Here is a 70,365-nt window from a genome sequence, read left to right on the forward strand (position 1 = left end):
TTCTCGACACCATAACTCTATCAAACCACAAGGACGAAAATGACCATTAAATCAAAATAAAAAAAAGAAAAAGACAAAAATACCCTTAAACTAACGGCATGATGCTGTTAGACGGCTGAGACGTAAGTGGCTAATATTTAATGCAATGGAAACTAAATTAACAAACTTTCAAACTTTAGACTAAAGTGACTAAAGTAGCAAAACAAATGGACGAAAATGGTGATTAACTCGTTATAATAACTTCCATGGTTTCAACACTATTATTATTATTATTATTATTATTATCAATCATCGGAGTTTACCAATAAAACCTCTTTTTTATCTTTCCGTTGAAGTGTTGACTGCTCTTCGTTCTTTCTTGTTTACAATTACAACTGTCTGTCTGCAAATAAAGAAAGAGAATGGGATGGTTTCCATGTTCTGGAACACCAAATAAGAAGAAGAAGAAGAAGCGTAAGAATAATAATAATAATCAACAACACGATCCGATTAAACCATCTTCAGGTCTTTCTTTCTCTCTATTTCCAGATTCCTATTTCCCTATAATAATATTAATAATAATCATAACCTAAAACCTCCATATAATAAATATCATTATCTGATTCTATCATTTTGTTTAATTTAAATCCATAAATAATAATTCTCTTATTATTATTATTATTATTATTATTATTATTGTCGATGTTGTTCATTTTGCTCTATTTGAATCTATTTGTCTGATTAGGGTTTCTGTAACTGTTTAAATCAAATACTATTTGCCTGGTTTAGATGTATGAATTGATTAGCTATTGGTGGTGTTGATGTTTCGTCTGTTTTTGACCTAAATCAAATCATATCAAATCTGCACCTACTTTCTTTTTAAACAAGCCAAACGTCAGCTCAGGCTCGACGGTGCAGTGCACGATTAATACATAGAAGTACAAAGAGGTAAAACTTAAAAATACACAAGGCTCGAAAAAGCCAAACTTTTTATCGATATGAGTTCGAGGAACTCGCAAACAACTCTGCTTGTTAAGGCTCGACAAGCCTAAACGTGCTTCCCATACAAGGCTCGAGCTTGGGCTCAATAACTAAACAAGCTTTTGATAGAAACCGGAAATCTAAATTACTGAAACTAACATAACTAGCCAAATTCGAGATGGCAATTCTCCAAATACAAGGTTAAGAAACCCTAATTTTATAATAATAACATCGACGCCATGAATAGACAACAAGCGATCTACTAATACTACTTCTAATGACGGTTATTCGCTTAACTTCCCACTACATATTCTTCTACTAATTCTCATTAATAGTTGGGTACGTATCAGCTTTGTTTGAGGCTCGGGCTAGGCTCGAGCTTTCTATTGATCCAAGCTCAAGTAGCTCACGAGCAGATCGGCTCGTTTGCACCCCTAGGTTCAACTGTTACACTAAATATTATAGGTTTCGATGACATATCATGGTCATCTTCTTAAGCTAGATACCCTAGACTTCCTTTAAATGCCTTGATAAGTTATTATTTGCATTATTTCAAGTTGAGAGTTTTGTGTTTTTTGTTGCTTGTGTTTTAGAGAGCATTAGGTCAAATCCATTGTTCAAACCAAAGGAAGCGATCAAAGATGGTGGATCGGATCATCTTGCTGCACAAACGTTCACATTTCGTGAATTAGCAGCTGCAACCAAGAATTTCAGAGGTGATTGTCTTCTTGGAGAAGGTGGTTTTGGTAGAGTTTATAAAGGGCGACTTGAAAGTTCAAATCAGGTTAGTTCAGTTTCAAAAACTTATGTTTGCAGATACATGAAATTTATTTAAATAATTGGTCATTGGTGTAGATTGTAGCAATCAAGCAACTGGATCGAAACGGGCTACAAGGAAACCGTGAGTTCCTAGTGGAAGTGTTGATGTTGGGTTTACTTCATCACCCGAATCTTGTGAACTTGATTGGTTATTGTGCTGATGGAGATCAACGATTACTGGTTTACGAATACATGCCTTTAGGATCACTAGATGACCATCTTCATGGTAATAATGACATTATCTGCAAAAGAAAATGTTTATATATATAATTACTAACTTGTATAAACAGTAAAGCTAAATTTTTTTAATGTTTCAATTTCATCGCTTATACTAAAAATAATGTACATCTTTAACCAGTTTAATTTTATTATTCTCTAATAACTTGCGTTCGCTAACATTAAAAAAAAAACTAAATTTGCTCGTGTTTAGTTTTTCTCTTTCTCAACATTATGGTATGATTTTATTGTAAACAAAGTTGTATTCAAAGTAAAGTGTTTTTTGTATTGGAAACTATACCGAGTACCGGTACCATACTGGCACTGTAACGAACCGAAATGGACATCGATCTGCAACTACACCGACATCAACCAAACAACATCGGTGCCTGTATTCATTTTTATGGTTTGGTTTCTGATTTTGATGATATTACGCTTATCACTGAATTTTATTTTTCTCTAATAGCTTGCATTCTTATATATTTTCAAAAATCTAAGTACAGCGGTTATGTTTAATCTTTTAAGTTTACTGAAAACGGAGTTTTATTCAAAATGAAGTACTTTTTTCCGAACTGATACTTGGTAAACAACATTTATGTTCTGATATATATTTTATGTCTTGCAGACCCATCACCTGGTAAACAACGACTCACTTGGAACACCCGAATGAAAATTGCTGCTGGAGCTGCTAAAGGGCTCGAGTATCTGCACGATAAAGCGAGTCCACCAGTCATTTATCGCGACTTAAAATGCTCAAACATATTACTTGGTGAATCATACCACCCAAAACTATCTGATTTCGGGTTGGCTAAACTGGGGCCCGTTGGGGATAATACACACGTTTCTACACGTGTCATGGGTACTTATGGTTATTGTGCTCCCGAGTATGCGATGACAGGACAGTTGACTTTAAAGTCAGATGTTTATAGTTTTGGTGTTGTGCTTTTGGAGATTATTACAGGCAGGAAAGCCATTGATAACTCTAAAACTGGAGTGGAGCAGAATTTGGTTGCATGGGTAAGTGATTTTGACTACATTGTTAACCATAAAATATGGTTGTTCGTAACGCTCGTGGCTCGCTTGAAAAAATCTCATTTGCAGATGAACCGAGCCAAGCCAAGACAACTTGGTTTATACACGAGCCGAGCCTGAACCCGTTGGCTCTGCTGATGACTTGCTTGTTAACCGTTTTGTTGGCTCGCTCATTTGGCTCGCTGAAATTAAACCCCAAGTTTTAATATATAACTTTTGCATTATGTGTATGTCAACAAGCTGTGTGTGTCAGAAAAATGTATCTAGAATTGTTTTTTTTTTGCCTTTTCTACATTAATGTGTAAAAAAATAAGAAAAGTACAAAAATAATTACTTTAAATAAAATTACGTCTTGATGAGCCACGGGCTAGCTTGAGCTTTTTATGAGCCAAGCTCGAGTTCGACTTTTCAGTTAGTTAAGATAAAGCCAAGCTGAGAGCCCTAGCCCAACCTGGCTCGGCTCTACTTGTCTTGTTTACAACCCTACTGTAACAACACGGAATTTTATTATGGTTTTACAATGTATTATTAGGCGAGACCGTTGTTTAAAGACAGAAGGAAGTTTAGTCAGATAGCGGATCCGTTGCTGCAAGGTCAGTATCCAGCCCGGGGTTTGTACCAGGCTCTTGCGGTTGCAGCCATGTGTGTCCAGGAACAACCGAACATGCGTCCAGTTATAGCCGATGTGGTTACGGCTTTGAGCTACCTTGCTTCACAGAAATATGACCCTGAAACTCAACCGAATCAAAACTCTCAGTGGTCACCTTCTACACCTCCTAGATCAAAACGAGACAGTGACAAGAAACAGAATGGCGGAAGTGGGAGTGGGAGTGGCAGTGGATCGGAGAAAAATCTAACCAAAAGATTTTTCTGAAATTCATTGGCAATGCCGTCTTTTGGTCTTTTATCTCTCTGAAGTATGAACTATACTGAGGTATGTGGTATGTCTTAAAAGGGGATTTACATTTCTTTAATATTTTCTAAGTTAATAAAATATATAGTTACATTTTTCAGCGTTTAGGTATGTACCAATTTGCAGTCTGTGTGTTCTTAAGCGAAGTCAACTACCAAAAAAAACATCATTTCTTTGAAAAGTTGTTACACATTAGTACATTACTTCCTTTCTAGGAACCGGTGTTAAAAATTCTATTAATCTTTTACAAAATGATTATATTGCGTTTACACACAAAGGACAAAATGTTAGAAATATGTAATTTTCATAACGGGTTACTTTTCTATTTCTTTCAGCGCCAGTTAGTGGAAAGGATTGTGAAAATTGCGTGCTCTGTCCTTTAGGTGTAAGGGTAAAACAGTCATTTTGTCAAAAATTAACAAAGTTTTTTAACACCAGTTACTGGAAAGGATGTAATATGTTACAACTTTTCAAATATAGGATGTTTATTTATTGATTTGTTACTAACTTAGTTGAAGGACATAACTAAGCAGCTGGTATATACCTAAAGGACGAAAGGTGTAATATCCGCTTGTACAAGTGGAGGTGGCAAAACCGATTGCATTTGAGACATAACTTATACTTGCTGTTTACTTGAAAACAGGTTTCTGGTAGAGTAGGTACGAGTTTGGAAAAACTAGTCAGATCGCGGTCGAACGAGTTGGTGTTTATTTTTGGTGGTGGTCGGTGATGGGGTTTAGTATGCGGTTTTGGTTGATAATGTGTAGATGTACTTGTGTATGTGTTTGTATGTTGTTAACCTGTTCATGTAGTATTTATTAATGTTATAGAAAGGCTTTTGGGGAATATATATGATACCCCCTATAAAGTATCATCTTTTTACTTAGATTGTTGTCCAACTTTATGGTGTACAGATCATATACTATATATGTAACAGAACATATGTTTTACTTTTGTTTTGAGAAAGCTTTGTAGTTTGTACAACTGGACACGGTGCACCGACAGGATGTCATGATACCATGGACCATCTAGGCTACAAAAAAGTGTAGATTAGATGACATCACCATTCTCTGCGTGGCCAAATAATAAAAAACGCAACCTTGGTGAAGGATGTCTATGGTGTTTTTTACTTTTTTCAATTTTGAGGTTTTAAGATATTTTGTTTATAGTATTTCCAAGTTTTTACTATTCATCCAAATAATATTTTTGTTTTAACTTTTTAAACAAATAAGTGACTAATTATTTTTAGAGGTGAATGAATTAGAGTATTTGATTTCGGGTTAGAATGGTTATTATGTTATCACAGTTCATAAACTTGAGATAAAATTGAGAGCCTGATCGAATTAACACCCCCATCTCCTCGTTTAACTCAAACCGGGTATTCTCAGGAACCGGAATCGAACCGGGTATGGTCAACAAAAGTCAAAACCGGACCCGGGTAGGAACTGGTTCCGGGTATAATTAGGTATCTGATCGGCTCCATCAGGTTTTTTTTCGGGTTTCGGGTAGGATAGGGTCGGGTATTGGCGGAACCGGTTCCTCCGAGTCGGTTCCAGGTTCAGTTCTCGGGGGAAAACCAAAGCATGGTTTGTACCCGCGAGTAGGGTATGGTCGGTTCCGAAACCGGTTCTTTTGTCCAAATTTCGACAGTAATCAATCAAAAGAAAGAGATAATAGTGGTCTCGAGAGCAAGAGAAGCTGAGAGGTGGTTGGATGATGATAACATGTAGCGATTAGTGTCAATGTCAAGTTATATTGATTGCAGAGCAATGAGCTGTGATTTGAGTTAGTGGATGTGTCCACTGGGGTTGTTCATGAGCCGAGCCGAGCCGAACCGAGCAAAGGCTCGCTTGTTGTTTGACTCGTTTACAACCGAACCAAACGACTACAATTTGAACCGAGTGAAAACCGAAACGAGTCAAAATCGAATCGAGCGATTTTCGAGCATTAATTATTTAACTTTTTGGCACTCTAAAAATTTCAATAACAAACAAGTTTGAAAGCTGTAAATAATATATTTTGTAAACAAATAGTAATCTTTAGACAAACGTGTAATAGATTGTAGATTTTTAGGACACAAAAGTTTAAATTGAGATATAATGAACATGTAAACAAACTTATAGTATTGTTAGGCCATGAATTTTATACTGAGGATCCTTTATCCTTAACTGTCTTATGGATAGTTTATCCTTGAAATATGTGTCAGGATATAAAGGATCGACGATCCTCGGTATTACTTGTTTACTAATGATTGCGTTTAGTATGGTGATGTGTTGGACAGGTGTGACAACTTTAAGACGTACTTGCATCAATTATCCTCACAGAGCATTCTCTAGCTGGAGCATGGATCCAAGATCCTACTTCAATGTAGCTGTTAATGGACGAACTCATGTGAAGATGAACGTGCAAATATCAACAACGGCTATAAGACTCGTTCTCCCGCTTATCTCACTACTGGACGGCTATTGGCACGTGGTTAAAGGTCGTGGAGCGGCTAGTGGAAGACTTCCGGATAGTTAGGGAATATTGTTAGTAATATTTTCTTATTTATTTGAGCTATGATCGAGTAGAAAAACACATGTATTAGCACACACACTAGAGCAGAAACAAGCATTCTCTCTATTCACTAGCTTATTTTGTAATCTCGATCATTGGCTCCACTACGTTTGTAACACCCTTTTTGTCTAATATAAACGACGGTGATAGTTTTCACCGTCCGGGGGTTTTTTGTGCCGGAGATCACGATTATCATATACTCATCGACCAAAGGTTACCTTGTTGATCCTTGACCGAAATGATTCGACCAACGATTACTTAGTTAATCATTGATTGAAGAGATTCGACCAAAGATTACCTTGATAAGTTTTGACCGAAGTAAGACTATCTTGGTTAGGGGATTTTTCCCTCGTGATCAAACCTTTGTGTTCACCAATATTACGATTACGCACTTCTCATTATCAAGTTAGCACCTTATCTCACTTAACATATTTGGATACTTGATCCTTAACAGATTTTTGTCCAAAACAATTTGGCGTCCACCGTGGGGCGATTGGTGCTATAATCCATATTATTCCTATCATTCTCAACTTTTTCATACCCATATCACTATCAATGGCCTCTCAATCAACCTCTGCTTCATCAACCATGCCGGCTACGGTTCCTCTCTCATTAAGAACTTTGTCACCGATGCCTCCGCCAATTACGGGAACGCAACGGCCTGTTGCTGCTGGGAGCAAGACACAACTACCAGTCTTCCAGAGCTCAAAAACCGTTGTTGCTGCCCCGGTGGTTAATATAACAGTGATGTTTCATCTATGTTTTCGCAGGTTAAAGCATACATGGAGCAGCAGAACAAGACCAACCAGAGGATCCTTCGTGAGATAGAAGATCTCAAGAAGAACAAGAGGTTAGCATAGGATCTCACCCCCCTTATGCCAAGGATGCTGGATTTCACCAGTCCAGAATCCGTGGCTCAGTTCTCACAAGGATCATCTATCCTTCAATAGGGGTCCATGGGTCAACAGGCTCAAGGATCCTCGCTATTTCAGCAAGGATCATCTATCCTTCAGCAGAGGTCCACGGGTCAACAGGCTCAAGGATTCTCGTTAGATCCGCCAAGGTCGACTAATCTCCAATAAGGATCTATGGCTCTTCAGAATCAAGGATCCTCATATTATCCACAAGGATCAGCCATTCTTCTGCATGGATCCTATGGTACCCAACCTCAAGGATCATTCATCCCAAATTAAGGATCCTTCTTTTCGAATCAAGGATCCTCAGGCGTCCAACATCAACGATCCTCCTATGTCCATGAAGGAGACATAATCCCCATGCAGACTATAGCCTCCGGAGGACCAACTCTCATTGCATACTCCTCTTATCCCATCTACTCATCCGAGATGCCAACCTTCACTCAGCAAAGAGGTAACTTGTACGATCCTTTATCCTTAGATGCTAACCGTGGTTCTATGCGGGATGCAGGTATCAACCAAGCTATGGCCAAGGAGTTGCAGAAGCTCAAGGATATGATATCCAGTGTTCCCGGGGTCATAAGACCAATTCCGGAAATACCTGAGGGAAGCCAGAGTATCCAGATTCGCCCCGCCTATTTGTGATGCTGAAATCCCGAAGCGGTTCCAAACTCCTAATATGAAGACTTATGACGGGACCACTGATCCTGAAGAACATGTAGCACGGTATAGGGAAAGGATGGAGATCAATCCTATTCCGGAGAGACTCAAAGAAGCTTGCCTATGCAAGGGCTTTGGATCCACACTAACGGGAGCCGCTCTAAAATGGCTGCTAAGTCTTCCTCCTTTTTCAATTACTTCTTTCTCTCACTTAGTTAACTTATTTAACACTCAATTTTCCTGTAGTCGGAAATTTGAGAGGTTAACCAGTGATTTATATCGTGTTGTCCAATCTAGTGATGAATCCCTTAGGGATTTCGTCACCAGATTCGGCAAGGAAGCTCTAGAAATCCCAAATCTTGACATAACTACTGCTGTTGAAGCATTCAAGATGGGAATTCAGAAGAGCTCCCCCTTTTATGATGATTTAGTGATGACTCCATGCAGGTGATTAGACGAAGTCAGAAACAGGGCATTAAGATACATCCGGTTGGAAGAAGACAAAAGGATCCAGGATTGTCTTGGGGGACAAGAAAAACAAGAAACCCCCGAGAAGAATAAAGGATCCTGGAACAGAAATAACAATTCGAAGCCGTATGCCAAGTTCAACAATCAGAATGTACGGGCAGTTGAAGAGGGAGATGACGATGAAGACTATCATTGCATCTCCGATTATTGTTTCTCTGTGGACACTCATGGCTTGATCCGTGCCATGAAGGATTTTGGAGAAAAAGCGAGGTGGCCACGAAAGAATGAAAAGGTTGTCGGTTTCAAGGACAAATCTAAGTGGTGCGCCTTCCACGAAGACTTTGGCCATGCGACAGACGAGTGCATCGGCTTAAGGAAGGTAATTGGTTACCTCCTGAGCAAGGGCCACTTTAAAGAACTCTTGGGGAGGAAGAAATCCAAGATCCAGGATCCTGAAGACCTTCCACAAAAAGCAACACCACCACCACCAGATGCTTATGTGATCAACTTTGTCTCTAGAGACTACGAATTATTTCAAGATTCTTGTGCCATAAGAGAAGATCCCGTAGTAGAATTAGAACTGGACGACGAGAGAAGACCGCTCATCCCCACTACTCGAATGACTGATCAGAGAATCTTTTTCAATTCAAGGATCCATGATCCTCATCAGGACAAGCTGGATATGAAGACGATCAATTTCATCTCCGGAGGTTCTGACATATGTGGAACTTCTTTCTCTGCAGCAAAAAAACTCGCTAAAGAGATAAAGATGGATATCGGAGATCGACCAATAGTGTCAACTGTTTGTGCATAGAAATTTGACACTGTGGATATGTTATCCTGGCATATGTCTGGATCAGTTATCCTTAGCATGTATCAGGATTAAGGATCCTCAGTACTTATTACTAATTAATGGTTGTTCTCATATGTAGTCTAATATTTAGCAGGTATAACGGTTAGAAGACTCAGTCTATCCACTAACTTGCAGTCAAGAAGATATTGATGTGTCTGGATCAATTATCCTTTTGAAGAGTTCCAGAGCTATGTCAGGATCATGGATCCTCGGTATTTGTGCTATTAACGGTTATTTCTTATATGAAGACTGATATTTATCAAGTGTAACGGCTCCAAGACCTGGTCTCCCCCCTATTTCGCAACCTGAATGATGGAGCACGTGGTCAAAGTGGCAGTTACGATAATATTCAAGATGAGGTGGATTTTTAGGGATTATTAGTTAATAGTCTTTATTATTCATAACTCCATTGAGTTATTGCCTTTTATGTATAAATATAGGTATGATCAGCTAGGAAAAAACACCCAACACAACAGCAACACACACACACACATAGCTTTCGTTGTAACACTGATCATATTCTCCAAACCTTGTATCCTTATTTTTTATATTAATAAAGTGGTGATAGACGATTTGTCATCACCCGAGGTTTTTGTGACGGCGATCCGACAAAGATCAAGGGCTTTTCCTCGTAACAAATCGTTGTGTTCATCTCAATTTCGTTCATACATTCGTTGTTATTATAATAGCACTATACCTCACATTTACGGATTTGGATACATTATCATTGAGTGATTTTTGTCCAAAACATCAACCACCTTAACAACAGACAAGAGGATCTTCTTCGATGAGGAAGACAAAATGAACATTCAGGATCCTCATCACGACGGTTTGATTATTACTTTATTTATCTCTAACCATTATGTACGCAGGATCCTAGTAGACGGTGGCAGCTCAGTCAACATTATCCAACATGATGTCCTAAAGAAGATGAATATCCCGGATTCAGAAATCGTTCCTAGAACATCGGTGCTGGTCGGTTTCAGTTGTGAAACCAAGAAAACATTGGGGGACATCAACCTCCCAATTTATATCGAAGGGTTAAATTCATATAAAAAGTTTTGTGTTATAAATAACCTTTCATGTTGCAATGTTATTTTAGGTAGGCCTTGGCTCCATGGAATGAAGGCTGTAGCTTCAACTTATCACCAATACATCAAGCTACCTACTCCTTGGGGAGTTGTAAAGATAGTGGGTGACCAAGCGGAGGTTAGGAACTATTATTCATCGTCAATGAAGCCAACAAACAAGCAAACTATAGCATAGCAACTACAGCAACATCCTAAGGACGTGCTGGAAGCTTGGGAGAAAGACCATAAAGAAGTATCATTGGACCCCGATGATCCAGAAGTTAAGGTGTTCCTAGGATCCAGTATCCCCAGTAAAATCGAGGAGGATATAATATCCTTCTTAGGACAAAGAAGATCTACTTTTTCCTTCAAGCACTCGGACATGACAGGTATTTCAAAAGAGGTAATCACTCATAAACTCGGCCTTGATTTATCTGTTAAACCCGTCCATCAGAAGCGAAGGAAATTCGCTCCTGAGAGGAACAAGATCATACAAGAAGAAGTTGAAAAACTTCTTAAGGCCGGTATGATCAGAGAGGTTCAATATCCTCGATGGCTAGCTAATGTGGTCGTTTTTTCAAAAAAGAATGGAAAGTGGAGGGTGTGTGTCGATTTTACCGATTTAAACAAGGCATGCCCCAAGGATCCTTTCCCATTGCCACATATAGATTCCATGGTGGATGCAACGGCAGGACATGAAATGCTTACTTTCATGGATGCTTCCTCTGGATTTCAACAAATTCAGATGGAACCATCTGATCAGGAAGATACTGCATTCATGACTCCTACCGGCATATATTGTTATACTGCTATGCCGTTTGGACTAAGAAATGCAGGGGCAACATACCAAAGATTAGTCAACATGATGTTCAAGGATCAGTTGGGTAAGACTATGGAGGTCTACATAGATGATATGGTGGTAAAATCAAAGAAAGCTGAGGATCACCTTAGAGACCTCGAGGAAGCATTCAATATCATTGAATAATATAACATGAAACTGAATCCGTCAAAATGCCACTTTGGTGTTAAGGCTGGAAAGTTTCTGGGATATATGGTGACTAAAAGAGGAATTGAAGCAAGCCCTGAACAGATTGAAGTCATCATCAACCCTAAGTCACCTGCAAACGTCAAGGACGTCCAAAAACTAACGGAAAGAATAGCTGCTCTCAACCGATTCATCTCAAGATCCTCCGAGAAATGCAAAGACTTCTACGATATTCTTAGAAAGAATAAGAAGTTTGAATGAACAGAAAAGCATGAGGCTGCGCTCAAGTCGTTGAAGGATTACTTATCCTCAACACCATCCTTAATGAAGCTTGTGGACGGAGAATCCTTGTATTTATACCTTGCAGTTTCAAGTAATGCAGTAAGTGCTGTTCTCGTCAAGGATCATGAAGGTGAACAACACCCCGTATATTATGTAAGTAAGAGTCTGTTAGATGCAGAAGCCAAATACTCTCATCTTGAAAAATTAATTCTTGCTTTAATTATGGCTTTACTAAATTGAGACACAATTTTGAAATTCATCCTATTATTTTGAGAACTAATTATCCTGTGAAGAATGTTCTTAGAATGGCCAAATGGGCAGTGAAGTTAAGTGCATATGATATCCAGTTGAGCCGAGAACAGCAATCAAGTCTCAAGCACTGGTGGACTTTGTGGCTGATTTCACTAGTGATCTACAAAAAGAAGCTAACTTGGAGGTCCAACAACTGGAAAAGATCAAGGATCCTTGGATCCTCTTCACAGATGGAGCATCCAACGTAAGAGGAACGGGATTGAGCATACTACTGAAATCGCCACAGGGGGACATAATACCCTAGTCCATTGCATGTGCATTCCAAGCTACCAACAATGAAGCAGAATACGAAGCACTCATAGCAGGTTTACTTTTAGCCAAAAGTATGAGGATCAGGTATATTCAAGTTTATATGGATTCTTTACTCATTACTAACCACTTTAACGGTTCTTATACCGTAAAAGGTGAAAATATGATCAAATATTTAGAAATTGTGAAGGAATTAGCAAAATCCTTCGAAGTGTTTAGTATAGTACAGGTACCAAGAGAGGAAAATGTTAGGCAGGCGCCTTAGCAAATTTAGCCTCATTCCTAAAAATACCACAAAATACGAAGATCCCAATTATTCAGATACTCTCGTCAGCAATAGGAAAGCAAGAAGTTGGGGAAATAACAAGTGATAAGCAGATTGTACTTTGGGATCCATTATCCTCGGACAATCAAGGATCCTGGATCCTCCCGATCAAAAAGTACATTCAGACTGGAGAGATCCCAGCCACGGAGAATCCAAAATCCTTCAGACTCAAGGTATCACAATATATTTTATTATATGATATGCTATACAGAAAATCTCTTGCAGGTCCATACTTGAGGTGTATCGAGGATCCTGAAATCCAGGAAGTGCTTAAAGACTTTCACGAAGGATATTGCGGCAACCACACATGTGGAAGAGCATTATTTTCCAGGATACTCAGAACTGGGTACTTCTGGCCAACAATGAAGAAGGATGCAGTGCAATATTCAAGAAAATGTGATGCTTGTCAAAGACACGCGAACATCCTTCATCAGCCAACGGAGCCTCTATATCCTATATCCTCCTCATGGTCTTTCATGAAATGGGGTATGGATATTGAAGGCAAGCTACCAAAAGCACCAGGTGGAAAGGTCTTTATGCTTGCTTTGACTGACTACTTCTCCAAATGGATTGAGGCAGAAGCATTCGTACAAGTCCGAGAAAGGGAAGTGATATCTTTTATTAAACGAAATATTATAACTAGATTTGGTGTTCCTGCCGAAATTGTTTGTGACAATGGCTCCCAATTTATTGGGAGTAGAACTACTAACTTTTGTGACAGCTGGGGCATCAAAATGATTACTTCCACTCTGGTTCATCCTCAAGCCAATGGCCAAGCAGAGTCTAGCAACAAGATCATCATCAACAATCTAAAGAAGAAGCTAGGATCCAAGAAGGGAAAATGGGCTGAAGAACTTCCTTATGTTCTTTGGGCTGACAGGACTACGCCTAAAAATGCAACAGGTCAAACACCCTTCTCATTGGTGTTTGGATCAGAAGCTGTGATCCCTACAGAAATGGTGGTTCCTACGGCAAGAACGAGCATCCGTGATCCTGAAACCAATAAAGAAGTCCTTCTTGAAGATTTGGATACTATAGAAGAACTCAGAGACCTAGCCAAGATCAGGATGGCAGCATATCAACAAAGGGTAGCTGGGGCATACAACAAAAATATCATAATCAGGAGATTTCAAGAAGGAGATCTAGTATTAAGAAAAGCCTTCCAAAACACAACAAATCCGGCTGATGGGAAGCTAGCGCCCAAATGGGAAGGACCTTATCATTTGCTCACAATGGAAGGCAACAGGTTACCAAGAGCATGGAATGCCATCCACCTCAAGAAATATTTTTTCTGATCAGGATCCACTATCCTGAGAGGATATTTTATCCTAAAAAGGATCTAGGATCCTTAAATCGGTAACATCTTTCTGAATCAATTATTCTTTTTGAATTATTACTGTTAATTTAAGGATAATATATGCTTAACACTTTATTTTTTCCAAGTATTGAATAACCATGCAGGATTATAATGATTCATTTGATGTTCAAGAGGTTGGCCACCTCTCCTTTGCATTTGAGGTATTATCTTATTTCCCTTGGCCTAGCCCACGTTTGGATATGACCCCCGATGGTCATATCCCCTACGGTTGAAAGGTTTTCACCTTTCTCACGATCGCCAGTTGCGCACGCTATCTGATGTATAGTCTGGGGCAGCGGGACCAGCACACTTTTAGTGGCTGACAATTTCGTTGTTTCCGGCTATATGGAGGATCCTACGATTTATGGTAGACGTACCATACCACCGGTTTATAACATTTTCACGTTATCTCACGTTTGGGCTAAATCCCGGTTTGGGCGAGTCCCCAGTTAACATCCCCAGTTTGGGCTTGTCCCCAGGATAATGGGTTTGATCCTAGTTAACATTATGAATTATATGCAACAGATTGACTAAGTTTTTGTGAAGATAAAAAATCTAAGGATCCCGGATCCTAAAGCTATTCCTTCGAAAACAAATGAGATTTCAACACTTCTGGTAACTTAGATCTATCTTGACCTTCTGGTATGATCTCTGCTAATTAACTTATCTATAATATTTTTTGCAATAATTTTGGATCTATCAGTTCAAAAGGATTATTCCTTTAAAATTATTTTAATACTAAAAATTTTGCCTATCTCAAGGAAACTTTATCCAACAATTTACCCTCTGAGGAAATTCTATTGTATAAATTTTATCAACTTTTAAAGATGTCTTATCCTAATATTTGTTATTTAAGGATATTATTTCCTAATATTTTTTCCTTAAGGATATTCTATCCTAAACGATTTTCATAAGGGTTTTTTTATCCTAACAATCTTTTGCTTAAAATTATTTGTCAAAGTCTCAACAATGTTAAGATTATATCTAACAAAATTTTTGAAAATAAATAACAAGTAAAAAGTCAAAAGATTTATATATTAATAAGCCGCAAGGACTTATCCAAAATTCTTAACCCGGACTTCACCATGCAAAAGATGGACTATCCATCTGGGTTAAGTAAGCGTTACTAACAGTTTATAAGTGCAGGAAATTTAAAAACAGGGGCAACAAAGGCTTCATCCTCACAAACAGAGGATCCCTCCACCTTTGTCACCCCCGCAGATTGTCTTAAGGATCATGGATCCTTTATCCTAGTTACTACTGTTTATTACAGACCATAGAAATTGTTCAGAAAAACATCAACACAAAATAAAAAAGTGGGCTCGGGCCTTGTCTTTGATATCCTTCATCGCCCACTTAAGCTGCATCCTCAACCGCAACATCACCTTCTCCCTTGCCAGCTTCAACTGCCTCCTTAACGCCACTGGTCCCATCCTCGGTGTTCTCAACCATTTCCTAATCATCCTCACCACCAAGGTCGTCAAAAGCAGCCTTCCATTTCTCCACATCCCAGGCCGACTTGTCAAAAGCAGGATCACCGACCTCCGTCGCCATCTTGATCCGCGCCTGGAATATTGACCTAGCAGCCCACACCTTGGCTTCATCAGTTGCCTACTCTACTGCGTCTTGACATTGGGCTTTGGCTAAGGATAGCTGAGCCTCCAACTGTTTCTTTTCTTTGGAGAGCTGGATCATAGCCTTGTCCTTAGCAACCATAGCTTTCCTTAACCCAGACATTTTCTCGCTCATCTGATGGATAATTTTTTCATAATGGTCCCTCATAGCGGTCACAACCTATCAATAAATCTCATATCAGGGTTGGAACAATATTGGATCCTAAAATGCGAAATGACAGGATACAATATACTTACAGAGCAGACGATGTCACAATGGGTCTCAGGATCAGAGGATCTTTTCCTCTTGGAAGCTGCGGACTTGGCCCTGGTCGTGGCAGTCTTGGGTTCGGAGCTAGTGCCAGCCTTTGAAGCCTCCTTCTTGACAGCAGGAGAAGTGACCATACAGTCGATGTCATCTAGGGAGAACTTGAGAGCGGACTTTCCTGATTTTTTAGTGCCTATAGAAGAAAAGTTGACAGATAAGTACTCTATTTTATTTTATTTACTTTAAAATTATTAACTTACTTGACATGCTTGAACTTGAGGGGATATCACAAAAACCTTCAACAAATCGAGCTTGAAAGGTCCTAACTTCGGTATCCAGCTCTAGGAACCGTTTTGCTTTCTCTTCTGTTCCAGGTAATTTGCTCAATGAAGCGAAGTTCTCAACTGCAGACAACAAAAAAGAATAAGGATTAAAATTGAGAATAAAGGATCCTGCTATTCCTTAAGGATCCAGGATCCTACCCTTCGTGACCCACATTGAAGGAAGATCAATTCCCCCTGGTATTGAGTCGCGTTTTACGAAGAAGAACTGATTCCTCCACACGGAATCGTTTAGCGTGGCTTTTGAGATCGAATGAGGCTGTCGGGGCTTGGATTTGAAGATAAAACGAGCAGGACCGTGGGTAGTGAGGGTATATAAATATGATAACTCGGGAAGGCCAAAATCGATTTTTTCCTCTTCAATGATTCTCTCGATGGTGATAAGAACCCTCCAAATCATCGGCATAGCTTGTATGTAAGAGATGCTGGTAGAATCGAAAAAACTTTGGGTAAAAAACGGAAAAGGATACTTGTAGCCGATAAGAAAGGGAGTCGCCGGAAAACACGCCCAGACCTTGGAATACACGTCGCAACGAACACTGGATTCATAAATGCGGAATAGGGTTTTTGGGGGAAATAACGGGCGGAACTCGTCAATCTCACGATCTTTCAGTTTACAAATCTCAGAAGATGGGTTGGCTATGAGGCATTGGGGTTCCATTTCCAACAACTCGCGGTCATCGGAAGTTTGTTCGGAAGGGTTAGAAGCAACCAGAGAAGAAGAAGAGGAAGCAACAGACATGTTGGATAGGTGTGACAACTTTAAGACGTACTTGCATCAATTATCCTCACAGAGCATTCTCTAGCTGGAGCATGGATCCAAGATCCTACTTCAATGTAGCTGTTAATGGACGAACTCATGTGAAGATGAACGTGCAAATATCAACAACGGCTATAAGACTCGTTCTCCCGCTTATCTCGCTACTGGACGGCTATTGACACGTGGTCAAAGGTCGTGGAGCGGCTAGTGGAAGACTTCCGGATAGTTAGGGAATATTGTTAGTAATATTTTCTTATTTATTTGAGCTATGATCGAGTAGAAAAACACATGTATTAGCACACACACTAGAGCAGAAACAAGCATTCTCTCTATTCACTAGCTTATTTTGTAATCTCGATCATTGGCTCCACTATGTTTGTAACACCCTTTTTGTCTAATATAAACGACGGTGATAGTTTTCACCGTCCGGGGGTTTTTTGTGCCGGAGATCACGATAATCATATACTCATCGACCAAAGGTTACCTTGTTGATCCTTGACCGAAAAGATTCGACCAACGATTACTTAGTTAATCATTGATTGAAGAGATTCGACCAAAGATTACATTGATAAGTTTTGACCGAAGTAAGACTATCTTGGTTAAGGGATTTTTCCCTCGTGATCAAACCTTTGTGTTCACCAATATTACGATTACCCACCTGTCATTATCAAGTTAGCACCTTACCTCACTTAACAGATTTGGATACTTGATCCTTAGCAGATTTTTGTCCAAATCAAGTATTTTGAAACCTTGAATCGATATAATGAACTATAAAATTAAAGGGTTTAAAAAATTGTATTCAAGCCGAACCGATTGAGCAGATTGACTCGTTTACAATCAATCAAAAAATGAGCGAGCCTTTTTCGAGTGAGCGGCAAACGTTTAGGACACCATAGTGTCAATGGCGAAGGTAGCTTAGGGCCCGGGGCGGCCCCTCCCCCCGTTTTTTTACATAGTAGTGTAAAATTACTCGTTTTCGTCAGAAATTATTTATACGTAGTGTAAAATTTAGTCGTTTGCGGCTGAAAAATTGAATCCGGCCTCCTTTTGTGAAATTATGTATACATTTTGATGCTTCGCCATTGAATAGTGTACAAAGTTAAAAACACTAAAAATCAAGTATTAGAAAAATGCAAATTTCACCCATAGGTTTTCAAATGTTTAATTATTGCCCCCAAGGTTCGTATACACTAACTAATTAACGCCTGATCAGAGGTTAGTTAGGGCACGTATCTCAAACCCTCATCATTCAACTCAATCAATGGCGGCATCAAACACAACGACGGCGAACACTGGCGACCATCCTGAGAAGCCACTAGACAACACAGTTCCCGCCACAACAGTAACCGAGAATGCTAAAGATACGGTGACCGTCACGGCGGATAATAATAATAATAATAAAAACAACGGAGAAGGAGAAGGTGAGTCGGTTACCGATACTCAGAAGAAGGTTCGCCGAGCCGAGCGGTTCGGTTTGCCGGTTCAGTTTTCCGAACAAGAGAAACGCAATTCACGCGCCGAGAGGTAGTTAATTATTGATTGTATAATAATAATGTGTGAAGCTTGCTAGGGTTTCAGCTTCTGTATATGTTGATATCATTTTATGATTAAGTTGTCATTGTTTTAATTTGTGTCAGTTTAAAAGGATTAGGGTTAAGGGTTTAAGTTTGAATATTACCTGATTATCTAAGCAGTTAATGCGGAAAAATATCGGATATCGTTCGAGGACCGATATTTGAGATATCGGTAATTTTAATATCATGGAGAATTTATATATATAACAAATTATCCTTTTGCAACTTGCAAAACACTATCAAATGTAGCAAGTAGGAACTGATTAAGACTCAATACACTAACATTAAACACTAAAAGTTGAAAATTAAGATTTAAAACACTTATATCGGAATATCGGTGAAATATCGGTCAATATTGCCGATATTATCGGTACCGATATTTCACATGAGGACCGGTAACCGAGATACCACCGAGATTGACTGCATAGCTGATTATATAGTTTATTTAATGTTAGTGGATACTGATTGTGCTATTGCTGCTGAGAGTATTGGTATATGTTTTGCTTTGTAGCATATTATATGTAGATTTGTTTAATGTTTTTTTGATCGTAGTATAGTTTATTACTAGTTTGGGGGTTAACGATGGGTTCTCTGGGTGTTGAATTGTTTAAATTGATTGTCTAACTTTGTCTTCTCACTGGCTCACAGCAGATCATTTGATAAACCAAACCGTTATATGGTATATTGACGTATTGTGGTTTATATTAAGAGTAATTAGTTTGGCTAACTGGATCTACCTTTTAGAATTGATTAGAAACTCGTTGTTTATTGTGATCCTTGTCATTTCAAGGACTCCAATTCATTACCTTGAGGCGCGGATACATTTCTATACTTATGCGTCGTTGAATAGATCGGTCGTATGTAGTTGATCATCAGGTTGTTACTCTTGTGATCTTTATCTTTTAGAAGGGACCGAATACTTGAAATTTTATTATTTTGAAGATCATATAGCACGGGTTATTGACTTGTTCTTAATAATTTGCTTTAAACAATGATTGGTTTTTTGACTTATGAGTATAAACACTTTTTCTCTATGACTACTCAAAATAAAACACATGCGGTTTATTTGGATGAGTGTATAATCTGATTATGTTGTATCATAATCCATTTGTTTGATCTGTAATTTAGCCGCATTTATAAACTCTTTCATGGTTGCACCATATTTGCATTATAGGTTTGGTACAGCATCTGGGTCACAAGGGTCGGATGCCACAAAGAAAGCTGAGGAGCTAAAACGAAAGGCTAGAGCAGAGAGGTTATTATTAACTTCATGCTTTGAAACCATTCTGTATATTAATTTTATAACTTATATTTACCACTGTTTCGTTTGTTAACTGATGAATACATTGCTCTGGTACTCAGATTTGGTATCACAAAATCAACACCTAGTGAAGAAGAAGAGAAAAAGAAGGCTAGACTTTCTAGATTTGGATCATCTTCCAGTTCTGATCCTATAGAAGAAGAGAAAAAGAAAGCAAGAGCACTTAGGTAATTAGTTCATCAACAAAATCAATTTCTATTTATGTTTAAGTCTTAAAACAGTAATCTGAAGTATTATTCATTTATCCTACAGATTTTCAGCAACATCCGTAACTGGAAATGGAAAAATTGAACCGGTATGTCTTTTTAAACATGTGAATTTGTAAAAATATATATGTGCTTTTTCATCAGTTGGTCTTTTTATCCTTTTTAACAGAAGGCAGCCATTGCTGGCAAGGCGGGGGGAGAGGCTTGAGGCCTGTACTGTCTTTTTTCAGTAAGACCCGTGTTTGACTTTTTTCCTTTGGTCATAGTCTTGAGTACTGATTTCACATTTGACGGCTGACACGTGTGTTTGTTGATTTTGCAGATATGGTGCTTCCTCATGTATTAGGTGTAGTGAGAATCGGTAAAGCTAGCATGCCAGACATAATTAATAGCAATATCCCAGTGTCTTCTAAACGAAAACAAACTAAAAATGATATAAAGAGTAGTTATCAGAGAATATGAAACCTCATTATCGAGCCTAGCATCATCGTGTCTATGATTTTTGGTGAATCCAGGTATTTTGAGTCATCGTTTTGCTATTAAATGTTTTGATACATGTTCATATAATGCATGTTGCATATCTGGGCTGCATTTCATGCACCAAGAATCATGGTCAGATGATGTTAGATTAAAGTCAAATCAGTTTACTATCTCTCTGGTTAGAACTTGAATGCTTGATTATAATGGTAGAATGCAACGGGTTGGTTATTTGATTGAGACACTGGGGAGGTGATTGCCGTTAATTTTGTCGGGCTGCTAGTTCTATTTGATTTGTAGGTAGGTGTTTAGTATGAACTGTAGCAAACGAGGAAGGACCACAATGTTAAATAACAATCTTGGTTATGTTTATGTGTACTCTATTGTTTTGATCTCTTTTTTGCTGTACAATAATAATCTCTTGATGCTAGTGCATGTATAAGTTTTCTTCAACTAAGCGTACTATTAGCATGTTTGTGTTCTGATTAAACGGTTTTTAGGTCAAACTAATGGTGATGGTTGTGTTTGTAAACACAATCAAAGTGTCAACAAACCAGTCTTTTAGTTAATTAAAAGATTTTTATTGTTAACAGCAATACATTGATACAAACACTGGATCTAGCAAGAGGCTAATCTCAGCCCACCCGGTAACACTTTAAAGTTACATTAATCCAGTCACGATAGTGATGTTCCATAAATAACATTAACCAAAGAAGTAGGTTTAGCGTGAGGAAAAAAGAAGTTTAATGTTTAATCATATTTTTATCTTCATTTTCACGTCTACATCTGACCACTTAAACGGCCTGGCAGTCTTGTTTGGAAAAATTACGGCTGGTTTATAAAACAAATAATAAAGGACTTTTATGTTTTTTATCAGTAACTTTCATCACCCTGACCATTGTGGTCACGTCATTCGTGAACACTGGCATGTTCTTATTGTAAGAGCATGATGAGCATCAATGATGATGAAAGTTAGTGTTTTCACTTTTGATATTCGAGAGTTGTGGTCACTCTCTTAATAAGTCAATGGAAGGACGAACATAGTAACCTATATTAGTAAGCGAGGCAGAGTAACCCGTTCATTAACTAAAAGGCGCAACGGATAACTTGTGAGACCCCGTGACAAGAAGCTTAATAAACAGTAACACTACTTCATAAGATATCTTTTGGTAATAGTTAAATGTGAATTTGATTTATTGCATGAGACAATATATTAAAACAAACAATAAATATGAAACTTCAAATAGTTAATAGTTGTCACAAAATGGATGTGGAGGCTTATTCAACAAACTGCGACAGCACACGTGGCATCTGGAGAACCAACCAGGTGTTGGTGTACAACTAGATAGTAGTTATTTGTCAACTCATGCATCCCTTGTGTTACATTTAATTTAACCACTCCACGACATAAATGTCTAATAAATTCATTCTCATTATCAATGTACATTCGCGACTTCCAACATGTTATAAACACAATTTATGATCACTTATTTTAGATATTACATATGAATGAATATATTTATGTGTTAGTGATTTTAGCTAAAGTGAGTAAGGTGAGATACATAAAGACGTAAATTAAAAAAAAAAAATTGGAATCAAGTTCCACGTATGTCTGACAAAAAAAGAGGGTTTAAGGTTGGGCTATGAGGTTTTCTCACCTATGATGTGTTTCCTTCCGAGGGTGATCTTCGTACTCGGGTAACGAAGATGAGCGAGTGAGTCAGCAGCCCGTTAGTGATCCAATTAGCCGTTAAAAAAATAATATATTTATTACGTATTGTATTCAAAAGACATTATTGTAAGGTGTTTCCTCTCCACATAAAGGTGAAGTGTTTAAATTTAATAAGATGCATCTATGTGTGGTTAATGAAAGTAGATAAAGAGATTATTGGTTTGAGTCTCGCTTGAGGCAATATATCGTGCGCGAGCCAGAGGGTTTTGCTTCGGTAGGTCTTTTAGATTACATAGACAAGAGTCCAAGACTATGCATATGATTTTATTTAGAGTATCAAAAAAATAAGAGTCTTGGTCATGCATACTTATCACCTATAATTACTTAATATCTAACATGAGATACTATCAAGTCTAGCTTGAGGAATGTTTGATTCCATATGTCTTCTCAAATGCATTGAAGTTTGAAGGCTTTCTCTAGCATGCCTTAAAGCATCAAGTACATCTTTCGCATTTCCACTTGAAATTATTGACACATCTTTTTCATCTTCTTTTACCATAGAATGATCAGCCACAACTAATGCCATAGAGTTGTCAAATATGTCTTCATGATGATCTTCATCATTCCTTGGTGTCTTAATAGTCACATTATTCTCAACCAAAACCAATGCCACTGAGTTATCAACATTATGGTATGTGTCTTGATTGTGTTCCTCATTATCACATTTGTTCTTTATAGTATAGTAGTTTGACCTAGTCAACAAAATAGTAAAAATGAGTAAGAGAAAAAAATAATGTTTTTTACTATTTAAATATGATAATCCAACTGACATTTAAAATGTCCATTGTGATTTTTTATTAGATAAATAATAGACTTGTTATTTCGTTTCCGTGTATTGAAAATTAAGTAGTTTATATATTTCTTAAGAATTTGTGGGTGATAAAAATGACACATAAAGCATAACGAAGTTAATTTATTGGAAATTTTAGAAATGTTTGAAAAAAAATAATTGAAACTCAAATAATAATAATAATAATAATGATAATAATAATAATAATAACAAATATCCAAAAATGATTATTTCAATTCAAACATCCTCTAATTTTACTTCTAAATCTACATTAATATATACGTTATAAAATTCAACCACTTAACATGATAAACTCCTTGGTACCACCATGCCATAATTCCTTTGGTACAACAAAAATATTTAAACATGAATTTTAATTTTATAATATGAAATCAGCATATGATATATGATGTATTAAATAATAAATGAAAAGGTAAATGACGTGATTAAAAGTTAAGTTGATTATTTTAGTGTCAAGTAAGAAGTATTAAAATGATTATTATTAATTATTGCATAGAATCCAAAATAATTTAACACTCATGTTAACACAACATCTAAATCAAAATGTTCATAAATCAAATTCCAAATTCAAGAAACATACCCATTATCATCTTCAGCTCCATCCTTTTGACTCACATTCTCACTATAAGTCTCACAAATAACCTCATCTAAAGACTCCAAATTATCTTCACGTGAAGGGCAATTATGTCTTTTACTATCCGTGTCCGTGACACATTTTGAGATGTTACTGAGTTGGGTCTTCTGCAATTCCATCTGATGTTGAGATTTAGAAGATGAAACTGATGAAATCTCGCTTCTTTCGGAACATTCATCCGCGGAAACATATAATATGTTCAAAGAATCAAGCTTTTTCATCAAGAACTTCAATCGTTTTTCAGCTTTGTTTCTTGATTTTATCTCTAGTTTTAACCGCTTCTCGAGCTCACTCACCTAAAATTTTCAAGATTCATAAAACCCGAATCAAGATCAAACAATGTCTCTTAAATTCAAAACTCAAAACTGCATGTCAGTACCTTGCTAACTAATAAGATCAGATAAAAATAAATAAATAAAATAATGAAGTAGTAAGCATCTGATTCCATACATAGTAACTTTTAACACTGACAGAGTGACAGTCTTAGAAGGTTAGCACCTCGGATATACAGGAAATCAGGTGCTTACCACTGCACCATGGTTTACAGTTTTGGTATCAAAATATAATAAAAAACAAAACCTTTTTGCTAATTTGTTCAGATTCTTGATTAGCAGCTTTGGAAGCTGCTCTTTCAGCAAGTAATCTGCCTCTTAAACACTCTATAGTTCTTAAACCTTCATCTTCTTCTTCAAATTTTTTGTCACTGAAAAAGAAAAAAACACATATCAGATTTTGGTCATTAGAGAGATTATTAATGTGAAAAAGATTGTGACCCACCTCCATTTTTCTTGGAAAGAATCATCAGCCACCATTGTTTCTTGCTTATTGTTTTTCACCTTTTCTTGGATTCTTGAGAGCTTAAATCAATGCAGAAGTTGCAATTTTTTTTTTTATAAATAAATACATATTTTATTGAGATTTTTTTGACAAGTAAAGAGATGCCAAAAGAGGGGTTTATAATTTTATTACAGAGACAAGATAAAAGGGGTCGGTTTGTTATTGTCTGTGATGTTTGGCTCATCTTTTAACTGTATATATGTTCATTGATGTTTGCTTTTATTGCACCACTCTATACTTGTTTCACCGTTATTAGACCGTATGTAGTCGAGGCGGTATGAGGCGTTTTTAAGCCCAATCCCCCCCCCCCCCCCGCCGGCGCATTTTGGGTTAATATTTAATATTTTTGGTGTAACGTTATGTAGGAAACGCTAGGCTGACTCGAATTTTGAGGATTTTGTGAGAGAAAGTTGTTTTGGGTGCATTTTCCCCCTACACCCACTTTATGCAAAATGCCCAAAAGCTGACTAGGCGTCACATGACGCAAAATGCTCGGATGTGCCTAGTTTTGACTACGATTATGTTTGTGGCCAGCCAACGGCTGGCGCCACGAGTCAGGTGGCTGGCGCACACCAGATTACCCTCGCTTCACCACTCGCTGTGAGCGGGCGCTGCGACTCTAGGCGAGCATGCTGGGCTGTTTGGTTCATTCAGATCAGAATGAGTCAGATCTGAATAAGCCTCTGTCCCATTCAACAACAACAATAAGTCTGAATGATTCATACCTAATTTTAACCATACAGATGGTTTTCTGTTTGGAACCAAACAGTCTGAATTCTAAATGAATAAGATGTTTACATCTGAATGGTTCCATTCAGATGCAAACAAACAACACATTGGGTTAAAGGAGAAAAAACGAATGGGTTGGTTTGTGAATGGATGAATTCATCGGTGCGAACCACAAATATGGGTGAATTCAACGGTGGCACGACCGACAAGGGTTGAAAGGTTGGGTCTAGCCAGTGCCTCGTAACACAATTTGACAGGATGAATCTTGGTCGTTGAATCCACCACAACACATAGTCTAATAATTATTATTTTCAAGGAGAAAAACTATGAGAACTCGACTATGAAATTTATTGCATAGTAATACTTATTAAAATTAATTAAGGTAAAATGGATGGATCGAGCAAGTTGGATGCCAGGTTATATTTGAACTTAGATTAAAACTGTTTGATTTAACAAAGTATCATTTTAGTTCAGTGGGGTTTATACAAACTTAGTTTGGATTAAAATGAGTCATCTTAGAAGGGAAAAAAATGCAAAATAGATTCACTTGTTATATTTACTTTTATGACAGCTAGTAGCGACCGTGGAGACCCTACCGGAGGAGGCAACAAGACAACATAAATAGTGGTGACGGTAGCCATTAGAAAAGGCTAGCAAGGGTATTTTGTGTGACCACCGACAAGTTTTAATTTGTTTAATTTAAATTTAGTTAAATTAATTCATTGTATATTAAGAGTACTCTCATAAAAAAAAGTTAATATTTATTTTATCCAAATTAACCATGGATGGGTCATAATGGCTAAACGTGATTAAAATTATTATAACCTGAAAATTTTTATTAGAACATCCTGGATTATTTGTAAAAGCTTATGTAATATGTATTGAGTAAAATACAACATCAAATTGAAAAAGAAAAGTTTTTTCCCACCCTTAAAAGTACCAAACTTCACAAATATCCAACTTTTCGAAAAAGACAGGATGAATTATAAATAGGCTTCTTTTGTTTATTGGTAATTTGGCATGTTTTTATTATCAGAAAATATATGTGTGAATAAAAGTAACATGCCTGCTATTTCTAGTTCATACAATTTCATATTAAAGGGATTAAAAGGTAATTTTACATTTTTACCACCTACTTATTTAAAAAAAAAAAACCATATGGCCTACAGTCCTACACATCCATGAAGACATACCATGCCATCTTCTTTACGTTGGTCTATTCCAATTTCTTTATGAAGGCTTGCAGCCCATGCTACTTGAAAAGTGCTCATAATTATAATTAAGTATCATATCATAGAATGTTGTAAATCATAGTTACATTGTATAAAGTATCTTATACGCTATATAAAGTTTAATAATCATGAATACTTACATGCACGTTTATTTTGGAATTAATATTATGTTAAGAACCGCACAAGTACTTGCGAACAATGGTTCAAACTAGAAAGAAGTTTATTTATCTTCTTTTTTGATTTTTTTAGAAAAGTATAGAAGTTTACAAATATTCAAATACGTGCATAATAGATAATACAAAGTTTAAACATACGATGGTCCCAAGAAATTTATGTTTTTATCTTGTTTACCTACACATATTTTGTTCGTTTTCAAAATATTTGATAGAAAAATTAACCTGCATTTATGTTAAAGACCATCGTTGTTACGTACTATGTGTACTTTCCCTTAAGAGACTAAAATCAAAGCTTAAAGATACCATAATAACAATCTATGTAATGCTTCCTGGGTTTATGTTATAAAAGAAGCATTGACAATAACATATAAAAGCAGAATACGTTTTTATTGCAAGTAACCTACCATTTGCGAAAACAAAAGAATCTATATGAAGGTTTGTTTTAAGGTATATTGGTTTTTACAAATCTCAATTATCATCGTTTGGTCGCTGTCGTACCTACCTAATGAATTGGCTGCTGATGGTTTCATCTTTTAACGTATTTGTTCCCAACAGTCCGTGACTAACATAATTCTAACGCCGTTACTTGCAGATTGCCGGAAAAACACTTTTGACCGAAAAAGTAACAGTTTTTGCCGGAAAACTTAACATTTTCGTCACAAACATTGTTGTAACCTTGGATCAGACCTTCAGGGACATTTTCCTAGTAAAAGCCCTAATTATTGAGGTCACCGGAACCCAAAACCATTGCCTGATATATTTGGTTTTCAATACTGATATATTTGGTTTTCGATAACGGTACCTAGAGGTGTTAATCGGGTCAAACCGATCGGGTTTCGGGTTAGTCAGGTTTTTCTTTAAAAAAATCTAACCTGCAACCCGTCCGTATTAAGGTTTGGGTTAGTCGGGTTTTGGGTTAGTTGGGTCAGGTTAGTCTGATTAATTGGGTTAACCATGCTACTCTACATTTTTAAGTTAGATTTTTGTGTTTGTAACTTGTGAGTTGCAGTATTTTTCATTTCGCTCAATTTTCAATTTTTGCCACAAGTAAATATCTTATAATTACAAATAGGCATGTAAAAGAACTGAACGGGCATGAACAATGGCGTGTCCGTGTTTGTTCATTTAACTTTAAATGAATACGTACACTTAATCGAACAAATATTTGTGTTCATGTTCGTTCGTTTAAAAATGAATATGTTCGTATTCGTTTATCGTCCACTTATTTAAATTCTAGACGAAAAGTTAACGAACATAATTGATCAAAGATAAAGGAACATATATATGTATAAAAATAAACTAACATAAATGAACACACTCTTATATGAACACAAACAAACAAATATAAAATATATTAAAGTGATATAATTCCAAAATATAAATAATATTTAATAATTTATATTAATATGTAAATAAACATGAATGAACATAACTAAAGCTAAATGAACGATCATAAACAAGCGTTCACGAACATATATGGACTCTTAATCGTATTCGAACTTATCTATCACCACTAATCAGGTTGTTTGGGTTAACCAAAAACCCAACTTTTGTTCAAAAATAAACCCGAATAACCAGATGAATACTTTTGCTTAGTAACCGAATAAAAAAGTAACCAAATAAATAATAACACAAAAATAGACAAGACGTACAGCAAAGAGAGCAGAAGGTACCACTAGTCATTGCACGAGTCCAACTACTACCCTCACATCCCCTTTTGATTAATTCATTCAATTAATTCATTCACCAGGAGCCACCGTTACCTGCGACGGCGATCACCGCAGATCCACCGATGGCTTCACGCATGTCCAGAGAAAGATTCAGAAAGGCTCTATTGCCTCCTGGACCCGAGGTTATTATTATTATTATTGTTTGCTTGCTGTTAGGTTTAATTCATCCTTACGTTTATGTTAAATCAATCTCAATAATAATAATAATAATATTGTATCTATCGAGGCGTGAATTGAATTGAAATAGAATTTAGGGATATTTGGTTAATTGGTGCAGAATATTGAGAAGCTAAAGAAGATGATTACAGAAGAAGGTAATTACTATGGGGCCCAACAGATGTACAAAACCACTAGTTCAAGGTACACTCATTATTATTATTATTATTATTATTTTTAGTCACAGAATATTCTCTTGCAGTGTTGTTACAGGTTTTACTCTAATTGGAATTAACTTTTTCACCAATGTCAATATCATGTTTTGCTTCTTTGAGTTTATTTCGTCTTCGGTATTGGAAGTTGGAACCTCGCTGGTTCTAAGCACCTTTGCATTGGCGGCTGATTGATTGTTAGCTCGACTTCACGGCTGTAAACGAGCCAAGCCGAGCTGTTTTGACTTACGAGAGTTTGTGCCATCCTCGTGTGTTGTTTTTTAAAGATCTGACTCGGCTCGTTTGTTAATTAATTAATTAATTAATTTATATACGTTTTTAATTATTTTTATATAATTTGAGAAAATCCTTAAACGAGCCTAAGCTCGGTTGTGCAGTGTAAAATTAATATATAGAAGTCGAAAAGAGGTAAAACTTAAAAATACACGATGATTGTTAACGAGCTTCCCATCAAGGCTTGAGAACTAAATGAGCTTTATTTGAGGCCCGGGATAGGCTCGAACTCAAAAAAGCTAGGCCCTTTTCAGCTTTTTATCGATCCGAGCTTGAGTAGCTCGTGGGCGGCTAGGCTCGTTTGAACCCCTGGTTTGACTCTAACCTTGCAAATACGAATTGATTGTCATTTGGTCATTTCTCTCGATCGCTGGTTCACAAAATTCGCACAAATACACATACTCCGTTCTTGTCAGATTGAGTTTTATTCGATTGGAAAATATTGGAGAACCACCGAATTATTTCGATTTGAAAGTGTTTCGCAACTCAATGTCCAAGTGTTACATTCTACAAATCCCCTATATGTTCTTTGAAAGTTTGAATTATAGGGGAGGCAGAAAAATGAGAAAAATTGGGGATTAATTATATAAATTTGTTAAAGTTTTGTTGGAAAATTAATTCACTGTTTCAAGAAATAATATTGCAGTGTTGGTATTTAGAAATTAGACAAGTATAAACTTTTGCATTGTTAAATTAACTTATATAATGGTTTCTTTTGCATTTTAGATATGCTACGGTTGGAAGATTTTCCGAAGCTTTAGATCTTCTTCAATCAGGTGCTTGCCTGCAATTAGAGCATGATCAGGTGAGCTTAGAAACCAACTAAGATTATATATATAAATAATCTGTTATATTAAATTAGCTTTCTAGTTTTACTGATACCAAATCATATATGGTGGATGCAAAAAACTTGCAGGTAACTTGTGGTGGTGAGCTTGCCTTGTTGTTTGTGGAGACGCTAGTCAAAGCTAAAGTTGACTTTGATGATGACTATCTTGGTTAGTTATTTATCCTCATGTAGATGCTTCAACTTCTTGTTAATTTTCATAAATGCATATATACACTAGTTTATACTTTGTAGTAGCTTTTCATACACATTTTGAAGTGACTAAGTGTATGCAATTTCAGATCGTATAAGAAAGATCTACAAAAAGTTTCCTCGGATTCCGGTTCCTCAAAATCTTGACTTGACTGATGATGAGGCAATCGGTCAATTATCTGAAATTTTTGGAGCTGCAAAAATGCGTGTCGAGAGCTGCTCAGCGTTTTTGAAAGCTGCTATTAAGTGGGTGCTTCTGTTTTCTTTGTTCCTTTTTTTAAACTTGTACGAAGATGTTTTTACCGGTTTAAAGAGGCTATATTAAAATCTGAACATCTGATTGTTTTCTTGTGTTCCTAGGTGGTCGGCAGAATCTGGTCCTCGTAAGATTGGATCTCCCGAACTACATGATATGCTGGCTGAATACATATACTCTGAATCACCAGAGCCTGTACGTCTTCATTTTGTTTTTGGTGTTAATATTTTGATTTTTGTCTATAATATCCTGAAAGCTAAATGTTTTCATCAAATACTTATCATACTATTTGATTTGCAGGACATGACTAGAGTCTGTTACCATTTTGCAAGGGGTAGAAATCCAAATCGGTTCGCTTCAACCCTTGTTAATTTAATGGGAAAGGTAAGTTTTTTCTTTACCTTTTTTTTATTTTCATTTTCAGCTATTCTTGTATACATATGAATTATTATTTTATGCTGGATGTGCAGTGTTATCCAGGTGAAGATGACTTGGCGATTGCACGAGGTGTTTTGATGTAAGTAATATTGAAAACTATATAAGAATTAAGAAATGTTTACATTTTTTGAGGGAAGTTTACGTTTTTATGGTTCAAGGTTTTGTTTTGTCAAATGGGTTATTATCAGTCTTTTATTAGGCCGGTAAATGAACCGAACATTCAGTGAACTGTTCAACGGAAACTTCTTTTATACTTTTTTTATATAATAAATGAACTGCATGAACATTTTTTTGTTTCATTTAGTTAAACGAACGGACACGAGCACATATATGCTCGTTAAATTCCTTTATGTTCGTTTATCTTTTTTTTTTAAGTACATTCTTTTATAATATTTAGGCCCATTACTAGTTAGTTTAGTTTAATGAAATTAAAATATCACCTCTTACAATTTAGTCTAGTTTTATTAAGTTTTTAGGCGTAAAATATCGATATTCACATTTACTTTTATCTGGAATTCACTCAGTTATGTATTTATGTTCGTAATCTATATTCAACTATATTCGTTTGTTAAGCGTTCATTTATACATCAACAAACAAACATAAACACACTTATTTGTTAACGAACAAACACAAACGAAAAAATCCCATTTGTGTAATTCTTTAATTGTTGTGTTCGATCATTTGTTTGGTGAAAGTTAAACAAACGTACACGAACATGCCCTGTTCGTGTTCGTTCAGTTCGTTTACCAGCCTAGTTTTTATTATTTTTGAATCTTGTCTTGTGTAGGTATCTTTCACTTGGCAACTTAAGAGACGCTAACAATATTATGGATGAGATAGAGAAACTTGCTCGGGTCAAAGAGCTTGACTTTCCTGATTCAGAATTGATGCGGTTTATCAACTATCTTTTGCAAACGTTAGTTCTATGTAACATTTTCTTGACATTGTTGAAACAAACAAACAAATAAACAAGCATTTGACCAAGTTGTCATCACAGGTTAATGAGAGACGCATTGCCATTATTCAACATGTTGAGACAAAAGTTCAGCTCGAGTATAGAACGAGATCCTATGTTCAACGAGGTATGTAATAAATATCTCTTGAGAGTTTGTTTAGTAGTGGGACGCACTTTGATGTTTTAAGCGGGACCCGTTAAATGAAATGTTATTATTATTTGGTGCAGTTGTTAGAAGACATTGGGGAAAAGTTTTATGGCGTACGCCGTAAGAATCCGTTGCAAGGGATGTTTGGAGAATTGTTTAAGGTAACTGTAGATTCTTTTTAACCTTTATAGGACTTAGGTTTGACCCGTTTATAGGTAAACATGCCAGTTTGGCTGTTGATTTTTTTGTGATATTTCAGATTCAAACTAATATTTTCGGTTTGCAGATGTGAGTTGAAGTGAAGAGTTTCAGTTTTATATAGGAAAGTCATAAGCTTTCACTGAATGTTGGATTCTCGGCTAATTATCCAATCTACTTGTTTGACATTGTAATGAGTTGCAAATGTTTACATAATTCTTTTATTTTGTGACTAAACATTTTGTTGTAAGAGTATGTAATTTAGAGAATAAACAGAATCATGAGTTTATTTTTTGTTTTGTCTTGTCTGTACTTTATATCTCTTAAAGCCTTTCCCCCCTTCATTTGCATAAGTTTTATTATACGTACGCATGTTGATATTATAACCGAAAGATACGCTTAGTACATAGCCAGACTTAACGTATTTATTTGGAGAGAAAAAGAACAAAACTGCACATCACGTGTGGGGCATGTTGATGGGTTTAACGACCAGACTTAACGCGGTTAATGAATTCGGGTTTAATTGCAAATGAAATGAAACCACAAAGACGAAAATCGCAAATTTGAAACTATTAAACTACAACCGCATATTTGAACAAACCACAAAGACGAAAACCACAGTTTATAGGTTTGAGTTGATGCTATGATTTGATAAGCCAATAATACATTACGTTGTGTCTTAACTTATTAAGGGCGGGGTGCCCTTCTAAGGTACCCAACAAGTCAACAACTCTATCAATCATGCATTGCTCTCTTTTTTTACTTCAACACCCTATAGTCTCATATATAGTGACGTTATTACTTTCAAATACCATAAATTAATTCTTTTATCTTGCTTTGATAAAATATAAATAAATAATACGACACAATAAGCTTTCATTAAAAATAAAAAGTTACATAATACAAATTAAAAACAAAAAATACAAAAGCATGAATAAAAATAGATACATAGATATAAAATTAAACTACTTCTAGTCTGAGTCGAGACATAACAAATTGTCTGGTGAATGAATAAATATCCCTCATCAATCTTGTTTGTGTGCGTAGAAGATGAAAACTTCATCAAACTTTTGTCGGCAAATTATAACGCACGAGGGTTACTCGCTAAGCCTACCCGGATAGAAGACGACGGGTCCCTGCTCGATAAAGCAAACCCGAAAGGGGTTGCCAAAGGCGCACTTACCCCCTTATTGGTAAATGGTGTTTGACAATCACAAAAATTCCTTTTAATTTAGCTTTTTGAAAGAGTTTCTAAAAGCCTCAAATTCAGACTTTTCAAAATGACTTTTTGAAAAAGCCAATAAGGTAATAAGCAATTTTCATATTCCAAACATGCTCTTAGAACATTTCAGTATTTCACCCAACTTTATATTCGGTACACGATTCAACGGGGGAGACATTTGCTTTGGGTGTAGGCGTGTATGTTTAGAGTTTTCTATCAACTTTTTTTAACATAACCGAACATATTTCTAAGCAAAATCGTTTTTATACACCACTGATGTTAAAAGCCAAACAGAAGAACTCAGTTTAAAAGACTAGTCTGATAGGTGAGGGAACTCATTTGGCTTATAAACCCCACATCAGTTGCCCATACAACCGATGTGGGACAAGTCTCATACCTTGCAATGGTTTCAGTCCGTAACAATTAGTCTTACATTTTATTTAATTTTTATATTTTAATAGTTCTTATCGTGTCAAACAGCTTAGAGACGACACTCTTAACACATGTATCTAACATGAATACGACTTATTTAGTTACTTTAACACAATTTTAAGTTTCAAGTACCAATAAGAAGAAAAAATGAAGATTAACCTACTAATTTCAGTTATATAAAAAAAAATAAAAAAACCACCCGGTATACTTCTTTGATAAACACTTTTAATTACCTTATAAACAAGCGTCCAATTAACAGTCCTAAATTTAATTAATTTTGTTTAACATGTAATAAAATTAATTAATATAACTAACAAAAAAGAAAAATAAATATAAATTACTCTTTCAGTTTCAGAGAACGAAGCCCTTGTCCTGACTACTCGACGGGACAATCCACCGACTTCGATTCTCCGGCGAAGGTATATTTCTCCGGCTCCGATCGCTAATTTATCATCTAATTAATTTCGCTTTCAATATTCTGTAAATTGATGTTACAATATTACTGACCGACTGACTGTAAATAGTTATGTTAAAAACCTAATTTTGAATCATGTAACCTAATACTTTATATATCCCAATTGATGATTCCAACTTACTCTATTTCTAACACCTGCTGTAAACCACCCGAGACCAGGCTCGAGCTCGGTTCGTTTTCTAAAGCTCCAGATCAGCTCATGAGTTGTTTTTTTCAAGCTCGAGCTCGGCTCGTTTAATGTTTATTAGTTAATTAATATATGTTTTTAGCTATTTGTATACTTTGAGAAAAAAAACGCTCGTGTAGGCTCGTTAAGGCTCGACAAGCCTAAACGAGCTTTGCTGTGCGGTCTGAAATTAATACATAGAAGTCCAAAAGACTCTGTTAAGGCTCGACAAGTCTAAGCGAGCTTCCCATACAAGGCTCGAGCTCAAAAGCGCTCTTCTCAGTTTGAGCTTTATATCGATCCGATCTGGAGTAGCTTGTGAGTGGCTCGGCTCGTTTGCACACCTTACGATGAAGTTCAATTCTTATGTCTATTTTTGTCCTAATTTATCATTATATAATCAATTGATTACTTTTGTTATTTGCTACTGAAGTTTTAGTAATTTTTTAGTTTCCAATAGTTAAATCCCTAATGTTTATTATATATTTTATGTTCTTATAATCTTTAGGAACCTATCCTTACAATATGAATCACAATCAGCAATCAAATGAAGTTAGGCATGACGATGAAAGCGCACTCTCGGATTTTCTCGCTTCGTTAACTGACTACACGCCAACTGTAAGATTTAGTTAACTTTTTTACTTGCGGTCGATTTTAACTAGGGGTGGCAATCTTGACCCATGGGTTGAATGGGTTGTATCAAAATGTATAATATGGGTCAGGATGGGTCAAACTAAAAAAAGAAAAAAGAAAATGATTGAAACGGGTCAAAACGGGTTGACATTTCTCGGGTTTTTTTTTTTTTTTATGGAACGAGAAAAACGGGAAAAACTTTTTGGTATTTTTACTTTTTACGTTTTTGATTTATATATCGAGTTATAATTTTTTAATTATTTTTTTTGAATTTTTGGTGAGGGGTTTTGAAATGGGTCAAAATGGGTTGAGATTTCAAAACCCATTTCAAAACCCCTCACCAAAAAATTCAAAAAAAATAATTAAAAAATTATAACTCGATATATAAATCAAAAACGTAAAAAGTAAAAATACCAAAAATTTTTTCCCGTTTTTCTCGTTCCATTAAAAAAAAAAAAAAACCCGAGAAATGTCAACCCGTTTTGACCCGTTTCAATCATTTTCCTTTTTTAGTTTGACCCATATTATACATTTTGATACAACCCATTCAACCCATGGGTCAAGATTGCCACCCCTAATTTTAACCATTTACTTGCATGTATTTAGTTAACTTTTTTGTTCAATGTTTTCATACAGATTCCCGATGAACTGGTGGAACATTACTTAGCTAAGAGTGGTTTTCAATGCCCCGATGTTCGTTTGTAAGTTATTGGTCTCTTCTGTATCACGTGTTTCTTGAATCTTAGGTTTTCGCATAGTTTGTGTATGCATATTTTATACATATATATGTGCATGCATGACAACATAAATGCTGTTTTTTTGTCTTTCAGAACTAGGCTAGTAGCAGTTGCAGCTCAGAAGTTTGTTTCAGACATTGCGATCGATGCTCTTCAGTAAGTTTTGTAATTTGTCAAATGTTAATAACACAAATATTGTATTAGAATGAAAATTTAGTTTTGATACGTTTGGTTGGTTTGAATGTTGTCATAGGCACTGCAAAGCTAGACAGGCGGCTGTAGTGAGGGACAAAAAGGACAAACAACAAAGGGTACTCGATAATAAACATTTGTGAAGTTTTCTTTTTGTTTTTTTTATATTATTGAACTTTTTGGTTTAACAGGATAAACGTCTAATCATGAACATGGAGGACCTCTCCAAGGCTCTTCAAGAGGTAATCATAACTATCATCTAAATTTGAACATAATATCATTAGTAACATAAGTTGAATATGATATTACTAACACGAATATGATGATGGTTGTTATTTGCAGTACGGTGTAAACGTTAAGCACCAGGAGTATTTTGCTGATAACCCTTCAGCTGGACTAGAATCTACTTCGAGAGATGAATAAGGGTGGTTAAGTATGCTTTCTAAGTTTTGCTGTTGTGCTTTATGCATTTTTAGACCATGTGCAAATGCTGTAAGATTAAATGTTACAAACCGAACTATTAATACGCATTTAGGTCGAAATTTGGTGTTTTCATGTCTATGTTTGAAGTCTCGGTTTTACTTTGCGAGTTCATACATTTCATTTTTTATTCTTGGGTTACAAATTACAACCATAAATGATAATTGAAATGGATCATTACACCGTAACTGTTTAATGATCGTAAACCAAGTTAACTTATGCAAATGATTACTAGTCTTTCCACATATACTCTCTGGGAACAAGGTAAAGTGGTAATTTCTTCCGCGCAACCAGAGAGCCTTCCTCTTGCATGTTCAAATCATGATTCTTCACTCCTGCAGGAACTTCCCAATCAAACCAGTAAACAAGGTTTGCTATCGTGTACTCCATAGTCGTTAAAACCGTGTTCATTGCCGGGCAGGATCTTCGCCCCCCTCCAAAAGGAACCATCTCGTATTTACCGCCTCCATATTCTACATCAAGGCAATCTCTCCGGATAAAACTCCAACACATTCTCCCCCCATGTTTCTGGATCTCTTCCTATCGCCCACCCGTTAATTAAAACAGTCGTCCGAGGAAAAACATCATAACCACCAATTTGACAGTAGCTTAAACTTTCATGTGGGAGTAATAATGGGGCCGGTGGATGCAATCTTAGTGTCTCTTTCACCACCATTTTCAAGTATGGCATTTTGGTGATGTCTAGTTTGTGTTCTTTGCTTATTCTTCCGCTACAATTTCGGATTTCAGTTTGCAACTTTTGCATCACTCTAGCATTTCTAACGATCTCGGACATTGCCCAAACCATCGTCACAACTGTTGTATCAATTCCTCCTGTTAATACGTTCTAAAAATACATTGATATTAGTTACATAACCTTTGCATATTTCTTTGTTTAAAGGAAATAAAATGCTAAGTTACCATGACAAGAGCTTTCACGTCTTCTTTAGTCAATCGATAGCCAGAAGTATTATCTTTCGAAGATAACTCTACAAGAATATCGACAAAATCCTTATCATCATCACTTAATTTCTGAATGCTATGCTTCTGATGTTCATCCACAATACTCTCAATGTAAGCATCAAGGTTACTATAACATTTCTCCAACTTACGGTTCCATCCGCTTACTAGGTCAACGAATCGACCTAACCATGGAAAAGAATCACCAAGTGACCCATTTAATATTTCCATGGTTTCATCTATCATCACTTCCCATGAAGGACCCTTAAGTGGTTGTTCTCTATAGTTCTTACCGAACGCCACCTTACACACCACCCCTTTTACCGTCGCTAAGAGCAATTTGTTCATGTTAACCGCAACATTTGATGTGTATAACGATAGAGAACGAACCATGCTTTTAATCTCAGGCACCAACACATGGTTAAATGAGCTAGCTCTTTTTGGACCTAGGAACTCAGACACCAGAACCTTGCGCATCTCCCTCCAGTGATCATTATGAGGCGCAAACACGATGTCAAGATAGTTGTAAGATAGTCGTTTGGTGGCATGCGACATGGGACGAGAACAAAAGACGTGATCTTGGGTTTTAAAGACTTGTTTGGCCATGGTAGGGGAAGATATGACAATGAAAGGTTTTGAACCAATATGGAATAGCATAATGGGACCATATTGTTTGGAAAGTTGCCATAGGGCTTGGTGACGAGGTAAACCGAGTAGTTGGTGCAAGTTTCCGATTATGGGAAGGTTTTGAGGGCTTAGAGGAAGTTTAGGGGCTTCCATGGATGACCTATTTGATGTTAGGGTGTATAGAAACATGAAGAACATGAAAACTAAAGTTGTAACAAGCCATAAAGGGAAGATAATAAAGAACTCCATGTGATTGATCATACACTCATTTGTCGTTTGAAGATCTCCATGTGTATTTATAGTGGAGGAGGATCAGTTGAACTTCACGTGTGATGTTATATTATTATGCTATATGTATGTATAAGACGTATCGAGTTAAAGATAAAAATACTTAGCCTCAAATATTACTAATGTATTTTAAGTGTATGTATAAGAGTGCTTGAGTGAGAGGCATATAGGATGTGTGACATGCTAGGAAGTTGCTACTTGAACAAACAAAAAACAAAATCGTTTACTCATAGTGGGCGAATCATATATACATACAGGTATGAGAGACCGAATGTTACAAATAATATTAAAGCCGTTTCTTTTATGTTATGTTTACGATGGTAGGATGAGGAGTGCCAAGGGAGTGTTTGTATACCTTAGACAAATTCCACATCATTTTGTTTGGTTTCACGCACTTGAGAAATATTCGGTCATTAAAATATCATGCATTAAATATCAATATCGCTATTAAATATCTCTAATCATCACAAGATGGCCTGGTGGTAAAGCACCTGAATAGTATCTAAAGGGTCTCATGTTCAAACATTTCCTATGTAACATCTTGGATGTATGGTCACCGCTATTAAAAAAAAAAACTTTAAAGTTAAAGATTGGTTGAATGAGAATAGAAAATAAATTCAACCATAGAAAAGACTCCTTAGATGTCCCTTTACGTACATAAGCATACAATTAAACACTACTCTTTTTTCAAAAACTAGATGAATACCCCTTCGTGATATGACGAGAAATAAGCTGGTATCGGTTTCTTTCGTTAAGGTACCAACACTTCTTATAGCAAATAAAAGAGAAAACAAAATAAATAAGTATCTAAATAAATTCGTGATACAAACATGTAGAAAAAAATAATATGAAAGAAAATGCAAGATATGTTTTTACAAACATTTGTATGTTGTTCTAACATATGATATAGATTCTTAAGCATTACAAATAAGTCTCATTGTGTATGTTGTTCTAGTTAACCTACTAATTAAGTTTAGTTAAAAGTAACAAGCATATTGACACTTAAAAGGCTTAAATGAAATAGAAACACAAACGAAATATTAAATTCAGATAAAATAAACAATATTTTAAACTTACTGCAAATAAACAATGTGATGTTTTAAAACCATTAATATTATATATTTTTTTTTTTAGATTTTTACTCATCCACACACAAATCGATTATTCTAGTTATCATGTTTTTTATAATGTGAAAAGATTAAAACGCAGTTGAAGTGTTGAACTACCAACAAATGGAAAATATAAATAAAGTTATCTGCATAATATATAATTAACATGGTTAAAAGATATTGTAGGATACGAAGATAATGTAGTTTGACCTATAACAATTGTTATAAGTTGGAGATGGGAACATTTCCATACATGAGAAAAATGATATGATAATCATGGCAATATCATTTGCAAATGTTACTTAAATAATTTTAATTATTTTACTGTGTTAAGTTATTTCATTTTTTATTAAAATGAGAGGGTCATAATAGATCCCGCATTAAGCATCAATAACGTCATTAAATATCTCTAAGGCCATGTGGTATACTCTAACCTTTACATAGGTTAAAGTAACATGACACTTTAAATATGGATTAAACCACTTCTCACTTGTGTTAAGTTTGTTAAAAAGGCCCAAAAGTTATGCTTTTAACGGATTAAAAGGAACAATATGTATTAATTATGTATTAATTACTAATTGATTTGTTATATTAATTATGTGTTAAATGGGTTAAACCATTTTATTTAAATGACATAGTGTGAAAGAGAAAAAAATGATGATGTGGAGCTTATATGGAGCTCATGGCCTAACCATTACAAGATGTCATAGTGGTAACCGGTAAGGTACCTGAATGGTATCTAAAGGTATCTAGTTTCAACCTTTCCTAAATAAAACATCTTGGATGGTCATTAACGTAAGAAAAAAAAGGATAACTTTTAAAGTTAAACATGGTTGAATGAGAGTAGAAAAGAATTCAACAGCGTAAAAGACTCCTTAGATGTCTCTTCAAATACAAAAACCACATGAATACTCCTGCGCAATGTGACTAGAATTCGGCCAATATCAATATTTTTTGTTATAGTACGGGCACTCCTAATAACAAATGAAAGAGAGAACAAAACAAATAAATAAAGCATGGATAAATGAGATATTGTCACTAGTATAACTGACAAAAAAAAAATACTTTATTTTGAATACAACCCCGTTTTCAATAAAATTTATACAATAATATCAAGAAAAAAATTAGATAACAAAGAAATCACTCAGTTTTGAATACCAATCCGTTTCCAACAATACTTATACTAAAATACTGAAAGTGAGAAACAAATTTCTCTAAAGTTAACAAACATAAATTATCAAATAAAATCAAATTTAATGAAAAAACAGATGTATTATTCTAAGTCTAATGAGTGAAAAAAAATGTTGCAAGAAAACCCAAATACCAACTTGAATAGGTGAAATATAATAATATAATCTATCATCCTCCAAATTTTTAATCAAACTTAACTTTATTTTATTTTTTTTATCATTCAAATGATACCATCAATCAAATTATATTATATTTTTTTTGTTATCTAACTATATTAGTATTTCGAATTTTATAGTTTTTTAAAGTTTTACCAAATTCTCTTACACTTTGTGTTCGATGACATTAAGTTTGTGTTTGGTTGTAAATTATTATTTTAAGAATTTACCAAACGAATTGGATACAGAATTAAAATTTTCCAAAAAGTTGAAACTCGAAGGAATTGAAACATGTGAAAGGATTTTTAATTTGAATGTGTGTTTGATTCTTGGAATTTTTTTATAGGATATGGAATTTAATAAAAAAAAGTTGAAATCTACCATTACGACTGCATGCCACTACCTACCTGCAATCAATCCTCCACCATCGTGGAACGGGTTATTGGTTTCGAACGTATAACTGTTTCTTGACAAGTTAAAGAAATATATATATTTTCTCGTTATACTTATTTATCGAATTATGTGAACGTTATATTAGAGGTATCATGTACTTTGATATATATAGGCCAAAGCCATACATTAAGATAGTTCTTGCAATTGTGATGCCCACATTGTGGTTGATTTGGAAGTGAATAACTTGCCCTTTATCACTACGAGAAACTTGTTCTGACCCGATTGAAGCCCTATATACTAATTTTTAGCTATGGGACTTATGGCGTTGACATTTTAGACTTATTGCGCTGAGATACTGGTGACATGTCTTTAGGAAAGGCCATCGGGTCATATTAAAAATCGTTGTAGTGTATAAAATGTAAATCTAATATATGAAAAGCTAATCAATTATTTGATTTGTTGTACAATTAAGTTAATTTTAACAATAGTGGCCGAGCTCAACAACCCGACAATACGATGATAGAACTAATCATGGTTGTAGAAGACTAGAAGTTGCCAGGTGCTCCCAAGTTGGTCGACTTGGGAGTTGTGAATACTCGATCTAGGCGTAGAGTACTCAATGAGTACTCAAACACTATAAATTACAAGGAAATTAATTTTCAAGAAATTATATATATGTCAAATATCATAAGTTTATTAATATTTATAACAAAATACGTGAATATCCATTTAAATAAAAATAATATATTTTTAAATACTAAAGTATTTTATATACTGATAATCATTAATTAAAAAAGTTAATATATTTATTCTTTAATATTATAGACATTAAGAATTATATATGCTTTATTTTCAAAGTAAAAATCGGCTTGAGTTGACCAGCTAGGTCCAATTCTAGCCGAGGTTGACAACCTTTGATCGATTCCGAGTAACTAAACAGAGTTATAAAAAGCCATGTTAGCATCATACTTTGTAGCGATTACCCGGCTTTCAGACATACTTTTACAAGATATTATTGAATGCATAAGCAAGAACACATGAAAATGTTTAATCACAAAAGATAGTACAGCAAGTTATGCAATTGTCACGTTACGTGATAAAGGTTCGTAAGGTGTAAATAAACAAATTGGAATATAACTGATATAACCAGAAAGACAAACTTCAACCACACGATACTCATTAAGCCACCTTATTTAGTTTGATGATCAGGAGGTATGCTCAGGCAAATATTACTCTGGATCGCACGAACGAAATCCGTGTCGTATTGATCTGATGATCCCTTAGGATTTAGGATTAAATATTAAGGAGATTTCATGAGATTGGTACCAATCATCAGGAGAGCCAAATACATCCGTATATTGGTATGTAAACTGTCCCATCCTACCAAGGTTTGTTGCACATTCTATTAATATTTGAGAAGATGGACAATTGATGGAGTTTCTTTCTTTATTCAACTTCTTCCAAGTTTCTAAAATCAAGCTCTTTATATGTTATACATGTCTCAAGAAACAAAATAATACATCTATGTATTTAATATGTAAAGCATCCACCAACCTTTTCACAATGTTGGTGAATGTCTCTAGTTCATCCATAGTGCCATACACATCATAAATATCATCAATGACATTTATTAGAGAAATAAGCTTTGTTATGTTTGTCCTTAGAACACTTAATGATGGTTGATAACTTGCAGCAGCAGCCCACATAAAACTCTCAACCAACCGGTCTCTAGCAAAGCCGAGCTTCTTGTTCTACCGTAGACCTTCCCACCACCTATGCATACACTATTTCATTAATTTGTTCACTTTTCAGCAAGGTTGCAAAAGTCACTAGGCGGAACCTAGGCGGCCGACTAGGGAGTTGGGTGTACTTGGAGTACTTGAGGAGTAATAGGAGATGGTAAATATAAAGAAAATTAACTTTCGGATATTATATACATGTCAAATATAATAAGTTTACTAATATTTATAGCAAAATACGTAAATATCAATATAAATAAGATAAATACATTTTTGAATACTAAATTATTCCAAAATTTGCTAATCATTAGTTAAAAAAAATGATATTCTTTTTTTAATATTATAGAAATATAAATTATGTTTTATTTTTTTAAGTTAAAATCGGTCCAAGTTAACCAACTAGATGTGATTCTGGCTGATGTTGACCACCTTTGATCAATTCTTAGTAACATGGCGGAGTACTTGGCCTTGTAGACCTTTTACAACATTGCTTTTCAGTATCACCAAGTATTCGATAACCGCACGCAAAACACACATATATATGATAAGGTATTCTAGATACCTTAAGGAGGCATATCAATTACCAAAAGCATATAGAATTATAGATACCTTGATAAGTACTTTAGATCTTCTTGGTGTATCCCTCGCACCATATTGAAATCCAATTCAGCAAGCTCTAACAATAATGGTCTCATGTTGCTTCTCCTCTTGTATGCTTCTATAAACCATATTGCCTCAAATCTTTGAGGCCTCCAAAGCAATGGAAGCTCCAACGCATGACTTACTAACATCACAATGCTTTCATTACCAATGCAATCCTTTTCTAACTTATCTTTCAGACATTTGCTTGTGTACTCTCTGGCTTCATCCAATAACTTCTCATCCTCAACCGCAAGAAAGGAAGCCTCGTATAAGTTAAGCATCCCTACAATGTCCCCCTGCACGCTCGGCTTGATGTTTCCCGTCTCATCCTTGATGTCCTCAAATATTTCTTGACAATAAAATTAAATCATGAATCATAAGTTCATAAAATGATAATGTAGTAAACGATAACTACCTTGAGGGATACGATAGCCGTGTTGTCTCAAGAGTCTAAAGCCCAGGGCTTTATGGGTCAGTTTTAATTTGTTCCAGCTCTTATTTTCTTTGAAGTAGTAAATGTATATCATCATCAACACACTACTTATTTCCTCCTTGAAGTGATAAGATATCCCAAGCCTCTGCAATTCATCAACTAATTCAAGTGTACTTAACGGGTACTTGTCCACCACCGTGCCTTCAGAAATCAACGTCCTCACCTTTTCTTTTAATATATGTGATACCGTCTCGTAGTTTTTTCCCTACACGAACATAAACATCTAGAACCATTAACACAACCAGGGGCGGATCCAGTGTTCAGTCAGGGGGAGCGTTTGCACCCACTCAAGTTCATAGTTTCCGTTATAATTTTGTAATATATTAGGTCCAAAGACCCAAGTGACCCATCCCAAAATAATTTAGCCGACCCATCCAAAAAAGTTTTAGTGACCCATTCATAATTTTTTTAGTGCTTCAAACTTAACTTTTTAAATTTTAAGCCAAAATATTTAAGTCTAAATTTAATTTTGTTATGAACAATAACAATTAGGCCCATATTAGTTAATTGAAATTTTTGAATTAGTGGGAGACGAATAGATTAGGGTGATGGTGGCTTCACACTTGGTTTGACCCGACCCATTTTGGTTTGACTTGTTTTAGTTTGAATTGACGAGTTCTATGTTGAACTTTTTTTGCACCCACTGACTAAATTTTCTAGATCCGCCACTGATTACACAACGTCGTGAGTAGTTCAAAATTTAAAATAGATTTTATTTTCTTGTTCAATAGAACTAATGCTAGTGGAAGAAAAACGTACTACATAATTGTCAGTCAGTGACTGGAGATATTCATAGGACCATAGCGAAGGTGGATAGTTTGCTGATCGTCTAACGGTAGGTGTACGAGTAGTTATAGCCGCGATTGTGGGTTGTTTTAGATTTACTTGTTTCCCATGCTTGGCCATATTTCTTGTCTTTCTACCAGGTGAAGGCCGAGAAAAATCAAGACCAGGACAGGAAAGGCAAATTGAAGACATTGTCAATGATGGGAGAACAAAAAATATAAAATAAGTATGGATAATAATTAAGTGACTCGCTTTGGTATAAATATAGTAGTAACATATTGAGAGCCATGATGATGACTTCTCTCTAGTACAGTAGCAGTAGCACCAGTACTATTCAAATAGGTTCTTGAAGAAACACTAAGTGAACCCTGGACAGATTATAGGTAATCTGGGGGTTAAGTAATGTTTCCCACGGATGAGATCTAGCTGAAAAGGTTGTTCTTCAGGAGACCTGCAAAACATACACCGTAAGCTCGTCACTGAGAAGGGGGGGGGTTCCTCCTTGTGACCACCCTCCGGCGTGAGAATCAGACTAGGTTGCTCTGAATATAAGAGTATATTAAGAGATTGCTAGATAAGATTGAGATATCAGATGATCTTACCATTCCAAGATGTTGGAGTATTTATAGCCGAAGGTAGGTTTCCTATAAGGTACAGCCGGCTGAATAGTATTCCTGTTCTACCAACAGTGGACTATGCACAGGCCATACTGGTTGGTGGATAGGTTACGGCCAACAGTAACAAAGTCGGCTGCACTATTCCACCAACTGTAGATTATGCACGTCCCACCTACTGTGGATTATACGCAGGCCATGCTGGTTGGTGAATAGGTTACGGCCAACAGTAACACTATTCTACCAACTGTAGGCTGCGCATGCCCCTCAGTAAGAGTTGGTGAGTAGGCAGCGGCTAATAGTGACAAACAGTACTAGAGGGTGCTCCTCCTCGTACTGTTGTCGGTGAGCTGTCACCCTGTGATTGGCTCATGGGCTGTTCTGGTCAGATTGTCTGTCCTATCCATACCTTGGTAGGTATAGTACAAAAGATCTTTCAGAATCATACGGACTGGCTCATTTTGGCGGGATTGTTCCCGCCTTGCTCATTCCTTCATGTGACTACTGAAGTAGCTATTGTCTTGTGCGTGTAGCCCTGCTGTCTGCGGGTAGCCTTCCCTGATGGCTTGTATCCGCAACTGCGGGAACAGGCGGGGTACTTCACCATTGGGAGGCTTTCCCTGCGTGTACAGCTTGCGTACTGCGCGTAAGGTTCTCTGAGCATGGTGGGTCCTGCGGGAGCAGATGGCCTTTGCGCAGACGTCCCTGTTCAAGGTGAGTCTTGCGGGACCAACTGGGCTCTGCTGGGACCTACCTCTTCAAGTCCCCCCAGTCCAATGTTCTTCTCATGAATGTTTAATAAAGTGAGGTGAACTTTTGACTTTAAGCAAGGGGTTTTGAAAAAGGTTTTTAGTTTTAAGGTTCTCCGTGGGGATTCTTCCCGCGGGTTTCCTAATGTCACTTGCAAAAATTCCCGATTTTTTTGCTTGATCTTTGGGTATGATGCGGGTAGGTATGTAACCTCCTCGCAAGTCAGGAGCGTTGAGTCCCACTTGTGTGGATTCTCCCTGAGGTTTTGGTAGATTTGAACATAGTGATCAATTATGTTAAAACCACCAATTCCATCCTGGAGCCTCAAACAATGTAGTTCTCGACGTTCCCGCTATGCGGGGATGTTATTTCCGTTTCCGCAAGCATTGCCCAGAAGATCCTTCTTGGTTTCAATTCCCTGCGGAGCGCTAGGTATGTGAAGGGTTTTGCCTTAACACTGTACCCGCGCTCGTCTTACGGTTACTTTACTTTCAAGGTACCCCTGGCGTCAATTCCCTGCGGGTGCTAGGTATGTGAAGGGTTTTGCCTTAACACTGTACCCGCACCCGTCTTATAGTTACTTTGTTGCCGGGGTATTCTTGGCTTCAATTCCCTGCGGTTGCTAGGTATGTGAAGGGTTTTGCCTCAACACTGTACCCGCATCCGTCTTATGGTTACTTGGTTGCCAAGTTATTCTTGGCTTCAATTCCCTGCGGGTGCTAGGTATGTGAAGGGTTTTGCCTTAACACTGTACCCGCATCCGTCTTACGGTTACTTGGTTGCCAAGGTAAGGGGTATTTTCCCGCTTACTTTTGAATCTTTTTTGAATTTTGAATTTCGAAATTCGAAGAGTTGGTGGAAAGATAGGAACAGTCCAAACATCTGAAACGTCGTGCGACGGTTTCTTCTGACTGTGTCAGGACGTGCAGGAAGTTATGGTGACGTGACCGTACATGGTCATTCCAGACGCTTTTTCAGGCGCGTGGGCGCGATTTTTCGGGCGCGTGGCCGCGAAATTAATGGTACGCGTCCTGTCAACAGCTGTTGCCAGCCTGCTTTTTGCCACGTGTCATAGTTTCATTGCACCTTCGATTTCTCTCTCCTCCGCATTAAATTCATCGCATTAATTGCGATTAGTATATAAAGGGGGAGATGGCTCTTTGCAATCCACACCTTCACCCTTCTCTTCTTCTTCTTAGCGATTTCCGGCAAATACTCCCCTTTTCAGGCAAGCATTTTCCCGAAATCGCTTTCTTTCTGCAAAATGTCTTCTCGTGATCTTGAGTCTTCGGCCGATGATAAGAGTACTGCTGGTGAGTGCCAGTGTGCTCTGCCCGGCGATCAGTACCGGTATGTTGTTAGGAAGTTCATGCTCGATCCTTTCGAGCCTGAGTTTCCTGAACCCCATCAGACCGTGTACGATGCCCCCAGAGGCAAGATCGGGGTTTATGCAGCATTCTTTGTCTATGGGAATCTTAGGTTCCCATTGACAAAGTTTGTTTACCGTGTCCTTGAGAGGCACGGTGTTCATCTGACCGAGTTGCACCCCATGGCGATCGCCAAGATTCGCCATTTCGAGTGGGTGTGCCGGATTCTGGGCATTGAGCCCTATGTGGACCGCCTGATGACCTTCTATACTTGGAGGTGCATCCAGGGGTGGTACACCCTGACAACCCGGATCAAGGGTTTGAAGATTTGCGCGACCGAGCGCAGTCTCCGATCGTGGAAGCGGGAGTTCTTCTACATTTCTGCCCGCGCCATCCCCATTGCCATGAAGTTTAAAAATGGCCAAGCAATTCTGAGCCACCACGCCACCAACTACCAGGAGGCGGAATGGTTTGCAAAGATATCCCGGGTCCAATCTCCGGTTTACCGGTTTGCGGAGTCCGGGATGGTGATGCTGGGGATGAGCCGGGTATGGAAGGAGGCGTCTCAGGTTCCCATCCTTCTCGAATACGGTTTGAACTCTACTCCTTATGGTATGTCTTGTCTTTCTTGCTGATATGAGTTTGTCTTCTAACTGTTTCTTTTCTTTCAGAGGGGAACGATTTGGAGTCGCTCCTGTACCCGCGGGAAGCTGACGGTCCCGTGCGGGTGGGTACTCGTGCTCTTGACGAGAACGAGTTGCCCATCCTGGAGCAAACAGCGGATCGGTTTGTGGAGGTCTATCCGCTGGGCCACGAGATCCTGAGCCACCGGCGGCCAGGTAAGGCGTTATTCTCTCCTCCATCCCTCAGTGCTGTACCCGCTGCTGGAATTCCTGACATCCTGTCTTCTTCTGAGGAATCCGCAGATGGTCCTCCGTTAGTGCGGAAGAAGAGGGTTGCCGGCGGGAAAGGGAAGGAGAAGGCGGCCTCCACAACCGATCCAGTGCTCCTATCTGACACTGAGTCAGATAGTGAAGAGGTGGCGGGGAACCCCGGTGGTGAGAAGACCACTGTTCCGGAGGCTACGACTGTTACCTCCGGAGAACCAATGACGACGACGGTGACCGGCATCAAGAGACCGGCTCCATCGGGTTCGTCCCCGCCCGTCCGTACGTTCAAGCTCAAGAAAACCCGTAAGTACAACTCTCTTAGCTTTTATCTTCGTAGTTTAATCCTTAAGTCTTTTAACACTTTTCTTCTTTACGCAGGCGTGGATGTTGGCGCATTCCAGGGTCAGGGGCCGAGTATTACCTCTCCGCCAATGACGGTAGGCTTGGTCAGCCTACCTGAGGCGTCGACCCAGGCGCCTGCGCCTGCTTCCGCTGGTTCAGTTGCTCACTCCTTTGAGCCGACTGTTCCAGCCGAGATGACGTCGCCGCCGGCTGTGAGGGCGATTTTTACAGCATCCTTCACAGAGCCGGCGGTTACTGTTGCCGCGGATTCTGCGGGCAGCGACCGCGGCGGCGACCACGGCGGCTGCTACCATGCCCCCGTCATCGGCAACGACGGCCGGACAATCAGGTACGCGTGGGACTTCTCGCATCTCTCCGCCACCTTCCCATCTGCCTGACCTCTTGGATGGATTTCCATTGGGTTCAGGTGATGGGTTTGGCGGCTATCGGCCTGTAATTGACCCTACAGGTGCGTAGGGTTCTTTTGGCCCATTTTTCTACATATATATTTTTTATCATCTTTTCCTAACTGCTTTTTGTTTTCTGCAGTGTCGGATTCCAATGAAGTGTATGTTCCGCGATGGAACATACGCCGAGGAACAACCCTTCGTACCCCTGTGGAGTGCGTGGAATGGGCTCGCCACGCTGCTCCCCATGGTGCGTTGGGGGAAGCCATGGCTAGCTACCAGGAGGGTAGGCTAACCAACGAGCTTCGGGTTCTCCAAGCCCGGATGCAGCCGCGCGTCGAGCTGCTTTGTCGTGAAAACGACAAGTTGAAAGCAGCTCGCGCCAAGGAAGTATCTCAAGCGCGGGCTCTTCGGGAGGAGAACCAAAAGCTGTCCGCAGCTGCTGCGGAGAAGGAGAAGGCCTTCAAGGCCCTCGAGGTTGAGGTTCAAGCGCGACTCGAGGCCCGCTCCAAGGCTGCCCAAGCTGTTAACGAACAGCTTCGGCTGGCTAAGGAGACTGCGAGGAACGCAACCGAGAGGGCCACCAAGGCTGAAGCCGTTGCTGAGCCTTTACGCGTGGAGAATGAGGAGCTCAAGGCCAAATTAGAGGCTCTCCAACGTGCTCATGATGCCTTGGCGATGGAAGATGCCAAGAAGCTCCAGGAGATCTTGGACCAGAGGGGCGTGCTTGACCATACCGAGCGGAAGCTTTAGGGCGTCGAAGAGGCTGCCGCAAAGGAAGTTCTACTTGCCAACCTTAACAAAAGCGAAGCCGAACGCGCCTGCACCCAAGCTCAAGCCGCCCTTCAAGAAGCTCTGGTTGCCAAGGAATGGCTTCTTCGAGAAGCGTTGTCTCAGGTAAGTCTATCTTCATGTCTTCACGCTTTTCTTTGTAAATAGGGTGTTGACACTTGTATATTTTCTTATGTAGGTTGTGCATCGGGTCTTCTCAGAGACATCTTACGACGATGCAATGAGCGCAGCCCTCAACGCTTCTCACGAGGATGGGGAACGGGTCGGCTTCCTGCTTGGTCTAGGGTTTGTTGAGAAAGGCGTCCCGCCATCCAACTTCCCTTTGTACAATGTAGATACTGAAGCCATATATGACCAAGCAGTAAATCAATACGCCGCCTTCCCGCATCCGGTGGTGGAGAAGGTGAATGAAATTGCTGCTGCTGATGATGGGCTGCCTATCCTTAAGGCTTTCCTTGAACAGCCACGCTCTACTGACGGCGCTGGTCCAAGTGGAAGTGGCCCTGAAGCCTGATCCTGAAGATCCCTTCCCGCTGCTAGGATAGATTTAGTTTGTATAGATTTACTCTTGTAGGCGGGTAGTTACCCGGCCATTCTTGTAACGAATATTTATGAAATGTAAATCTTTGTGCGGCTAAGACCGCTTGATTCATTGGATTCCTTGCTTTATAAACGTTATATGACTCACATACTTTAGTTTAAATTAGCAATTTTCCAAGTGTTTAGAATAAGTTAAACTTTGAACGTGGTAGATAGGTGTGAAGTTTTGCTTCCTCTTCCGTGATTGTGCGGGTAGGACCGTCACTTGCACGTAGTAGGATGGCTAAACTTTACCATCTGACCTGCGTGTAGGTTTACCTTATCTTTGAGGATAAGTTAACCTTTGAACGTGGTAAATAATAGGTGTGAAGTTTTGCTTCCTCTTTCGTGATTGTGCGGGTATGACCGTCACTTGCACTTAGTAGGATGGCTAAACTTTACCCATATCTGTCCTGCGTGTAGTTCTCTTCACGCACTGCGGCTAAGTCTCTGCGTTCCTCGGTTAGAAGTGGCTCTAGGCCTTTTCTTTACAAGTTTTGGAATTGATCTACATATAACATTTGCGTAATTGAGCTCCATTCCATGTTCTTGGGATGGGAGTGCCATCGAGCCTTTCGAGCCGGTATGCGCCCTTTCCCAGGACTTCTTTGATAATGTATGGCCCTTCCCAGACCGGGGCCAGCTTTCCCGGGCGCTCTTGGTTTGAAGCCTCGTTGTTACGCAGTATGTAGTCTCCTATATTGAAGTTGCAGAGTTTTACCCGCGTGTTGTAGTACTTTTGCATTTGTCGTTTGTAGTTCTCTTCACGCACTGCGGCTAAGTCTCTGCGTTCCTCGGTTAGCATAAGATCCAACCGTCTTTCCGCATCATTGTCTTCTGGCTGACTCAAGACCCTTGGTGAGGGTAGACCAATTTCGACCGGGACCATGGCTTCAGTGCCATAAGTGAGGCTGAACGGGGTTTCTCCCGTACTGGCCTTCTTCAGCGTTCTGTTTGCCCAAAGGACGTGCGGAAGCTCGTCCACCCAGCCGGATCTGTGTTCCGATAGTCTCTTCTTGATGCCTTCGACAATGCTCTTATTTGCTCTTTCCACCTCACCATTACCTTGCGGGTGTGCCACTGAGGTAAAGGTGTGGGTGATTTGAAGTTCTTTTAGCCACTGTTGTAGCTTCTTGTCAGCAAAGTTGGTGCCGTTATCGCTCACCAAATTCTGGGGAATGCCAGTGATCATCGCTACACCCTCAGCTGTTGGCCATCCCATCATGCCGTGGACTGAAGATACCACGGCGTTGAATCTTGCCATCCCGTCTCTTCCGAATAGGATGTCGTACGTGTGGTGCGGCTTTTTCATCACGACAAAATCCACGTCTTCTGTGCGTGAATGATTCCCATCGGTAAGAGTAACGGGGAAAGATAAGATACCCAGGGGGGTTTCTGTACTGCCGTCAAACCCTTCCATTGAAGCGTAGACCGTTTCCAAGCTTTCTTTGTCTTCATCATCCAGCTTATCAAAGAACTGCCTGTACATCACTGTCGACGAAGCGCCGTTGTCAGCAAGAGTGCGGGAAGTGATGTAATGCCCCAGCTGGCTTCTGATGACGATGGGGCCTTCTTTGCTGGGGCCTCCTGGCACTCGCGGGAAGCGCACCTCAGCTTCCTTCCACGCGCATGGTTCTGTCACTCGTCTTTTTCTTCCGCTGACCTTGCCATGAACCATGTTGATGCTGATGTCGACGGGCTTTCGTCCGTTACCTCTGTACCGGTTGTCATTCCTTCCTCCCTTCTTGATTGATGCCACGAGATGTGTAAGTCTTCCATCCTTGACAAATGTCTTAACAATATCCTTCAAGGATGTGCACTCTTCAGTACCATGACCCTTTGTCCCGTGGAAATCACAGGATCTGCTTTGATCCGCATTAGGTTTCTGCCGGATCAATGGGGCTTTTGGCCATGGCAATTTTTCCGTGGCAAATATCTCCGTGACGCTCTTGGTGAGTGGCGTCCACCGGTGTTTTCGGTTTGAAGGGTGTGTGTTGTCCCTTCCGCCAACAAGAGGGCGAGAGCTGGATGAGGTGTCAAAGTTTACCCTTGACTGCCAAATACCTAGCCGCCTCTTTTTGTTCTGCCGGGCGGTCCTAACGTTGTTCTCTCTTGTCCTCTGCGTGTAGAGGTGTGTACTCTGGGGAAGATCCCTTCCCAGTTGCTTTTCCGTCTCGGCAAAGCGCTTTGCCGCCGTCATGATGGCATCCCATGTTGATGGCATGCCATCCTTACCCGTCAATGTGCGGATAAGTTCTGGGTATTCGGCGCCTTGGATGAAAGCGGCGCGAACCAGATCCTCACTTATGTTGCCGAGACTTAGCTTTTTGGAGTTGAAGCGGGTGATGAAGTCTAGTAAAGATTCATCCTCCTCTCTCACGCAGTTGAGGATCGTCCACTGCTCTTCAGTGTACTTCCTCTGTTGGCTGAAGTGCTGGCTGAACTTGTTCTGAAAGTCCGCCCAGTCATATATGTGGTGGATCGGTAAACGATCGAACCATGCCCTGGCCGCTCCGACCAGAGTCATCTGGAACATGTAGCACCACGTGGGTTCCGTCCAGTTGCTGACGGTAGCCCCCGCAATGAACCTGTTCAAATGGTCGTCTGGGTCGGATAGACCATCATAAGTGCCAATGTTGGACATCTGTTTGGCACTTCTCGGGGCGATTGCTTCCGCAATGTCCCTTGCGAATTTTGACTTTCCTGCATTTGTAGCAGTTGGTCTAAAGGTTTTGGAGAAGTCACGCGGGTTTCTCTCCGCAGTTGGTTTAAAAGCTTCCCCAAAATTCCTTTTTGGTTGGACGTCCGTCTCCTTACGCTTCCCTTTCGCCTTATGGCGAGGGTTCGCGTCGGTATCGGACTCCCTCTCGTCGTCTGAGTACTCGCACTCACTGCTCATATTGAGGTGTTGGCGAGTACTGCCGAATTCGTCAGCCTGTTGGGCTGAACGCAAGCGTTCATCCAATTCGGCTTGGAATTCTCTTTGACGTGCCTCGGCCCACGCCTTCACTTGATCTAGTGTTTGGCGAGGGGCCCTTGTTCGTTTTTCCAACTGGGTGTCAGTGAACCCCAGTGGAATATTTACTGCACTTGCCCCGGCTTGGGTAGTCGGGGTAGTGTTCGTAAGATTTGTGTAACCGCCGGTGTTCCCCCCAGTTGCTGGGGTTGTGGTTACCGGGGTTTCTTGGTCGGTTACTGGCCTTTGGACCGGAGTAACGTTAACCATTTCTTCAGAAATTTTGAAAAAACTAAAATAGTTCTAGCTTTTATGCACGGATGGCGCCAATGAAGAAACACTAAGTGAACCCTGGACAGATTATAGATAATCTGGGGGTTAAGTAATGTTTCCCACGGATGAGATCTAGCTGAGAAGGTTGTTCTTCAGGAGACCTGCAAAACAGACACCGTAAGCTCGTCACTGAGAGGGGGGGGGGGTTCCCCCTTGTGACCACCCTCCGGCGTGAGAATCAGACTAGGTTGCTCTGAATATAAGAGTATATTAAGAGATTGCTAGATAAGATTGAGATATCAGATGATCTTACCATTCCAAGATGTTGGAGTATTTATAGCCGAAGGTAGGTTTCCTATAAGGTACAGCCGGCTGAATAGTATTCCTGTTCTACCAACAGTGGACTATGCACAGGCCATACTGGTTGGTGGATAGGTTACGGCCAACAGTAACAAAGTCGGCTGCACTATTCCACCAACTGTAGATTATGCACGTCCCACCTACTGTGGATTATACGCAGGCCATGCTGGTTGGTGAATAGGTTACGGCCAACAGTAACACTATTCTACCAACTGTAGGCTGCGCATGCCCCTCAGTAAGAGTTGGTGAGTAGGCAGCGGCTAATAGTGACAAACAGTACTAGAGGGTGCTCCTCCTCGTACTGTTGTCGGTGAGCTGTCACCCTGTGATTGGCTCATGGGCTGTTCTGGTCAGATTGTCTGTCCTATCCATACCTTGGTAGGTATAGTACAAAAGATCTTTCAGAATCATACGGACTGGCTCATTTTGGCGGGATTGTTCCCGCCTTGCTCATTCCTTCATGTGACTACTGAAGTAGCTATTGTCTTGTGCGTGTAGCCCTGCTGTCTGCGGGTAGCCTTCCCTGATGGCTTGTATCCGCAACTGCGGGAACAGGCGGGGTACTTCACCATTGGGAGGCTTTCCCTGCGTGTACAGCTTGCGTACTGCGCGTAAGGTTCTCTGAGCATGGTGGGTCCTGCGGGAGCAGATGGCCTTTGCGCAGACGTCCCTGTTCAAGGTGAGTCTTGCGGGACCAACTGGGCTCTGCTGGGACCTACCTCTTCAGTTCTATGTATGTAAAAATGTAAAAAAAAAACAACATTTTCACATGTTAAAGCCTTATATCTATATAATCTTTTCCGGAGCCTTTGCATATATATAATAAACACACTAGTTTTTATCCCCAGTATTACGGGGACTGTTTTACATTATTTGTTTTTAATATTTATATAATTTTTTGGAGTTTAATTTTATTTATTGTAAGGAAATTTATAATATACTTAGAGTTTGATAATAAAATGGTTTCACAAATAACTAAGATGTTATAACCCGTTTTAAAAGTTATCTGGGTTTGGTGAGACGCAAGACCCGCTTATTTTTTTTACTATAAAATTGTTTCTTAATTATAAATAATAGATATTTTTTTAAAAAATCATATAATAATTTTTTGTATATCCTATTTTATAGGATTTTCACATCAATAATTTGGTGAGAATAATTTTTAATTTAATGAGATGTTATAACCCGTTTAAGGAATATCTGGGTTTGGTAAGACCCATACCCATGAATTTGGGTCAAATGCATGAGAAACCTCTATTTAAAAATCAAGCAAATCTGGTGACTCTAAAAAAGGGGGAGCGACCACATCGCGGTACGTAGGATTTGTATGTTTTCATTTATATATATTATAGATATAGATGTAATTAAAAGAGGTTTTAATAAATTGTATTAAAGTTAATTGGACTCCACTATATATCTAATATGGTATTTACACTTAAGTTCATCCAAGTTTTTGAAAAATGCAATGTTTTTATACAAAGATATATGTATTAAGACATTACATATACGTAATATATAACATAATATACATATACATAATCAGAAATTACATATAATGTGTTAATCTACTTTTCAGTTAAAACTTTATCCAAAACGAAGTTGATCGTCATAATGTATAAATCATCTAAGCACAATCGTACAAGCCATCAAAGTTTCAATTTCTTTTACATTTTACAGTTCCTTTTTGTTCTTCTCCCTCAACTCTTAAAAATATGATAAATTTTATAAAATCCAAAGGTCAATATTTTTATATTTTCGCTTTTTTGCCGTGGTAGGGTGCTTACGTTTATCAATGTCCTAATGCAGATTTTTTTAGCGGTTTCGTTTTCTTATACAAAGTTTTAGATGTGATCAATGGTCCATTGCAAATTTCGGGTTTGCAACAGGTTCGATCTTTATATGGAGTTTCTGAAGTTATCAACAATGTCAAGGTATCATTTCTCTTATATAAAGTTATGCATGTTATCAGCGCCCCCTTTAACACAAGGGTAAACATTTAAATGTTTAGTTTTTTTCACAGGTTTACGCTTCCCTTCAATGTGCGGGTTCGTGAACTTTTTGTTTAGTTTTCTTCACGGTTTTACACACCCGCTAGCTGTAACTCGGAAGTCTTAATACTAGTGGGAAATATGGTTTTTCTTTATCATTTTGTCTCTTTGTAAGTTTTCAAAAGAAAATATTAAATAGTTTGTATTATAAGGGGATAGGATCTCAAACGAATCCACTCAAACTCAAAACCAGATGGCTTATTGGCTACGGTTTACCGACACAATCTTGACAAAATTTTGTGCAAATTACGTTCAAAGTATCTGAATGGCCTTAAATAATTAATATAATAATAATAATAATAATATATTTTTCATTACCAAATAATTCATGTGACTGAAAGTTCATCACGCACGTGAAGGTTAAGTATGAGTGTGTTCTTTAAATTTCCTTTTTTTTTGGGTGGGGTGGTGGGGGTTGTGGTTACTTTAAAACGAAACCTATCATCTTTAAAGTGACTAAGACGGATTTATGAACAAAGAACACGGACATGTATAAAATTAAAACTTATTTGAGTTGAGAAAACCATATTTAACATCATTTTTATTTATATATTTTTTACATATCTAATATATGTTATTACATTTAATACAAAATATCGAAAAATAATAAATTTTTCGTAACTTTTACATTTTTTTAACTGTTAAACATATTTTTCTAGAGAGAGAAAATATAACTTTACTTTACATTTTTTTAATTTTAATTGTGGACAACAAAATTCAAACTCTAATTAAAATTATATAGTTGAGAGTGAGTTTTTCAACATAAGTGAATTTATATTTAACATGAAACCCTCCACTAACACGTTTAACTAATAAACATACGTTTTTAAAGGATGATGATCAGATAACCTTTCAAATTTATCTCCAATAACAATAAAGTAAGAAAGAAAATTAGAATTATTAATCTGCCTAACGAATATGAAAAAAAAATATGTGACCTTTCACTTGGAAAGTTCTATTCGTGTCAATGGTCGCAAGACTTGCGCCTAGGCGTCAAGTACTCAATGGGTAATTACCAAGTAATCCCGCCTAGGTCGAGTTCTCGGAGAGTCATCCCTGAGTATTCTCTGACTAAGGAGTAAGGCCGAGTACTCATCGACTAAGGCCGAATACTCCCAACTCTCCAGTTGGCAGCCTAGGATCCGCCTAGCGACCTTTGCAACCTAATAATACACATTGTGTGTATGATAATCTTGAACATAGGTTTTGTAGAAGTGTATTTATTTACCATATGTATGTAAGTGGCTGTAAAAAGATAAATGTGATTTTTTTAGTTAATCATAAGATGTAGACAGGATTCCAATGTGAAGAAAGTTTATAGAAAATATAAAGATAAATTTAAAGATAAAATGTGATTCCAATGTGATGTTCCAACAGATTGATTGGTTCAAAACGTGTATAATATATCGTACTTGATTTGTACTACACATATTCAACATATTTTATTTGAAAACAAAGTCCTACACAAAGGACATATGTCGAAGCAAGCAAATTTTGAATATAAAACAGAAAGGACTCTTTGCAAGAACAAGTATCATTTTCGTGTTAATGTTTTGACAAAAGAATTAACACGTTGGTTCTAGCGAGGATATCATCACTCTTCGATTATCTATACATGTCGTATTGGCCTATACAAGTCGTACATATTATTCCGTACACGACAACCATAGAGAGATGTTAGATATGTAGTTGCCGCGGTCTATATCGTATAGCCTTATAAGACTCGTATAGGTCCTTACAATGCGTATAGGCTCACAGAGCTATACTAGTGTTCTAAGCATTATTACACCGATGTTACTAACCGAACTATCAATACTAAATTACATCAAAATTTGGTGGTTTCATGTCTATGTTTGAAGTCTTGATTTTGCTTTGCGAATTCTTGGGTTGTTAGGTTTAATGTTCATTTTATGTCAAGTTTTTTCAGGGGCGAATCTTCATTGGGGCCATGGGTGGCCCCGGCCCCCCCTGTTTTTTTGCGCAGTAGTGTAAAGTTACATGTTTTCGGTCGAAAAATTTTATACGTAGTGTAAGTTTAGCCTTTTTGGCCCAAAATTTGAGTCCGCCCCCCTCGTTTATGAAATTTTGCATACATATTGAGCCCCCCCCCTCCCCGGTGCCTCAGTCCAAGCTTCGCCACTGTTTTTTTTTTTCATATTTTGTTTAGACATGGCATCTTGTATATCTAACAAACAAAATTTTCTTTAAAGCCCCAAAATACGATAGGTTTCAATATATATTCTTGGGTTACAAATAAAAACCATACATATTATTTGAACAAGATAAATGACAATCATACTCTAGGATTTAGGTTCAAAAAGTACTTAATTTGATGGTTTTTATACAAATCGTCGGGCGCACCAAATATATCCCCGCGCTCGTATGTAAACTGCCCCATCCTTCCAATGTTTGATGCACATTCCATAAATATCTGCAAATCCGGAGATTTACAAGCCATTCTTTCTTTAGTTATCTTCTTATATGCCTCTATGATCAAGCTCTTAATATGTTCCTTTGCTTTCTCTTCACTAACACCTGTTTCATGCATGTAGCATTGCACTGCTTTTGGAATATCACCTCTTGCAAGCTCAGCCTAATAATAACAAAAGATAAACAAAATTAAACATTCATTATATCATTTCCTTTTTAGGCTAGGTATCTCATTAATGAACTAGTTATAGACAAATAAGTTTTGGTAACGTACAGGTGCGGTTCCTAGATCATCAGCAAGGCGTAGAAGCACAGCGGACCATTTAATTACATTCTGCAACTCCTCTGCGATACTAACATTTGAATCCAAGAAATAAGGACACAAAATTACTATGGGGAGCCCGACAGTAGTACACGAGTTGTTCAAGTACTCCTCCAATGTTGGTGTATATCCACTGTTGAACCATCTTGCCTCCACCAGGTTTGCTTCACAGTAATCTGTCCACTGCATTATGTATTTTTTTTTCCAATTATTTGTGGTGGATTAATAATCACTTGAATAACTTATTCATGGATGGTACAAATGTACAATTCACTTGGAAAATTATACAAATTATAGATTACCGATTTTTGTACATAAGGTACGACATAAGATCCTTTGTTTATTAAGGTGTGATATCCCATCTCATTAACGGTGTTATTTAGTCCGAAGAAGCATATCTTCATGTATTCTGGAAGTCCTTCGGCTGCTAACACGTCCCATCTGATCCAATTTAACTATATATTTAGAATGTCATAAAAATAATTAAAAGATCGATATCATAACTAGAAAGCGTACGTAGCACAAACCTTCTCACAACTTCGGTGAATTGTTCAAGTTCAACCAAGGTACCATACACGTCATATACATCGTCTATAACATTTACCATGTTTACAGCCTTTGTGACGTTTCTCCTTAAGACACCAAATTGCGGTTCGTGGTTTGCACCGACTGACCACATAAAACTCTCCACCAACCTGTCTCGACCAAATTCGAGCTTTTGGTTCCATTCTAGACCAGCCCACCATCTATGTCAAGTGTGTGAATTTGTGAGAGTAGGGTATGATATTAGAGATCAATAATTGTTTTACAATTTTTGATGTACATTCATTAATGTACACCAATTGTTCATTGGACAATATACATGAACTTTCACCAGTTTGTTTGTTTTTTTCAATATTCAAATGAGTATTGAAGATAATTATATGGCTTACAACGTAAGGAATCCCAAATCCCATTTAGGCAAACCCGGTGCATCAAGACTCCGCAATGAGTATTTAAAAAGTTTGCGGCTAGCTTGCTCTAAACTTATTTGGAAATAGCTTGAAAAAAGCTTGTTTGAAAATCAATTGGCTCATATGTAAACGAGGCAAGGCGAGCCGGCTCGGACTATAAACTAGCCAACCCGGCCCACTATGTAAATGAGGCGAGCATAAGCCAAGGCCGGTTGGACTCGTTGGTTTGCTCGGCTCATTTACATGATCTCGCATCCTTTCCCTGTGTTTCTGAAAGAGGCTATTTTCACAAATTAAACCAAATTAAGATGCAACCCAAAATTTATAAAGATCGAATATCGTACCTTGATGTGTGCTTTAGATCTTCTTGATGAATTTCTTGCAACATGTTGTAATCCAATTGTGCGAACTCAAACAATTGTGGTATCATGTTGCTTCTCTCTTTGTATGCCTCTATAAACCACATTGACTCAAAACTTGGGACCCTCCAATAAAATGGAAGCTCCAAAGCATGGCTTACTAGTATCCTAGTACTTTCATTATCAATGTTGTTCTTCTCTAACTTCTCTTTCAGAGATTTGCTTGTGAATTCCCTAGTTTCATCCAATATATTTTCATCATCGACCGCATAAAACGAAGCCTCGTACAAGTTAAGCAATCCTACAATGTCTTCACGTACAACGTCTTTGATGCCTCCTGACTCATCCTTGATATCCTCAAAGATTTCTTCAGAAAAAAACTATGTGAATAAGATTATACATAATGTTTGATATTTTTAACGGATAAAACATAGGCATCACCTTGAGGGATATGATAGCCATGTTGTCTTAGGAGCCTAAAGCCAAGAGCTTTAAGGTTAAGATTCATTTTGTTCCAGTTCTCATGAGCTTCAAAGTAACAAGTGTATATCATCGTTAGCACATTGCTAATTTCATCCTTGAAATGATAAGAAATTCCAAGCCTATGCAAATCATCGACTAGTTCGAGTGCCCTCAACGGATTTTCAGGTGAGGCTTCTTTAAAAATAATATTCCTCACCTTCTCTTTCAAATTATCTGATGTTGTCTTGTGTTTTTGGTCCTGTGAGAACACACACAAGCAGTTGCATGTTAATTACTGAGATCAGGAAAGAAAAGGGTCTATGTCTTCAAAATGGACATGTTTTTTACCAATATTAGTTAGAAAGTACCAATATTATAACCTTATGATGGTATCATAGCCAAGTAAATCATAAACCCATGAAGCAATGGAGAACAACGTACCGCACTGTTACTGCCTAGTGACTGGAGAAAATCGTCGGACCATTCTGATGGGGGATAGTGTGCGGACCGTCTAACAGCAGGTGGTGCTTCTGTGGTTTTAACCATCATAACAGGTTGCCTAGAATATGATTTCTTTCGAAACCCCGACATGTTTCTTCTCCATGCACGAGAAGGGCTACAAAAATTTAGAGCCAGGCAAGAAATGGAAATTGAAGCCATTGTAGAATATGTGATTACAGAAAAAATTCTTGGTCGTATATATAGTAGGATGGGGACACTTGCACCACAACTAGGACAATTTATTTCCAAATCTTTGTTCATTTATGTCAAAGGGCGCGAGCTAATGACTAACTTTTCCCATTTCTATACTTTATAAATTATGCGTATGGAAGATGACTAGGGATAATTATAAGGAAGAAATCAACACAACATTAACTTTTTTTAAGGTCATTAAAAAAGAAAATTTTTCATCAACTAACTCAGCTTTCAATGGTTTACTATTTTATGGATATTATTTTATTAATGTTAAAATATTAAAAATAAGTTAAACTAAATAATATATATAAACAAAACCTCTAATATCCTTTATATCGCACTCTGGTCACTCCCAACATCTTATGTGCATACGTGTAGTTATGCGTTCAGGTAAAGTACATATGTATAGTTGTTAAAGAAATCATTCTATGAGTCAGTTTAGGTCTTGGTATGGGTGTGAGTTTGGCCCTTGTATGTGTGTATGATTGGCTGTTGTATAGGTGAACGATAGACAACGTATTTGTGGCATGTGTCGATAATTAGAATTGCACATGCCATCAGCTCAGGATGCTTAGATCAATTGACAAGGTTAGATTGATTGGCTATAGACACGGTAAGGTAAAGTTATGTTTCATGCTCCGACATGTCAGGTGCTATTGTATTTATATAACAAACTTCATATACATTTGTATTTTTAGTTGTAAGTTCGAATTTTGGAGTAATATATAGTATGCAAAATACTAAAATAAAACACAATTTCAGTTAAACATTCTGTGCTCATGTAAACTCATAAAAATCCTTGCTCATGTCAACCCATGAAAACCTTTGTTGTGTTTGTGTTCTCGTGTGTTGTGCACTTGTGCCACTTTACAACTATAATATAATTAAAATAATAATAATATTGTTTGTAGTATATTGTGACACAACTTTAATAAACACTTCGCCATTTTTGGCCCTATCCCATGTGAGACACTAACATGAACCACAAACTTTATCAAAATTGATAACAACCAAAAGTTAAGTTGATCAACAAATGCTCACAACTTTCTCCTTGTATTCTTTTACAGTCATAAGACTTAGGGCTTGTTTGTTTTATGTCTAAATGGTTTCATTCAGATATCCATATCTGAATCGCTCAGATAAAGAGCGTTTGGTTGAAAAATGGATATCATCTTGACGTCTGAATGACCTCTTTCCCATTCAGTCAAAAAACATCGTTGAATGAGAAAATTGACACAGCTACCCTTCTCCTCCTTTCTCCTATGCCGTTATCCACGAACACTACCACCATCATCCTCGCGATTGATCAGACTATCAACCATCCGCCACCTAACCAACCTCATCCTCAACACTCTACAACCTAACCCAACCACTCCTCCCTCGTCCCATCATCAAACTCCTCGAAATCTCCGGCGACGGCCACTTACTCTTCTCTATCCTCCTCTCACCTCTACCGACCAGAAACCCAACCTTATTCTCCCTCCTCGTCAACCTCCTCATCGGATCCATCCTCGACCTCATCCTCATTGGCCCCGCCCCCTCCCCCCTGTTTTTTTGCGCAGTAGTGTAAAGTTACATGTTTTCGGTCGAAAAATTTTATACGTAGTGTAAGTTTAGCCTTTTTTGGCCCAAAATTTGAGTCCGCCCCCCTCGTTTATGAAATTTTGCATACATATTGAGCCCCCCCCCCCCCCTCCCCGGTGCCTCAGTCCAAGCTTCGCCACTGTTTTTTTTTTCATGTTTTGTTTAGACATGGCATCTTGTATATCTAACAAACAAAATTTTCTTTAAAGCCCCAAAATACGATAGGTTTCAATATATATTCTTGGGTTACAAATAAAAACCATACATATTATTTGTAGGTTTCAATATAAACTCATAAAAATCCTTGCTCATGTCAACCCATGAAAACCTTTGTTGTGTTTGTGTTCTCGTGTGTTGTGCACTTGTGCCACTTTACAACTATAATATAATTAAAATAATAATAATAATGTTTGTAGTATATTGTGACACAACTTTAATAAACACTTCGCCATTTTTGGCCCTATCCCATGTGAGACATTAACATGAACCACAAACTTTATCAAAATTGATAACAACCAAAAGTTAAGTTGATCAACAAATGCTCACAACTTTCTCCTTGTATTCTTTTACCGTCATAAGACTTAGGGCTTGTTTGTTTTATGTCTAAATGGTTTCATTCAGATATCCATATCTGAATCGCTCAGATAAAGAGCGTTTGGTTGAAAAATGGATATCATCTTGACGTCTGAATGACCTCTTTCCCATTCAGCCAAAAAACATCGTTGAATGAGAAAATTGACACAGCTACCCTTCTCCTCCTTTCTCCTATGCCGTTATCCACGAACACTACCACCATCATCCTCGCGATTGATCAGACTATCAACCATCCGCCACCTAACCAACCTCATCCTCAACACTCTACAACATAACCCAACCACTCCTCCCTCGTCCCATCATCAAACTCCTCGAAATCTCCGGCGACGGCCGCTTACTCTTCTCTATCCTCCTCTCACCTCTACCGACCAGAAACCCAACCTTATTCTCCCTCCTCATCAACCTCCTCATCGGATCCATCCTCGACCTCATCCTCATTGGAACCATCAAACACCTCGTCTGACGACCTCACCCTGTCTACAACAAACACATGTTTCTCACCTTCGCCGTTGACCATTGGTCCTTTCCTAGCGGACCTGCTTCTATAGTCTGATTCATCGCTTCGATGATTTACCTTTCGTCCGATTTAATTCTGGACATTGTAAGTGTTAATCGGTTGAGTCTGATTGTTATAGTTTGGGCATTTGCTACGTCGGTTTCTCGGGTTTTACTTGGACGGCTGAAGAAACACTACGTGACCCGGGGCAGATTATGGATAATCTGGGGGTTAAGTAATGTTTCCCACGAAGATGAGGTCTGGCAGAGAAGGTTGTTCTTCAGGTGACCTGCAAAACAGACACCGTAAGCTCGTCACTGAGAAGGGGGGGTTCCTCCTTGTGACCACCCTCCGGCGTGAGAATCAGACTAGATTGCTCTGAATACAAGTGTATATTAAGAGATTGCTAGATAAGAATGAGATATTAGATGATCTTACCATTCCAAGGTGTTGGAGTATTTATAGCCGAAGGTAGGTTCTTTAGAAGGTACAGCCGGCTGAATAGTATTCCTGTTCTACCAACAGTGGACTATGCACAGGCCATGCTGGTTGGTGGATAGGTTACGGCCGACAGTAACAAGGTCGGCTGTATACTGTTCCTTTACTGCCGGCTATGCACTGTTCCACCAACTGTAGACTGCGCACGTCCCATAGTAAGGGTTGGTGAGTAGGCAGCGGCTAATAGTGACAAACAGTACCAGAGGGTGCTCCTCCTCGTACTGTTGTCGGTGAGCTGTCACCCTGTGATTGGTTCATGGGCTGTTCTGGTCAAATCGTCTGTTATGCCCATACCTTAGTAGGTATAGTACGAAAGATCTTCCAGAAGCATATGGACTGGCTCATTTAGGCGGGAGTGTTCCCGCCTTGCTCATTCCTTCATGTGACTACTGAAGTAGCTAATGCCTTGTGCGTGTAGCCTTGCTGTTAGTGCGGGTAGCCTTCCCTGATGGCTTGTATCCGCAGCTGCGGGAACAGGCGGGGTACTTCACCATTGGGAGGCTTTCCCTGCGGGTACAGCTGGCGTACTGCGCGTAAGGTTCTCTGAGCATGGTGGGTCCTGCTGGAGCAGTTGGTCGTTGCGCAGACGTCCCTGTTCGAGGTGAGTCTTGCGGGTCCATCTGGGCTCTGCTGGGACCTACCTCTTCAAGTCCCCCCAGTCCAATGTTCTTCTCATGAATTATTAATAAGTGAGGTGAACTTTTGGACTTAGCAAGGGGTTTTGAAAAGGGTTTAGTTTTTAGGTTTTCTGTGGTGATTCTTCCCGCGGTTTTCCTGATGTCACGCAGAAATTCCCGACTTTTCTGCTTGATCTTTGGGTGTGAAGCGGGTAGGTTTGTAACCTCCTCGCAAGTCAGGAGCGTTGAGTCCCACTTGTGGATTCTCCATGGGGTTTTGGTAGTTTTCAACATATTGATCAATTATGCTAAAACCACCAATTCCATCTTAGAGTTTCAAACAATATAGTTCTCGACGTTCCCGTCATGCGGGGATGTTATTCCGGTTTCCGCAAGCATGGCCCAGAAGATCCTTCTTGGTTTCAATTCCCTGCATAGTGCTAAGTATGTGAAGGGTTTTGCCTTGACACTGTACCCGCACTCGTCTTACGGTTACTTTACTTCCAAGGTATTCCTGGCGTCAATTCCCTGCGGGTGCTAAGTATGTGAAGGGTTTTGCCTTGACACTGTACCCGCACCCGTCTTATGGTTACTTTGTTGCCAAGGTAAGGGGTATTTTCCCGCCTACTTTTGAATCTTTTTTGAATTTTTTGAAATTCGAAGAGTTGGTGAAAGGATAAGAACAGTCCAAACCTCTGAAACGTCGTGCGACGGTTTCTTCTGACTGTGTCAGGACGTGCAGGAAGTTATGGTGACGTGACAGTACCTGGTCATTCCAGACGCTTTTTCAGGCGCGTGGGCGCGATTTTTCGGGCGCGTGGCCGCGAAATTAATGGTACGCGTCCTTTCAACAGCTGTTGCCAGCTTGCTTTTTGCCACGTGTCATAATTTCATTGCACCTTCGATTTCTCTCTCTTCCGCACTAAATTCATCGCATTAATTGCGATTAGTATATAAAGGGGGAGAGGGTCCTTTGCAATTCACACTTTCACTTCTCTCTTCATCTTCAGAACGATTTCCGGCGAATACTCATCTTCTCAGTCGAGCATTCCCTTGAAATCGTTTTCTTCTTTCATATCTGCAAGATGTCGTCTCGTGATCTCGAATCTACAGCCGATGTCAAGAGTACTGCTAGCGAGTGCCAGTGTGCTCTGCCTGTCGATCTGTATCAGTACGTCGTCAGGAAGTTCATGCTCGAGTCTCTCGAGCCTGAGTTTCCTGAACCCCATCAGACGGTGTACGATGCCCCCAGAGGCAAGATCGGGGTATATGCTGCATTCTTTGTTTATGGGAATCTTAGGTTCCCATTGACAAAGTTTGTGTACCGTGTCCTGGAGAGGCACGGTGTGCACCTGACCGAGGTGCACCCGATGGCGATTGCCAAGATTCGGCACTTCGAGTGGGTGTGCCGGATTCTGGGCATTGAGCCCTATGTTGACCGCCTGATGACCTTCTACTCCTGGAGGTGCATCCAGGGGTGGTATACGTTGATAACCCGGATTAAGGGTTTGAAGATTTGCGCAACCGAGCGCAGTCTTCGCTCGTGGAAGCGGGAGTTCTTCTACTTATCCGCTCGCGCCATCCCCCTTGCCATGAAGTTCAAAAATGGGCAAGCACTTCCCAGCCTTCACGCCTCCAACTACGAGGAGGCGGAATGGTTTACGAAGATATCCCGAGTCCAATCTCCGGTTTACCGGTTTGCGGAGTCCGGGATGGTAATGCTCGGGATGAGCCGGGTGTGGAAGGATGCGGATGCGCGAAAGATCCCGATCGTCCTCGAATACGGTTCGAACTCTGTTCCTTACGGTATGCTTTGTTTCTTTTTGTTAATTTAGAATCTCTTCTAACTTCTTTCCTATTTATTTCGGAGGGGAACGACTTGCAGTCGCTCTTATACCCGCGGGAAGCTGACGGTCCCGCTCGGATGGGTACTCGGGCTCTAGACGAGAACGAGTTGCCCATCCTAGAACAAACGGCGGATCGGTTCGTGGAGGTCTACCCGCTAGGCCACGAGATCCTGAGCGCCAGGCGGCCAGGTAAGGCACTATTCGACCCTCGACCCCTCAATGTTGAAACCTCTGCTGGAATTCCTCTAATCTTTTGTTCTGATGAGGAATCCGCAGATGGTCCTCCGTTGGTGCGGAAGAAGAAGGCTGCCGGCGGGAAGGGGAAGGAGAAGGTGGCCTCCACTGCCGATCCGGTGCCGCGGTCTGACTCCGAGGCCGAGAGTGAAGAGGTGGCGGGGAACCCCGGTGGTGAGAAGACCACCGCTCCGGAGGATGTGACGATTGTCACCTCCGGAGAGCCCCGGATGACGGCGGTGATCGGCGCAAAGAGGCCGCCTCCATCGGGTTCATCCCCGCCTGTCCGTACTTTCAGGCTCAAGAAAACCCGTGAGTACAAACTTCCTTAATCTTTAACTTCATAGCTTATTATCATTAACACTTGTCTTCTTTGTGCAGGCGTGGATGTTGACGCATTCTAGGGTGGAGCGCAGAGTACCCCTCCGCCAATGACGGTAGGCTTGGTCAGCCTACCTGAGGCGACGACCCAGGCGCCTGCGCCTGCTTCCGCTGGTTCAGTTGCTCACTCCTTTGAGCCGACTGTTCCAGCCGTGATGACGTTACCGCCGGCTGTGAGTGCTATTTTTACCGCATCCTTCACCGAGTCGGCGGTTACTATTGCTGCGGATTCCGCAGCGGCGACCGTGGCGGCTGTTACCATGCCGCCTCCGTCATCGGCCACGACGGCCGATCCTTCAGGTATGCCCGGGTCTTATCGCTAACCTCTGCCTCCTTCCCATCTGCCTGACCTCTTGGATGGATTTCCGTTGGGTTCAGGTGATGGGTTTGGCGGCTATAGGCCTGTTATTGACCCTACAGGTGCGTAGGGTTCTTTTGGCCTATTTTATATATTTTTATCATCTTTTCCTAACTGCCTTATGTTTTTTGCAGTGTCGGATTCCAATGAAGTGTATGTTCCACGATGGAACATCCGCCGAGGAACAACCCTTCGCACCCCTGTGGAGTGCGTGGAGTGGGCTCGTCACGCTGCTCCCAGTGGTGCGTTGGGGAAAGCCATGGCTAGCTACCAGGAGGGTAGGCTAACCAATGAGCTTCGGGTTCTCCTGGCCCGGATGCAGCCGCGCGTCGAGCTGCTTTGTCGTGAAAACGACAAGTTAAAAGCAGCTCGCATTAAAGAAGTAGCTCAGGCGCGGGCTGTCCGGGAGGAGAACCAAAGGCTTACCGCAGTGGCTGCGGAAAAGGAGAAGGCCTTCAAGGCCCTCGAGGTTGAAGTTCAGGCCCGGCTCGAGACCCGTTCCAAGGCTGCCCAAGCTGTTAATGAACAGCTTCGGCTGGCTAAGGAAACTGCAAGGAACGCAACCGAGAGGGCCACCAAGGCTGAAGCTGTTGCTGAGCCTCTATGCGTGGAGAATGAGGAGCTTAAGGACAAATTAGAGGCTCTCTAGCAGGCTCATGATGCCTTGGCGATGGAAGACGTCAAGAAGCTCCAGGAGATCTTGGACCAGAGGGGGGTGCTTGACCATACTGAGCGGAAGCTAAAGGGCGTCGAAGAGGCTGCTGCAAAGGAAGTGTTGCTTGCCAACCTTAATAAAAGTTAAGCCCAAGCTCAAGCCGCCCTCCAAGAAGCTCTGGTTGCCAAGGAATGGCTTCTTCGAGAAGCGTTGTCTCAGGTAAGCTTTCCATATCTTTACGCTTTTCTTTGTAAATAGAAAAGGTTCTTATACTTGTATTTTTTCTTTGTAGGTTGTGCATCGGGTCTTCTCAGAGACGTCTTATGACGATGCTATGAGCGCAGCCCTCAACGCTTCTCATGAGGATGGGGAAAAGGCCGGCTTCCTGCTTGGTCTAGGGTTCGTTGAGAAAGGCATCCCGCCTTCCAACTTCCCTTTGTATAATGTTGATACTGAAGCTGTTTACGACCAAGCAGTGAATCAGTATGCCGCCTTCCCGCATCCGGTGGTGGAGAAGGTGAACGAAGTCGCTGCTGCTGATGATGGGCTAGCTATCCTTAAAGCTTTCCTTGAACCACCACGCTCTACTGATGGAGCGGGTCCAAGTGGAAGTGGTCCTGAAGCTTGATTCTGAAGATCCCTTTCCACCATTAGCGTAGATTTTTGCTTTTGTATAGCTATCTTTGTAATATTTGAATTCGATGGAATAAAGATTGTGTTAGTTCTTTGCCTTGTTTATTTTACGCCTGTTTTGATCTAACTTAGCAACTTCTTTAGTACTTAGATAAGTTAACTTTTTAACGTGGTAAATTATAAGTTTGTTTCGCTTCCTCTTTCATGATTGTGCGGGTATGACCGTCACTTACACTTAGTAGGATGGCTTAACTTTACTTATATCTGACCTGCGTGGAAGTTTTCCTCATCTTTTCCTTTGAAATTTTCTAAGTGTTCAGAATAAGTTAACCTTTGAACGTGGTAGATGATAGGTTGAAGTTTTGCTTCCTTGTTCGTGATTGTGCGGGTAATACCGTCACTTGCACTTACAAGGATGGCTAAACTTTACTTACATCTGGCCTGCGTGTAGGTTTTCCTTAAAACTTGAGATTTTTAGCGTTGTGTTTATGCGGGTTTTGCCGCCTTCCACACGTAACGACTTACTTCTTCCCCCATTTATGCGGTTAATACCGGCACATCAGTGTGGGAAGTTCATAAGTATAAAGGTAAGGCTATCAACACATTGTGAAAGGAGAATCATTTCCATTAGAAGTGGCTCTAGGCCTTTTCTTTACAAGTTTGGAATTGATCTACATATAACATTTGCGTAATTGAGCTCCATTCCATGTTCTTAGGATGGGAGTGCCATCGAGCCTTTCGAGCCGGTATGCGCCCTTTCCCAGGACTTCTTTGATAATGTATGGCCCTTCCCAGACCGGGGCCAGCTTTCCTGGGCGTTCTTGGTTCGAAGCCTCGTTGTTACGCAGTATGTAGTCTCCTACATTGAAGTTGCAGAGTTTTACCCGCGTGTTGTAGTACTTTTGCATTTGTCGCTTGTAGTTCTCTTCACGCACTGCGGCTAAGTCCCCGCGTTCCTCGATTAGCATAAGGTCCAACCGTCTTTCCGCATCATTGTCTTCTGGCTGAATCAAGACCCTTGGTGAGGGTAAACCAATTT

The 70,365-nt window shown here is 39.0% G+C and overlaps 6 protein-coding genes and 2 pseudogenes across 8 annotated transcripts; 4 read left to right on the forward strand and 4 right to left on the reverse strand.

Annotated features, from left to right (window-relative positions):
• Positions 1-377: 377 nt before the first annotated feature.
• LOC143530370 (putative serine/threonine-protein kinase PBL7) lies at positions 378-4,864 on the forward strand. 2 transcript variants are annotated; one of them, XM_077025921.1, is made up of 6 exons: positions 378-504; positions 1,554-1,744; positions 1,816-2,005; positions 2,621-3,012; positions 3,560-3,968; positions 4,584-4,864. In XM_077025921.1, exons 1-5 carry the CDS (start codon positions 402-404, stop codon positions 3,899-3,901), a joined length of 1,218 nt encoding a protein of 405 aa, XP_076882036.1. In that variant the 5' UTR covers positions 378-401; the 3' UTR covers positions 3,902-3,968; positions 4,584-4,864. The 2 variants fall into 2 exon arrangements, with proteins under 2 accessions (XP_076882036.1, XP_076882038.1); XM_077025923.1 differs by having other exon boundaries at positions 3,560-3,961.
• Positions 4,865-18,152: 13,288 nt separating this feature from the next.
• Positions 18,153-20,270, forward strand: LOC143530347 (uncharacterized). Its single transcript, XM_077025904.1, has 5 exons — positions 18,153-18,477; positions 19,702-19,782; positions 19,890-20,015; positions 20,101-20,143; positions 20,224-20,270. Exons 1-5 carry the CDS (start codon positions 18,215-18,217, stop codon positions 20,260-20,262), a joined length of 552 nt encoding a protein of 183 aa, XP_076882019.1. The 5' UTR covers positions 18,153-18,214; the 3' UTR covers positions 20,263-20,270.
• A 3,261-nt stretch (positions 20,271-23,531) lies between these two features.
• On the reverse strand, positions 23,532-24,586 carry LOC143530349 (uncharacterized). Of its 2 annotated transcripts, XM_077025906.1 has the most exons (3): positions 24,486-24,575; positions 24,288-24,411; positions 23,532-24,004 (listed from the first exon to the last, which is right to left on the reverse strand). In XM_077025906.1, exons 1-3 carry the CDS (start codon positions 24,518-24,520, stop codon positions 23,642-23,644), a joined length of 522 nt encoding a protein of 173 aa, XP_076882021.1. In that variant the 5' UTR covers positions 24,521-24,575; the 3' UTR covers positions 23,532-23,641. The 2 variants fall into 2 exon arrangements, with proteins under 2 accessions (XP_076882021.1, XP_076882020.1); XM_077025905.1 differs by having other exon boundaries at positions 24,288-24,586.
• A 3,835-nt stretch (positions 24,587-28,421) lies between these two features.
• Positions 28,422-32,280, forward strand: LOC143530350 (protein GET4-like). Its single transcript, XM_077025907.1, has 12 exons — positions 28,422-28,534; positions 28,690-28,772; positions 29,801-29,879; positions 29,991-30,072; positions 30,203-30,359; positions 30,474-30,564; positions 30,670-30,753; positions 30,840-30,886; positions 31,596-31,724; positions 31,806-31,890; positions 31,992-32,072; positions 32,198-32,280. Exons 1-12 carry the CDS (start codon positions 28,475-28,477, stop codon positions 32,201-32,203), a joined length of 984 nt encoding a protein of 327 aa, XP_076882022.1. The 5' UTR covers positions 28,422-28,474; the 3' UTR covers positions 32,204-32,280.
• A 1,817-nt stretch (positions 32,281-34,097) lies between these two features.
• LOC143530352 (transcription initiation factor TFIID subunit 10-like) lies at positions 34,098-36,617 on the forward strand. The gene is made up of 7 exons (XM_077025908.1): positions 34,098-34,182; positions 34,913-35,022; positions 35,674-35,738; positions 35,868-35,930; positions 36,028-36,085; positions 36,158-36,208; positions 36,309-36,617. Exons 2-7 carry the CDS (start codon positions 34,930-34,932, stop codon positions 36,387-36,389), a joined length of 411 nt encoding a protein of 136 aa, XP_076882023.1. The 5' UTR covers positions 34,098-34,182; positions 34,913-34,929; the 3' UTR covers positions 36,390-36,617.
• On the reverse strand, positions 36,572-38,339 carry LOC143530351 (parthenolide synthase-like; annotated as a pseudogene).
• A 4,276-nt stretch (positions 38,340-42,615) lies between these two features.
• LOC143530358 ((-)-beta-pinene synthase, chloroplastic-like) lies at positions 42,616-45,021 on the reverse strand (annotated as a pseudogene).
• Positions 45,022-58,496: 13,475 nt separating this feature from the next.
• Positions 58,497-61,424, reverse strand: LOC143530371 (R-linalool synthase QH1, chloroplastic-like). Its single transcript, XM_077025924.1, has 7 exons — positions 61,175-61,424; positions 60,713-60,992; positions 60,257-60,638; positions 59,487-59,705; positions 59,262-59,400; positions 58,912-59,142; positions 58,497-58,800 (listed from the first exon to the last, which is right to left on the reverse strand). The coding sequence occupies exons 1-7, from the start codon at positions 61,391-61,393 to the stop codon at positions 58,501-58,503; spliced, it is 1,770 nt and encodes a 589-aa protein (XP_076882039.1). The 5' UTR covers positions 61,394-61,424; the 3' UTR covers positions 58,497-58,500.
• Positions 61,425-70,365: the final 8,941 nt, after the last annotated feature.

Source organism: Bidens hawaiensis, unplaced genomic scaffold, assembly GCF_021521415.1.
Source record: "Bidens hawaiensis isolate Kalapana, Puna unplaced genomic scaffold, B.hawaiensis_p1.1 tig00008933_1, whole genome shotgun sequence".
Taxonomy (NCBI): domain Eukaryota; kingdom Viridiplantae; phylum Streptophyta; class Magnoliopsida; order Asterales; family Asteraceae; genus Bidens; species Bidens hawaiensis.

Excerpts from the sequence above, each read along its gene's own strand:
- LOC143530370 (XM_077025921.1), top strand. The coding sequence starts at position 402 with ATGGGATGGTTTCCATGTTCTGGAACACCAAATAAGAAGAAGAAGAAG. Across the intron at positions 505-1,553 it reads TCCGATTAAACCATCTTCAG|AGAGCATTAGGTCAAATCCA; the intron begins GTCTTTCTTTCT and ends CTTGTGTTTTAG. Across the intron at positions 2,006-2,620 it reads ACTAGATGACCATCTTCATG|ACCCATCACCTGGTAAACAA; the intron begins GTAATAATGACA and ends TATGTCTTGCAG.
- LOC143530371 (XM_077025924.1), bottom strand. The coding sequence starts at position 61,393 with ATGGCTTCAATTTCCATTTCTTGCCTGGCTCTAAATTTTTGTAGCCCT. Across the intron at positions 59,706-60,256 it reads GATCTAAAGCACACATCAAG|ATGGTGGGCTGGTCTAGAAT; the intron begins GTACGATATTCG and ends CACTTGACATAG. Across the intron at positions 59,143-59,261 it reads TACCTTATGTACAAAAATCG|TGGACAGATTACTGTGAAGC; the intron begins GTAATCTATAAT and ends TACATAATGCAG.
- LOC143530347 (XM_077025904.1), top strand. The coding sequence starts at position 18,215 with ATGGCGGCATCAAACACAACGACGGCGAACACTGGCGACCATCCTGAG. Across the intron at positions 19,783-19,889 it reads CGAAAGGCTAGAGCAGAGAG|ATTTGGTATCACAAAATCAA; the intron begins GTTATTATTAAC and ends TCTGGTACTCAG. Across the intron at positions 20,016-20,100 it reads AAGAAAGCAAGAGCACTTAG|ATTTTCAGCAACATCCGTAA; the intron begins GTAATTAGTTCA and ends TTTATCCTACAG.
- LOC143530349 (XM_077025905.1), bottom strand. The coding sequence starts at position 24,491 with ATGGAGGTGGGTCACAATCTTTTTCACATTAATAATCTCTCTAATGAC. Across the intron at positions 24,005-24,287 it reads CTGAACAAATTAGCAAAAAG|GTGAGTGAGCTCGAGAAGCG; the intron begins GTTTTGTTTTTT and ends TGAAAATTTTAG.
- LOC143530352 (XM_077025908.1), top strand. The coding sequence starts at position 34,930 with ATGAATCACAATCAGCAATCAAATGAAGTTAGGCATGACGATGAAAGC. Across the intron at positions 35,739-35,867 it reads CAATGCCCCGATGTTCGTTT|AACTAGGCTAGTAGCAGTTG; the intron begins GTAAGTTATTGG and ends TTTGTCTTTCAG. Across the intron at positions 35,931-36,027 it reads ATTGCGATCGATGCTCTTCA|GCACTGCAAAGCTAGACAGG; the intron begins GTAAGTTTTGTA and ends ATGTTGTCATAG.
- LOC143530350 (XM_077025907.1), top strand. The coding sequence starts at position 28,475 with ATGGCTTCACGCATGTCCAGAGAAAGATTCAGAAAGGCTCTATTGCCT. Across the intron at positions 28,773-29,800 it reads TACAAAACCACTAGTTCAAG|ATATGCTACGGTTGGAAGAT; the intron begins GTACACTCATTA and ends TTTGCATTTTAG. Across the intron at positions 30,073-30,202 it reads CTTTGATGATGACTATCTTG|ATCGTATAAGAAAGATCTAC; the intron begins GTTAGTTATTTA and ends ATGCAATTTCAG.